This window comes from Triticum aestivum, chromosome 2D (assembly GCF_018294505.1).
Source record: "Triticum aestivum cultivar Chinese Spring chromosome 2D, IWGSC CS RefSeq v2.1, whole genome shotgun sequence".
Classification (NCBI taxonomy): domain Eukaryota; kingdom Viridiplantae; phylum Streptophyta; class Magnoliopsida; order Poales; family Poaceae; genus Triticum; species Triticum aestivum.
Genome location: NC_057799.1, coordinates 66,148,533 through 66,219,415, shown reverse-complemented (window position 1 = coordinate 66,219,415; position 70,883 = coordinate 66,148,533). Strand labels below are relative to the sequence as shown.

Here is a 70,883-nt window from a genome sequence, read left to right as displayed (position 1 = left end):
ATTTTCCCGCGCTGCGCTACTTTCCGGTTCGGAAGGGGTGACTATCACCTCATCAAGTTCCACTTTCCTCCCACTCAATTCTTTCGAGAGAAACTCCTTCTCCAGAAAGGACCCGTTCTTGGCAACGAAGATCTTGCCTTCGGATCTGAGGTAGAAGGTATACCCAATAGTTTCCTTAGGGTATCCTATGAAGACGCATTTTTCCGATTTGGGTTCGAGCTTTTCAGGTTGAAGTTTCTTGACATAAGCATCGCATCCCCAAACTTTTAGAAACGACAGCTTAGGTTTCTTCCCAAACCATAATTCATACGGTGTCGTCTCAACGGATTTAGACGGTGCCCTATTTAAAGTGAATGCGGCAGTCTCTAAAGCATAACCCCAAAATGAGAGCGGTAAATCGGTAAGAGACATCATAGATCGCACCATATCCAATAGAGTGCGATTACGACGTTCGAACACACCATTTCTCTGAGGTGTTCCGGGCGGCGTGAGTTGTGAAACTATTCCACATTTCCTTAAGTGTGTACCATATTCGTGACTTAAATATTCTCCACCACGATCTGATCGTAAGAATTTTATTTTCCTGTCACATTGATTCTCGACTTCACTCTGAAATTCCTTGAACTTTTCAAAGGTTTCAGACTTGTGTTTCATTAGGTAGACATACCCATATCTACTTAAATCATCAGTGAGAGTGAGAACATAACGATATCCTCCGCGAGCCTCAACACTCATTGGACCACAGACATCGGTATGTATGATTTCCAATAAGTTGGTTGCTCGCTCCATTGTTCCGGAGAACGGAGTCTTGGTCATCTTACCCATGAGGCATGGTTCGCACGTGTCAAATGATTCATAATCAAGAGACTCCAAAAGTCCATCTACATGGAGCTTCTTCATGCGCTTGACACCAATGTGACCAAGTCGGCAGTGCCACAAGTATGTGGGACTATCGTTATCAACTTTACATCTTTTGGTATTCACACTATGAACATGTGTAACATCACGTTCGAGATTCATCAAAAATAAACCATTGACCAGCGGGGCATGACCATAAAACATTTCTCTCAAATAAATAGAACAACCATTATTCTCGGACTTAAATGAGTAGCCATCTCGAATTAAACAAGATCCAGATACAATGTTCATGCTCAAAGCTGGCACTAAATAACAGTTATTGAGGTTTAAAACAATCCCGTAGGGAGATGCAGAGGTAGCGTGCCGACGGCGATCACATCGACCTTGGAACCATTCCCGACGCGCATCGTCACCTCGTCCTTTGCCAGTCTCCGTTTATTCCGTAGTTCCTGTTTTGAGTTACAAATATGAGCAACCGCACCGGTATCAAATACCCAGGAGCTACTACGAGTACTGGTAAGGTACACATCAATTACTAGTATATCACATATACCTTGGGTGTTGCCGGCCTTCTTCTTGTCCGCTAAATATTTGGGGCAGTTCCGCTTCCAGTGACCACTTCCCTTGCAATAAAAGCACTCAGTCTCGGGCTTGGGTCCGTTCTTTGACTTCTTCCCGGTAACTTGCTTACCGGGCGCGGCAACTCCCTTGCCGTCCTTCTTGAAGTTCTTCTTACCCTTGCCCTTCTTGAACTTAGTGGTTTTATTCACCATCAACACTTGATGTTCTTTTCTGATCTCTACCTCAGCTGATTTCAGCATTGAATATACCTCGGGAATGGTCTTCTCCATCCCCTGCATATTGTAGTTCATCACAAAGCTCTTCTAGCTTGGTGGAAGTGACTGAAGGATTCTGTCAATGACCGCGTCATCCGGGAGATTAACTCCCAGCTGAGACAAGCGGTTGTGCAACCCAGACATTCTGAGTATGTGCTCACTAACAGAACTGTTCTCCTCCATTTTACAGCTGAAGAACTTGTCGGAGACATCATATCTCTCGACCCGGGCATGAGCTTGAAAAACCAGTTTCAGCTCTTCGAACATCTCATATGCTCCATGTTTCTCAAAACGCTTTTGGAGACCCGGTTCTAAGCTGTAAAGCATGCCGCACTGAACGAGGGAGTAATCATCAGCACGCTGCTGCCAAGCGTTCATAACGTCTTGGTTCTCAGGGATTGGTGCTTCACCTAGAGGTGCTTCTAAGACATAATCTTTCTTGGCTGCTATGAGGATGATCCTCAGGTTCCGGACCCAGTCCGTATAGTTGCTGCCATCATCTTTGAGCTTGGTTTTCTCTAGGAACGCGTTGAAATTGAGGACAACGTGGGCCATTTGATCTACAATACATAGTGTAAAGATTTTAGACTAAGTTCATGATAATTAAGTTCATATAATCAAATTATTTAATGAACTCCCACTCAGATAGACATCCCTCTCGTCATCTAAGTGAAACATGATCCGAATTCAACTAGGCCGTGTCCGATCATCACGTGAGACGGACTAGTCAAGATCGGTGAACATCTCCATGTTGATCGTATCTTCTATACGACTCATGCTCGACCTTTCGGTCCTCCGTGTTCCGAGGCCATGTCTGTACATGCTAGGCTCGTCAAGTCAACCTAAGTGTATTGCGTGTGTTCCGAGGCCATGTCTGTACATGCTAGGCTCGTCAACACCCGTTGTATGCGAACGTTAGAATCTATCACACCCGATCATCACGTGGTGCTTCGAAACAACGAACCTTCGCAACAGTGCACAGTTAGGGTGAACACTTTCTTGAAATTATTATAAGGGATCATCTTACTTACTACCGTCGTTCTAAGCAAATAAGATGCAAAAACATGATAAACATCACATGCAATCAAATAGTGACATGATATGGCCAATATCATCATGCTCCTTTGATCTCCATCTTCGGGGCACCATGATCATCTTCGTCACCGGCATGACACCATGATCTCCATCATCATGATCTCCATCATTGTGTCTTTATGAAGTCGTCACGCCAACGATTACTTCTACTTCTATGGCTAACGCGTTTAGCAACAAAGTAAAGTAAATTACATGGCGTTATTCAATGACACGCAGGTCATGCAAAATAATAAAGACAACTCCTATGGCTCCTGCCGGTTGTCATACTCATCGACATGCAAGTCGTGATTCCTATTACAAGAATATGATCAATCTCATACATCACATATATCATTCATCACATCTTCTGGCCATATCACATCACATAGCACTTGCTGCAAAAACAAGTTAGACGTCCTCTAATTGTTGTTGCAAGTTTTTACGTGGTTTGTAGGTTTCTAGCAAGAACGTTTCTTACCTACGTATGACCACAACGTGATTTGCCAATTTCTATTTACCCTTCATAAGGACCCTTTTCATCGAATCCGTTCCGACTAAAGTAGGAGAGACAGACACCCGCTAGCCACCTTATGCAACTTGTGCATGTCAGTCGGTGGAACCAGTCTCACGTAAGCGTACGTGTAAGGTCGGTCCGGGCCGCTTCATCCTACAATGCCGCCGAAACAAGAAACGACTAGTAGCGGCAAGAAGAATTGGCAAACTCAACGCCCACAACTGCTTTGTGTTCTACTCGTGCATAGTAACTACGCATAGGCCTGGCTCATGATGCCACTATTGGGAATCGTAGCATAATTTTAAAATTTTCCTACGTTCACCAAGATGCATCTATGGAGTGTACTAGCAACGAGGGGAAGGGAGTGCATCTACATACCCTTGTAGATCGCGAGCGGAAGCGTTCCAATGAACGTGGATGACGGAGTCGTACTCGCCGTGATCCAAATCACTGATGACCGAGTGCCGAACGGACGGCACCTCCGCGTTCAACACACGTACGGTGCAGCGACGTCTCCTCCTTCTTGATCCAGCAAGGGGGAAGGAGAGGTTGATGGAGATCCAGCAGCACGACGGCGTGGTGGTGGATGTAGCGGGTCTCGTGCAGGGCTTCGCCGAGCTTCTACGAGAGAGAGAGAGGTGTTGCAGGGGAGGAGGGAGGCGCCCAAGGCTGTTGTATGCTGCCCTCCCTCCCCCCCTTTATATAGGCCCCCTGGGGGGGCGCCGGCCCCTGGAGATCAGATCCAAGGGGGGCGGCGGCCAAGTGGGGGGGAAGGGGTGCCTTGCCCCCCAAGGCAAGGGGGAACTCCCCCCCTAGGGTTCCCAACCCTAGGCGCATGGGGGAGGCCCAAGGGGGGCGCCCCAGCCCACTAGGGGCTGGTTACCTTCCACTTTCAGCCCACGGGGCCCTCCGGGACAGGTGGCCCCACCCGGTGGACCCCCGGGACCCTTCCGGTGGTCCCGGTACAATACCGATAACCCCCGAAACTTTCCCGGTGGCCGAAACTGGACTTCCTATATATAATTCTTCACCTCCGGACCATTCCGGAACCTCTCGTGACGTCCGGGATCTCATCCGGGACTCCGAACAACTTTCGGGTTTCCGCATCCATATATCTCTACAACCCTAGCGTCACCGGACCTTAAGTGTGTAGACCCTACGGGTTCGGGAGACATGCAGACATGACCGAGACGCCTCTCCGGTCAATAACCAATAGCGGGATCTGGATACCCATGTTGGCTCCCACATGTTCCACGATGATCTCATCGGATGAACCACGGTGTCGAGGATTCAATCAATCCCGTATACAATTCCCTTTGTCAATCGGTATGTTACTTGCCCGAGATTCGATCGTCGGTATCCCAATACCTTGTTCAATCTCGTTACCGGCAAGTCTCTTTACTCGTACCGCAATGCATGATCCCGTGACTAACGCCTTAGTCACATTGAGCTCATTATGATGATGCACTATCGAGTGGGCCCAGAGATACCTCTCTGTCATACGGAGTGACAAATCCCAGTCTCGATCCGTGCCAACCCAACAGACACTTTCGGAGATACCCGTAGTGCACCTTTATAGTCACCCAGTTACGTTGTGACGTTTGGCACACCCAAAGCACTCCTACGGTATCCGGGAGTTGCACGATCTCATGGTCTAAGGAAAAGATACTTGACATTGGAAAAGCTCTAGCAAACGAAACTACACGATCTTTTATGCTATGCTTAGGATTGGGTCTTGTCCATCACATCATTCTCCTAATGATGTGATCCCGTTATCAATGACATCCAATGTCCATAGTCAGGAAACCATGACTATCTGTTGATCAACGAGCTAGTCAACTAGAGGCTTACTAGGGACAGGTTGTGGTCTATGTATTCACACATGTATTACGATTTCCGGACAATACAATTATAGCATGAATAATAGACAATTACCATGAACAAAGAAATATAATAATAACCATTTATTATTGCCTCTAGGGCATATTTCCAACAAGAGCTTGTGGTCCAGTGGTTAGTGCGAGGGTGTTGGTCTGACGACATTGTGCTACCTGGTTCGAATCCAAGGTCTCTCATTTTTCCTGAATTCTTATTCGCGCAACTACGCTAGTTTGTCGCCTGATCCGACCAGGTGGCGTTACGGGATAACGCAGGGCGTGCGGCGTGTGGTGGGCCCGGCTCCTTTATTCCAGGCGAAACCGCCCGCACCCTGCTCCTCTTGTTCGAAACCTCCCGCAAAGATTTCATTCGAACTTCCCTCGTCTCCTTCCTCTCCTCTAGCAACGACCGGACGACGCGAGGTGCTGCGGTGGTGAATCCCGTGCGGAGTCGCCGGTGCGGGAGGCCGTCCGCGAGCGCCGCGAGTCGCCGGCTACAGGCGGAGGTAAACACGGCACCTATTCTCGCTCTGCTCCCCGGTTGCGGTCCAGATTCGGGTGGTGGAGTTCGTTTTGCAGCGTTTAGGGTTTTGGTGACGGGGCGGGCACGAGGTTGTCCATGGCGCCCTCGGGCTCCATGTTGCCATGGCCGGGGAAGGGCGCGACGTTGCTATGGCGGGGAGAGAGCTCGGCGTTGCTATGGCGAGGGGGTGGGGTGGTGGGGGGGGAGGCGGAATTGAATCGCTGTAAGGGGATACACGTGACCGAATCCTGGTGACCGGGGCATAGGATTCATTTTTTTTTATGTTGCTTGCTTCTCAGGACGCAGTTGTTCATAAATTTGATGGTAGTTGCTTAGATTTTTCTTGCAATTTGCGAGATGGAGGGGCAGGGTAAGGGGATGCATCTGACTTGGGCAGTTGTTCATCAATTTGATGCAGGCAGCAGCCCCTCCCACGCAAAGTGCGGAAGCAACTGCTGTGTTGGAGGAAGCAACCCCTGAGCAGGAGCAAGCAACTGTTAAAGCAACAGCCTAGGAATCAACAGACAAGCCTCCGGTACTCCCCAACAAGCAAGCGTGCTCTGCAAAGGGGAAAGAAATCTCATTCCATGATATTAGGGCCATCAACGAGTTGCTCGAGAAGTGTGTGATCCCAGGTTCGACGCCACCGCTCGCGAGGAGTAAATATGCTGGCACCATACCTGTAATACGGACATCAGCTGCCATCAATCTACTAGCAAACAAAGGAGCATGTGATTCAGGTGAAGAAGCACGATTGCTGCAAAGATCAAAGTCTAGAAGTGCTGTGTTGGATGATTACTATCCAGCTCCACCTTTCGATCTTGGGATAGATGAGCCAGCAGGAATAACAGGTGAGGAGGGCAAGGCAGCAGAGGATAAGGGGGTGGCAGACGCACCTGCCACCGACGACATTGAGTGGGGAATTGACTCGGGCAACATGGATTTCGATGAAGTTGTCGAGGGGGCAGTGAAAATGTTGTAGGACAGAGTGTGGGGCACATGTCACCTGCCGGTTTCAGTACACCAACTGAAGTTACAAAAACTACTGCTGAGGGGGAATCGGGCAAAAGTGCAGCCAGCAGCTCGGAAGAGCCCGTTCCTGAGAAGCGCGAGAGGGGGATACTGAAAGCTCCACCATCACAAAGGTCACCATATGTGAATGTAGAGATGAGGAAGGATTTCACATGCAATGCAGAAACAAACAGAGTGTACGCACTAGTTTTGTTGCTTGGAGGAGGAGGGACGAGAAGGACGTCGCAGGGTGATGATACAACGTGTGTGTTTCTTCCAGTAGCCACTTTTTTCCTGCTTTTTCCCTTTGCATTCAATGATCTTTCTTATTGTTATTTTTCTCATCAGAGCCTTTCTTTTGTTCTACAGGCCGTAAATCATAAACTATCGTGGTTACTTTTGCACAATCAAGGAGCTTGCTCGATCAATGAGGAAGGCAGGATGGATGAAGACACATGTCTTTGAGTTAGGGATTGAAGCAATCATGTACAACAGACAAGTGGGGTCCAAGAAAATAATCATGCATGTTAGGTTTTCGGTAAGAGAAATAAAACCCACAGTTTTTCCTTTTGTTTGGCACTGAAGTTGTTTCTTTATCATCTCATTCTACCCTTTTTCACAGACTTGGCTTCAAAGACTTGATTTCGATGTGAAGGAGCTGCATGACAGGTTCAAAGAATCAAACCATTTGGATGAGCAACACATGGTATGCTCCATGTGTTTACTAGTTGTTCCCCTTTTAAAAACATATTTAGTTGTCTATAATCGTGTGTGTGTTGTTGCCTAAATTTCTATGACTTGTGACACATAATTAGGATGGCTTTAGGTGCATGTACAAACCACCGTGCTGTGCATGTACAAATCACCCTACTGTGTACCTACTATAATAGCCCCCTCAAGATATGAGTGAGCAGTATCTGTCAGTTGGATTTTTTTTACATATAAGTTGCCTGTTATAGAGTGCATTGTTGCCTAAAAAGTGCATGGTTATAGTGACATTTTTTCTGCACAGGTTGAAAACCAAGTGCATTGCCTGTGCTTTGTTGTTCAGAAGTCAGATTTTTTTTTTGGTTTTTACATATCTGTTGCACCGACTCAAGTAAAGTTGCTCCTACAAACTCAGGGTTGCCTGAAATCACATCAGAAAGTTGGTGTTTTTTCTAAGATCATTTTTTCAGAAGTTGATATCGGGAAATCATAGGGAGTTGCCTGAATCACATCACAAGTTGCTCATAAAAACCCACAGAGTTGCCTGATAAGCCATACCAGAAGCTTCATACACATGTCAGAAGTTTTTTGATGTTTTTTTGTGTTTTGAGAGCCATATCAGAACTTACCTAAAATTATTGAGAGTTTCCTGAAAATTATATCAGAAGTTGCTCCTAAAACATATAGAGTTGCCCAAAATCATATCAACAGTTGATGTCCTTGTTATGCACCACCTTTTCTGTTATAGCTGACATGGTTTTTTTTAAGGTTATGATTCCTGTGCTTGAAAATTTAGATCCAGATAATGACGAAGGTGCACACCACTACTGGCTATTCAACATCAATCTGAGGGACAAAAGGTTCGAAGTGTTTGACTCATGGAGGATGTTAAAAAAAGCAAGAGGCTAGATGATGTAGCAAGGGCTGTTGTAGCAACAGTTCGTGTGTTGTGGGACAAATACTATCCAAAACAAGCAAAGACAATGGACAAGTTCCCGCTTCTGGATATCAATGCACCAAAGCAGACTGTATCGTAAGGACTAACCCACCTACATACATCTCGTTGTTATAAGACGGAGTTTTGCCTTTTTTTGCAAGTGCTTTCTCGACATTTTGTCTTTTTTGCAGTGGTGACTGTAGCATATTCGCATTGATGAACGCGTTATTGTGGAACGGGACATGGCTCCTAAACTACGGACAAAGCAACATACCAAACATTAGGAAGAAAATGACCATCTCCATGCTAAAGTGTGACCTGAATAAGATTCTATGGCAGGAGATCCTCAAACCGGTCAACAAGTGAACGAATAACTAGGTACATTTTTTTTATTTTTCCTGATCAATATGTGCCATTAGAGAACACAAATGCGAATGCTAATGTGTTCCATTAGAAAACTCGCAAAAGTTTGTTCCAAAACCACCTATAACAAGTTTGCATAAATCATAAGCGTCCATAGGTTTTGCAAGTTTATGAGTAAGGAATATAAGCACAAATGTCAAGCATCCACCTCCACATTTGTGAATTTAAAGCTAGGAAAACACATAAATTAAAACAAGTCCCTGCAAATCATTTCATAGTTGCTTTTTTAAACTGGCATTTGCTTGATTTCCCTTCTACATCTGCTCAGAAACTAGACCACAATTGCTTCATCTACCAGGACACTCTTGCTTTTTTGCTTCAGCTAGTTTGCAAGCCCAGGGGTCATTATCTTCATGTGGTAACGATCACAGCAGCTTCCCTAGGCATGTCGCAGTAGGGTGATCGATTGATTCACAAATGTTGCACTTGTTCTTTTTCTTAGGGTGTAGCTCCAGGGTTGATTTGAAGCGCCTGTTGCGGTTGTGCCCTTTTGTGACTGACCGAGGTGGATCCATAGGAGCAGGGGCAGGGGGGCAGGAGGTTGGTTTGAACAACTTGGGGCATTATGGTTTGATGCTTCCCTAGCCCGAGCCGCTTCTCGGGCTGCCTTTAGCCTCTTCTTCCTTAGTTTATTCAGCTTAGTGACCTCAATATCTGCTGCTTTCATGTGCCTCCTAGCTGCAGCGGCTGCCTCATCACTAGTCATTGCCTTCTTGGCTAGCTTTGCAAAATCCATTGTCAGAGTCACTTGCCGAACCTGGTTCTCCGACTCAGCGGGCAAGTCCGGTGGAGGGCCCTCATTAGTTGGCGGTGGTGCACTTGGCACCGTATCCTGCGTCCAGTGGTGCTTGATGTAGTGTGCAGGTATCTCATTGACGCCAAGGTGTGTGAAGATCTTCAAGACATGGCAACAAAGTATGCCGTCCCTATGCCACTTGCAACATTCACAATCATAGATTGCTGGCTCTGGCCTCACTGTGACTAGGTACTTCCTTGAGCCATACCCTAGAACTTCTTCTGTATTGGGCTCAAGGTGATAGAAGTTGATTCCAGCTGGGTGCACATCGTACTGGCCAATCATCTGAAACTCAGTTCTAAATTCCACATAGATGTCCCTAGTGTATGCCTTGTAGGCATGCTTCTCAATGGGGAAACACGACCATCTTTGTGCATCTAGATGCTCTGTTCGGTAGTCGTTCCCGCCCTCCCTCACGAGTATGTGTACCTGAATCTTCTCATGTTGCTTGACGAAGTTGAGAATTGACTTGTGTGGGTTCACATAGCGCTTCAAGACAGCATTGAACCCTTCGCTACGTTGCGTTGACTGAAGGAAAGGGAAGAACCTGAATTTGAATTAACACTGCACCCATGTAGCCTGGTATTCATAGAGTTTCTCAAAGTGGCCATGCATAAGACCTTCATATTTCAATTGAAGCGCAGCCCATTTCCTTTCAAACTCAGCCGGGGTGAAACTGAAGTCAGTGCATTCATTGAAGTCTTTCACCAAATCTGGGTTCCTAGCCAACACAGGGCCAAGCTTCTCTTGTGCTTTATTCATTATATGCCAACGGCAACAGCGGTGAATCGTTGCTGGGAACTTCCTCTTGATATATTGTGCCATAGCAACATCTTGGTCCGTGATGATGTTGTCCGGAGCCAAACCATCCATTGCCTCTAGGAAAGCATCAAACAACCAGTCATAACTTGAGGCTAGTTCCTGCTGCACAAATCCACATCCAAGCATAATTGACTGCCCATGTCTGTTGATGCCAATGAAGGGGGAAAACGGCATATTGTACATGTTCGTGAGATAAGTTGCATCAAATGATATGCAATCATGATAAGCCTCCGCGTATGCTTTCCGCGCCACACCATATCCACCCAAAACAAGTTTTATGTCCTGCCTTCCGCATCTGTCTTGCATTTAAAGAAGAATCCTGGGTCGTTTTCCATCACCTTGCAAAAGAAGTTTAGTGTTTCTTCAATCTCAATGTCCTTAGTTGGGGCATTGACCTTCGAACAGTGGTTATGGATGGCTTTAGCTGTGTACGGAACAATTAACTCTGATCCGTAGTATGATGACATTATCATCATCATCTTTCCTGTCATAAAAAAACAGAAACTTGTGTTTCAAGACAAACTAACCACAATGCAGCGAGCAACTTGTTTTTATAGAGAACATAAAGCAACAATTATGCATAAGTAGAACAAGACCAAGTCTGTTTCCTCACCAAGTGTTTTTTTCTGCTGGGTGATGCTTTTTTTTATTTGTCATAGTTGCACCAAAAGTGAACATAGTTGCCTTAGTTTAGTGTTCAAGTTGTCTGGGTTTTTTGCTGATCAGGGTCAGAACCCTAAGCACCTTATACTAGGATAGGAAAGAAAGCCAAGTAGTTGAGGTAGGAATAGGCAACACCAAGGTTTTCTGTTGGGTCATGCTTTATCAGAGTTGAATAAAAAATGAACATAGTTGCATAAAATATGAACATAGTTGCCTCAGGTCAAAGTACTTGACGCAGGAATAAGTAACAGTTCTCTAGTAACAAGATTTAATTCAATGTGAGTTGTACCTGCTGTCAAGTTGCAGTCGTTAAGGTGAGTAAGAAATTTTTTCTCTTCCGGCGGGATGCCTTGGTGAGAATGGAGGTATTTCAAAAGCGATGGCTTGTCAATCAGTGGGTGGTTGTGATCTGCAATAAAAGTGGTAACCTCACATCTGTCATCTATAAGCTTCACCACCATCTTAGCACGACATTTTGTTTGCTTCACAGTTTCTCGCTTCCTCTTCTTCTTGTAAGTGTGTTCCTCGCCATCCTCTTCAACATCTTGTTCAGGTGAACTCAAGCATGTAGTGTTTTTGCTTGACAAGGCAACATCCGGGATCTCAATCCTCTCAACTGGTTTGCGGAACTTGTTACAGCAGAATTGTTGTTTTTCCAGCATGCATGTGTAGGCTAACCTATAAGACATACTCCCTCCGTTCCTAAATATAAGTCTTTTTAGAGATTGCAACATCGACTACATACGGAGCAAAATGAGTGAATCTACACTCTAAACTACGTCTACATACATCCGTATGTAGTTTGTAGTGGAATCTCTAAAAAGACTTATATTATGGAACGGAGGGAGTATTCGACTTGATAGAAAAACCCTCCATCAAAGCATAACGATTGTAGTGTTCCCTCGCATCCTCTAATGTGTCGAAGCGCATGCCAACATAAGGTTATTGTGGCTGTGACCCAGCTTCTTCGTCTTCCAACTCATGTGCCTGCTTCCCCGCAAAAAAAAACTCATGCGCCTGCTACCTCTTGAGCACTGCGTTGGTTTTCCCTTGAAGAGGAAAGGGTGATGCAGCAAAGTAGCGTAAGTATTTCCCTCAGTTTTTGAGAACCAAGGTATCAATCCAGTAGGAGGCCACGCACGAGTCCCTCGCACCTACAGAAACAAATAAATCCTCGCAACCAACGCGATAAGGGGTTGTCAATCCCTACACGGTCACTTACGAGAGTGAGATCTGATAGATATGATAAGATAATATTTTTGGTATTTTTATGATAAAGATGCAAAGTAAAATAAAAGGCAATAAAAATAACTAAGTGTTGGAAGATTAATATGATGGAAAATAGACCCGGGGGCCATAGGTTTCACTAGTGGCTTCTCTCAAGAGCATAAGTATTACTGTGGGTGAACAAATTACTGTTGAGCAATTGACAGAATTGAGCATAGTTATGAGAATATCTAGGTATGATCATGTATATAGGCATCACGTCCGAGACAAGTAGACCGACTCCTGCCTGCATCTACTACTATTACTCCACACATCGACCGCTATCCAGCATGCATCTAGAGTATTAAGTTCATAAGAACAGAGTAACGCTTTAAGAAAGATGACATGATGTAGAGGGATAAACTCATGCAATATGATAGAAACCCCATCTTGTTATCCTCGATGGCAACAATACAATACGTGCCTTGCTGCCCCTACTGTCACTGGGAAAGGACACCGCAAGATTGAACCCAAAGCTAAGCACTTCTCCCATTGCAAGAAAGATCAATCTAGTAGGCCAAACCAAACTGATAATTCGAAGAGACTTGCAAAGATAACCAATCATACATAAAAGAATTCAGAGAAGATTCAAATACTGTTCATAGATAAACTTGATCATAAACCAACAATTCATCGGTCTCAACAAACACACCGCAAAAGAAGATTACATCAAGTAGATCTCCACGAGAGAGGGGGAGAACATTGTATTGAGATCCAAAAAGAGAGAAGAAGCCATCTAGCTAATAACTATGGACCCGAAGGTCTGAGGTAAACTACTCACACATCATCGGAGAGGCTATGGTGTTGATGTAGAAGCCCTCCGTGATCGATGCCCCCTCCGGCGGAGCTCCGGAACAGGCCCCAAGATGGGATCTCACGGGTACAGAAGATTGCGGCGGTGGAATTAGGTTTTTGGCTCCGTATCTGGTAGTTTGGGGGTACGTAGGTATATATAGGAGGAAGGAGTACGTCGGTGGAGCAACAGGGGGCCCACGAGGGTGGAGGGTGCGCCTGGGGGGTGGTAGGCGCGCCCCCTACCTCGCGCCCTCCTCGTTGATGTCTTGACGTAGGGTCCAAGTCCTCTGGATCACGTTCGTTCTGAAAATCACGTTCCCGAAGGTTTCATTCCGTTTGGACTCCGTTTGATATTCTTTTTCTGCGAAACTCTGAAATAGGCAAAAAAACAGCAATTCTGGGTTGGGCCTCCGGTTAATAGGTTAGTCCCAAAAATAATATAAAAGTGTATAATAAATCCCAATAATGTCCAAAACAGAATATAATATAGCATGGAACAATCAAAAATTATAGATACGTTGGAGACGTATCAAGCATCCCCAAGCTTAATTCATGCTCGTCCTCGAGTAGGTAAATGATAAAAATAGAATTCTTGATGTGGAATGCTACTTGGCATAATTTCAATATAATTCTTCTTATTGTGGCATGAATGTTCAGATTTGATATGATTCAAGATAAAAGTTTAATGTTGACATAAAAACAATAATACTTCAAGCATACTAACTAAGCAATTATGTCTTATCAAAATAACATAGCCAAAGCAAGTTATCCCTACAAAATCATATAGTCTGGCTATGCTCCATCTTCCCCACACAAAATATTCATATCATGTACGACCCCGGTTTTGGCCAAGCAATTGGTTCATACTTTTAACGCGCTTCAGCCTTTTCAACTCTTACGCAATACATGAGCGCAAGCCATGGATATAGCACTATGGTGGAATAAGGTATAATGGTAGGGGTTATGTGGGAAGACAAAAAAGGAGAAAGTCTCACATCAACGAGGCTAATCAACGGGCTATGGAGATGCCCATCAATTGATGTTAATGCGAGGAGTAGGGATTGCCATGCAACGGATGCACTAGAGCTATAAGTGTATGAAAGCTCAAAAAGAAACTAAGTGGGTGTGCATCCAACTTGCTTGCTCACGAAGACCTCGGGCATTTGAGGAAGCCCATCATTGGAATATACAAGCCAAGTTCTATAATGAAATTTCCCACTAGTATATGAAAGTGACAAAATGAGAGACTCTCTATCATGAAGATCACGGTGCTACTTTGAAGCACAAGTGTGGTAAAAGGATAGTAACATTGTCCCTTCTCTCTTTTTCTCTCATCATTTTTTTATTTGGGCCTTTTCTCTTTTTTATGGCCTCTTTTTTTTAGTCCGGAGTCTCATCCCGACTTGTGGGGGAATCATAGTCTCCATCATCCTTTCCTCACTTGGGACAATGCTCTAATAATGATGATCATCACACTTTTATTTACTTACAACTCATGAATTACAACTCAATACTTAGAACAAAATATGACTCTATATGAATGCCTCCGGCGGTGTACCGGGATATGCAATGAATCAAGAGCGACATGTATGAAAGAATTATGAACGGTGGCTTTGCCACAAATACAATGTCAACTACATGATCATGCAAAGCAATATGACAATAATGGAGTATGTCATGATAAATGAAACGGTGGAAAGTTGCATGGCAATGTATCTCGGAATGGCTATGGAAATGCCATGATAGGTAGGTATGATGGCTGTTTTGAGGAAGATATAAGGAGGTTTATGTGTGATAGAGCATATCATATCACGGGGTTTGGATGCACCGGCGAAGTTTGCACCAACCCTCAAGGTGAGAAAGGGCAATGCGCAGTACCGAAGAGGCTAGAAAATTGCGGAAAGGTAAGTGTGCGTATAATCCATGGACTCACATTAGTCATAAAGAACTCATATACTTATTGCAAAAATTTATTAGCCCTCAAAGCAAAGTACTACTACGCATGCTCCTAGGGGAAGGGTTGGTAGGAGTTAACCATCGCGCGATCCCGACCGCCACACAAAGGAAGACAATCAACAAATACTTCATGCTCCGACTTCGTTACATAACGGTTCACCATACGTGCATGCTACGGGAATCACAAACTCCAACACATGTATTTTTCAATTCCACAATTACTCAACTAGCACAACTATGATATTACTACCTTTATATCTCAAAACAATTATCAAGCATCAAATTTCTCATGATATTAATTAAAGCAAATTGCCATGCTATTTTAAGACTCCCAAAATAATATAAGTGAAGCATGAGATATTAATAGTTTCTATAAAACAAATCCACCACCGTGCTCTAAAAAATATAAGTGAAGCACTAGAGCAAAAACTATATAGCTCAAAAAATATAAGTGAAGCACATAGAGTATTCTAATAAATTCCGAATCAAGTGTGACTCTCTCAAAAGGTGTGTACAGCAAGTATGATTGTGGTAAACTAACAAATAAAGACTCAAATAATACAAGACACTCCAAGCAAAACACATATCATGTGGTGAATAAAAATATAGCTCCAAGTAAAGTTACCGATGGAAGTAGACGAAAGAGGGGATGCCTTCCGGGGCATCCCCAAGCTTTGGCTTTTAGGTGTCCTTAGATTATCTTGGGGTGCCATGGGCATCCCCAAGCTTAGGCTTTTGCCACTCCTTGTTCCATAATCCATCAAATCTTTCACCCAAAACTTGAAAACTTCACAACACAAAACTCAGCAGAAAATCTCGTAAGCTCCGTTAGCGAAAGAAAACAAAGACCACTTCAAGGTACTGTAATAAACTCATTCTTTATTTATATTGGTGTTAAACCTACTGTATTCCAACTTCTCTATGGTTTATAAACTATTTCACTAGCCATAGATTTATCAAAATAAGCAAACAACACACACAAAACAGAATCTGTCAAAAACAGAACAGTCTGTAGTAATCTGTAACTAACGCAAACTTACAGAACTCCAAAAATTCAGCCAAAATAGGAAGACCTAGACAATTTGTTTATTGATCAGAAGCAATTGGAATCAATATTTTATCACGTTCTGGTGATTTTTAACAATTATTTTCATGAACAGAAAGTTTCTGGAATTTACAGCAAGATCAAATAACTATCATCCAAGAAGATCCTATAGGTTAAACTTGGCAAAAACACTAATTAAAACATAAAAACACATCTAACCAGAGGCTAGACCAAATATTTATTCCTAAACAGAAGCAAAAAGCAAAGAAACTAAAAATAAAATTAGGTTGCCTCCCAACAAGCGCTATCGTTTAACGCCCCTAGCTAGGCATAAAAGCAAGGATAGATCTAGGTGTTGCCATCTTTGGTAGGCAATCCATAAGTGGCTCTCATAATAGATTCATAAGGTAATTTTATTTTCTTTCTAGGGAAGTGTTCCATGCCTTTCTTTAATGTAAATTGGAATCTAATATTCCCTTCCTTCATATCAATAATTGCACCAATCGTTCTAAGGAAAGGTCTACCAAGAATAATAGGACATGAAGGATTGCAATCTATGTCAAGAACAATAAAGTCTACGGGTGCATAGTTCCTATTTGCAACAATAAGAACATCATTAATTCTTCCCATAGGTTTCTTAATAGTGGAATCCGCAAGGTGCAAGTTTAAAGAGCAATCAGCAAATTCACGGAAACCTAATAAATCACATAAAGTTTTTGGAATCGTGGAAACACTAGCACCCAAATCACACAAAGCATAGAATTCATGATCTTTAATCTTAATTTTAATAGTAGGTTCCCATTCATCATAAAGTTTTCTAGGGATAGAAACTTCCAACTCAAGCTTTTCTTCGTAAGATTGCATCAAAGCATCAATGATATGTTTGGTAAAGGCTTTATTTTGACTATAAGCATGAGGAGAATTTAGCACGGATTGCAACAAGGAAATACAATCTATCAAAGATCAATTATCATAATTAAATTCCTTGAAATCCAAAATCGTGGGTTCATTAATATCTAATGTTTTGATCTCTTCAATCCCACTTTTATCAATTTTAGCATCAAGATCTAAAAACTCCGAATTTCTGGAACGCCTTCTAGGTAAAGATAGATCATATTCAGTCCCATCATTATCAAGATTCATATTGAAAAACAAAGATTTAATAGGGGACACATCAATAACTTTTAGATCTTCATATTTATTTTCATAGAAACTAGAAGAACACGCTTTCACAAAGCAATCTTTCTTAGCACGCATCCTAGCAGTTCTTTCTTTGCACTCATCAATGGAAATTCTCATGGCTTTGAGAGACTCCTTGATATCATGCTTAGGAGGAATAGATCTAAGTTTTAAAGAATCAACATCAAGAGAAATTCTATCGACGTTCCTAGCCAATCCATCAACTTTAAGCAATTTTTCTTCAAGCAAAGCATTGAAATTCTTTTGCGAATTCATAAATTCCTTAACACTAGCCTCAAATTCAGAAGGCATCTTATTAAAGTCTCCATAAGAATTGTTGTATGAATTACCATAGTTATTAGAGGAATTGCTAGGATAAGGCCTAGGATTAAAGTTTCCTCTATACGCGTTGTACCAAAATTATTCCTACCAACAAAATTCACATCCATAGATTCATTATTATTCTCAATCAAAGTAGACAAAGGCATATCATTAGGATCAGAAGAAACACTCTTAGTAGCAAATAATTTCATAAGTTCATCCATCTTTCCACTCAAAACATTAATTTCTTCTATCGCATGCGCTTTTTTATTAGTAGATCTTTCAGTGTGCCATTGAGAATAATTAACCATAATATTATCTAGGAGTTTAGTAGCTTCTCCTAAAGTGATTTCCATAAAAGTGCCTCCTGCGGCCGAATCTAAAAGATTTCTAGAAGCAAAATTCAATCTGGCATAAAAATTTTGTATAATCATCCACAAATTAAAACCATGCGTAGGGCAATTACGTATCATTAATTTCATCCTCTCCCAAGCTTGTGCAACATGTTCATGATCAAGTTGCTTAAAATTCATAATATCGTTTCTAAGAGAGATGATCTTAGCGGGAGGAAAATACTTAGAGATAAAAGCATCTTTGCACTTATTCCAAGAATCAGTACTATTTTTAGGCAAAGATGAAAACCAAGCTTTAGCACAATCTCTAAGCGAAAAAGGAAATAGCTTCAATTTAACAATATCATTGTCCACATCTTTCTTCTTTTGCATATCACACAAATCAACGAAGCTATTTAGATGGGTAGCGGCATCTTCACTAGGAAGGCCGGCGAATTGATCTTTCATGACAAGATTCAACAAAGCAGCATTGATTTCACAAGATTCGGTATCGGTAAGAGGAGCAATCGGAGTGCTAAGGAAATCATTATTGTTGGTATTGGTAAAGTCACACAATTTGGTATTATCTTGAGCCATCGTGACAAGTAAGCAATCCAACACACGAGCAAACAAGAAGCGAGCGAAAAAGGCGAACTTGAAAAGAGAGGGCGAATAAAACGGCAAGGGTGAAGTGGGGGAGAGGAAAACGAGAGGCAAATGGCAAATAATGTAATGCGGGAGATAAGGGTTTGTGATGGGTACTTGGTATGTTGACTTTTGCGTAGACTCCCCGGCAACGGCGCCAGAAATGGCTCGTTGTCGGGAGTCCAAATCTTGACTTGACCTTGCGTAAGCCTCCCCGGCAACGGCGCCAGAAATCCTTCTTGCTACCTATTGAGCACTGCGTTGGTTTTCCCTTGAAGAGGAAAGGGTGATGCAACAAAGTAGCGTAAGTATTTCCCTCAGTTTTTGAGAACCAAGGTATCAATCCAGTAGGAGGCCACGCATGAGTCCCTCGCACCTACACAAACAAATAAATCCGTGCAACCAATGCGATAAGGGGTTGTCAATCCCTACACGGTCACTTACGAGAGTGAGATCTGATAGATATGATAAGATAATATTTTTGGTATTTTTATGATAAAGATGCAAAGTAAAATAAAAGGCAATAAAAATAACTAAGTGTTGGAAGATTAATATGATGGAAAATAGACCCGGGGGCCATAGGTTTCACTAGTGGCTTCTCTCAAGAGCATAAGTATTACGGTGGGTGAACAAATTACTGTTGAGCAATTGATAGAATTGAGCATAGTTATGAGAATATCTAGGTATGATCATGTATATAGGCATCACGTCCGAGACAAGTAGACCGACTCCTGCCTGCATCTACTACTATTACTCCACACATCGACCGCTATCCAACATGCATCTAGAGTATTAAGTTCATAAGAACAGAGTAACGCTTTAAGCAAGATGACATGATGTAGAGGGATAAACTCATGCAATATGATATAAACCCCATCTTGTTATCCTTGATGGCAACAATACAATACGTGCCTTGCGGCCCCTACTGTCACTGGGAAAGGACACCGCAAGATTGAACCCAAAGCTAAGCACTTCTCCCATTGCAAGAAAGATCAATCTAGTAGGCCAAACCAAACTGATAATTCAAAGAGACTTGCAAAGATAACTAATCATACATAAAAGAATTCAGAGAAGATTCAAATATTGTTCATAGATAAACTTGATCATAAACCCACAATTCATCGGTCTCAACAAACACACCGCAAAAGAAGATTACATTGAATAGATCTCCACGAGAGAGGGGGAGAACATTGTATTGAGATCCAAAAAGAGAGAAGAAGCCATCTAGCTAATAACTATGGACCCGAAGGTCTGAGGTAAACTACTCACACATCATTGGAGAGGCTATGGTGTTGATGTAGAAGCCCTCCGTGATCGATGCCCCCTCCGGCGGAGCTCCGGAACAGGCCCCAAGATGGGATCTCACGGGTATAGAAGGTTGCGGCGGTGGAATTAGGTTTTTGGCTCCGTATCTGGTAGTTTGGGGGTACGTAGGTATATATAGGAGGAAGGAGTACGTCGGTGGAGCAACAGGGGGCCCACGAGGGTGGAGGGCGCGCCTGGGGGGTCTTGACGTAGGGTCCAAGTCCTCTGGATCACGTTCGTTCCGAAAATCATGTTCCCGAAGGTTTCATTCCGTTTGGACTCCGTTTGATATTCTTTTTCTGCGAAACTTTGAAATAGGCAAAAAACAGCAATTCTGGGCTGGTCCTCCGGTTAATAGGTTAGCACAAAAATAATATAAAAGTGTATAATAAAGCCCAATAATGTCCAAAACAGAATATAATATAGCATGGAACAATCAAAAATTATAGATACGTTGGAGACGTATCAGTGCCACATGAACTAAAGCATTAGCAGGAGGTGGGGGAGCAGCAACACGATTGTTCGGGACATGATTAGTGTTAGAGCCAACGTTGGGGTCAAGAGACTCACCAACCTCCTCCTCCAAATGTTGATGCTCCTGCTCATCCCTTGCATGCAAGAAGGGTGCACCCAACTCGACTGAAATGTTGATGGACTCTACGTCAAGCGGTGGTTCATTCTGATCAATCATCATGAACAATCAACCTGCAACAAACTGTGTGTTAGCCCACCACAAAAGCATGCATGACCTTTTCGAACAAACTAGTTGTAGAATAAAAGGAGCAACTATAAACACTTGTTTGGGCAACTATAAAGTTAAACAGGGGCAATTTTTATCTTCTTTTTTCTCAAAAGTTTCTTGTTTCTCTTTTTTCTTATACGTTTTATGTTTCTACCAGTATGGCACACATATATAGCAGCAAAGATTTGTTTTACATGACATGCGCTTTTTCATTTGTGCCTTTTTTCAGCAGCAGATTACAACTTTTGACGATGGGAAATAACGTGCATATCTTACGAAGAGCTTGCCAGGAGCAGAAGGCCTATCATTTGGTGTAGTTTATGCCCTTTTTATTTATTTTTTAGTGAGAACATATGCAATGTAGCAAAGTATCTTAGTGTGGGATTGTTCGAATCTGTTTATTACGTGTCCGTCGTTTTATGCGTTTGTCGTTTGTGTCTTTTCAGCGAGAACCATTCTGATATGACAAAAGTTGTGTGTTAACACATGCAAGTTACTACTTTCTACCCCGCTTCTAACATGCATTTTATGTTCTTGGAAGTGCATGCTTTCATGCACAGGCAGTTGCATGTGTTTTAGTACTAGAGTTTGCCATGTTCTTACATCTGATAGAGGCAACTCTAGATTATTTGAACAGATACGTTTGCACAGCTTTTTTTATCAGAGTTGCATCAAAAATGAACATAGTTGCCTCAGTTAACTGTTCAAGTTGCCAGGTTTGTTTCCTGACCAGGGTCGCTCATGAACCCTAAGCACCTTATACTAGGATAGGAAAGAAAGTCAAGTAGGTTTCAATGCATACAATATAGAGAAATTAGGTTTTGGCGTTGCAATGCACCTGCAAAACTGTGCAATGGTCCTGCATTTTTTTCGCACTAGAGTTGCCCTATTTTTGTACTGGTGTTGCTTTTTTGTCTCATAAAAGTTGCTCAAGATGCATGCCATACATAGGGTTGGCTGAAAGCAGTCTACAAGTTGCTCTTATTTTTTTACCAGATCAAAAGAACGAACTAAAAACTAGTTGATGTTCAAGTAGGGAAGGGCTGGGGTGGTTGAGTAGGGAAGAGTGAGGAGTCAGGGGAGGGGGGAGGTGGTGCTTACCTTTGGGGGGGGAGGTAGGTCTCCTTTTTTGTCTCCAGATCTGATTTTTGGAGAAAGGAGGAGGAAGGATGTTACGCCCTCGATTCAATCGTACACTAATCATACACGCAAATGTGTACGATCAAGATCAAGGACTCACGGGAAGATATCACAACACAACTCTAGACATAAATTAAAATAATACAAGCTTTATATTACAAGCCAGGGGCCTCGAGGGCTCGAATACATAAGCTCGAATACACAAGAGTCAGCGGAAGCAACAATATCTGAGTACAGACATGAGTTAGACAAGTTAGCCTTAAGAAGGCTAGCACAAAAGCAACATCGATCGAAAAGGCAAGGCCTCCTGCCTGGGAGCCTCCTAACTACTCCTGGTCGTCAGCGGTATCCACGTAGTAGTAGGCATCGGCGGTGGCATCTGGCTCCTGGGCTCCGACATCTGGTTGCATCAACCAGAAAGAAGAAGAAAGGGGGGAAAGGGGGGAGCAAAGCAACCGTGAGTACTCATCCAAAGTACTCGCAAGCAAGGATCTACACTACATATGCAACATTATCAAAGGAAGGCTGTATATGTGGACTGGGCTGCAGAAATGCCAGAATAGAGAGAAGGCCTAGTCCTATCGAAGACTAGCATCTTCTGGAAACCACCATCTTGCAGCAACAGGAGGGAGTAGAGTAGCATAAAGTAAAGTAGTAGTACTGTCATCAACCTCGGCCAGAGATCCTTTCTCGACTCCCTGCGAGAGAGCAATCCCAGAGCCATACTATCCAATTCTCATCACAATCCATTTCTCATCACAAGTATCCAGTTCTAGTTGTATCGATCGGGATACAACTCCAAGTGTCCGTTACCGTAGGACAGGCTATCGATAGATGTTTTCTTCCCTGCAGGGGTGCACCAACTTACCCATCACGCTCGATTAACTCCGGCCGGACACACTTTCCTGGGTCATGCCCGGCCTCGGCCAAACAATACGCCGCAACCCGACCTAGGCTTAATAGAGAGGTCAGCACGCCGGACTAAACCTATGCCCCAGGGGTCATGGGCCATCTCCCCGGGAACTCCTACACGTTGCGAGCGCGGCCGGTGAGCAGACCTAGCTACCTCCTTCAAAAAGGCAGGTGCTTACGCAGTCCAATCCGGCGCGCGCCACTCAGTCGCTGACGTCTATTAAGCTTCGGCTGATGCATACGACGCAAAACGCCCATACTATGCCCACGTGATGGTTAGTACTATCAGGCCAGAGGCCCCTCGGATCAAATATCCAAATCGTAGTGGATTAGGAGCACACGGTAACAAGCAGAGACTCACGAAAGATGTGACCCCGTTGCCCCGTCTCGAGGACTTGCGGCAAGGGCTAGGAATTCCCGGCCAAGCCTCATAATTATCTCGCGGGCACCCTCCAGGTCAACCCGTCTCCACATCACTCGCGGGTACCCCTCAGGGTCGACCCACCTTTCCAAGTAACAGTGGTAAAGTCCAAGTATCCGTGTGTCCAAACATCAAGGGGAAAACCCGAGGAATCACCCCCGGTGAATTCCACTCGATGTAATCATCAAGGTGAACGTAAGAGGAACCACCCCCGAGGTTCACACTTGAGGGGTTGCACGACAGAGTCGTATCGGAAGTGGTTAAGGCGGAATCACCCTCGATGACCACGACCGAATAGCTACACTACAGGGTTAACATCAGAAGTGTTGTAGAGGTCTCACCCTCGCCACTCGATAGTAACCTAGTAGTGTCGAGCAACTAAGGGGAAAGTGATGTGTGGTGCCGGGGCCTGGTCTTCAATCCCGTTGATTGGGTCTTCGATGATGGAGCAGGGGCAACAAGGACAAGGTGGGGGTCACTGATGGATCACTAACCAACCTATACTAAGCAGTTTAGGATAAGCAGGTAAGGTACAATAAGCAGGTTACAAAAGCAGGCTATGCATCAGAATAGGAGCAAACAATAACAATAGCAAAATCTAATGCAAGCATGAGAGAATGGAATGGGCGATATCGAGATGATCAAAAGGGGGGCTTGCCTGGTTGCTCTAGCAAGGAGGGGTCGTCATCGACGTAGTCGATCACAGGGGCAGCATCGATCTCGGGGTCTACAAAAGAGAAGAGGGGGAAGAAACAGTAAATATAAAGCAAACATAGCATCACAAAGCATAACATGGCAATATGATGTGCCGTGTGTGACCTAACGTATGGCTACAAGATAAAGGTGAAGGGGGAATTCAACCGGGAAAGTTTAACCGGTTCCGGACCTGTGTCAGACAGATGACCGAAGGGGGAATGTTCCATGTTCAGATAGTTAGAGGCATCTGACAGCTAAACGGACCGCGTATTCGGATTCGTTGGATTTTTCTTAGCAACTTTCATGTAGAAAACATTTTCATCCGAGTTACGGTTTATTTTCTATGAATTTCTGAAGATTTAAACAATATTATGCAAATATCTTTAATTCAAAAACGGGGTACTGCGTCAGCACGATGTCACCCAGACATCAGCAGTCAACCAGCCAGTTTGACTTGTCAAGCTGACGCCTAGGACCCACATGTCATGGGCAGAGGGTTAATAGGGGGTTCTAACTTAATCAGATTAGTTAAATAACAGGCTGGGCCCACCAGTCATTGATTAATTAGCTTAACTAAATAGTTTTAACTAATTTAGTTAATTCAAAAAGCGATGGGGGCCACTCGTCAACGACTGGACCAAGTCTAGTCAGCAAGTTGACTCGGTCAACAGGGACCGTGGGACCCAGCTGCCAGTGACACAGAGGGCCCAATGGCAGGGCCACATCGGACCAGCACTGGAGTGAGCTCCGACGAGTCCTGTTCGCGGCGGAGGGCTCGGGCGACCATCGGGATTCGTCCCCCGCCGTCCGTTTGACGCGCGCGGGGGTGCGTTCAGTCGAGGGCGATGAGCCGCATCGAACTGGGGCGGTAGCCGGGCCGGGGGCGGCCGGAGACGGCGCCGGCGTCGACGCGTCGGCGACCAAAGAAGGGCGGAGCGCGTCGGGTTCGCGTCGCAGGTGCCCATTTGGCACGCGGCGCGGTGCGTTCGGATGCGGGCAAGTCACCGCGTCGAGCGGTGCAAGTGGCTGGAGCGGGGGAGGTCCCGAGCATCGCCGGTGATGAGCAGAAGCGATGGCGGCTTCGGGCAAACGCTGACGCGGGGCTGCGATGCGCGACGGGGCGGTGAGCGAGCGTGGGTGGCTCCGTGGCGATGCACCAAGCACGACCACGTGCTCAGTGGCAGGCCATAGCGGCTGTGGCTGTGACGGCGAGGCGGGTGATGACGGCGAGCTCGCAGGTGCGGCGATAGCTAGCTAGAGAGGGAGGCGGCCTACTTGAGAGAGGGGAGAAGGGGAGGAGCTCACCGGGTGGGCGCACGAAGGCCCGGCGTGCAACGGGAGCGCAGTGGCGATGAATCGCGACGACGGCGTCGCGATGGCCGGAGAAGGGGATCGGGTCGCCGGCGTTGCTGTGTTGCTCCCCGACTTGATCCAACGGCACCGGACGAAGGGGTCGACGTCGCTTGGGCTCCCGAATAGTTCGGCGGGGTCGGAGGGACCCGGTAGCCGCGGGCTCGACCGGCGCACGGCGACGGTGGCGCTCGGGAGGAGCGAGCGCGTGAGGGAGAGGGGAACGAGCGAGGGGGAGGAGGCGGATCTGGGTCTGGCTAGGGTTTGGCAGGGGCGGGGTGGCCTTATCCACCGGGGAGACGATGGGGAGGCGCGGGATGGCCGGCGCGTGGCCATCGCGGCCACGGGCAGTGATACGTCTCCGTCGTATCTATAATTTTTTATTGTTCCATGCCAATATTATACAACTTTCATATACTTTTTGGCAACTTTTTATACTATTTTTGGGACTAACATATTGATCCAGTGCCCAGTGCCAGTTCCTGTTTGTTGCATGTTTTATGTTTCACAGAAACCCCATATCAAACGGAATCCAAACGGGATAAAAACGGACGGAGAATATTTTTGGAATATTTGGAAAATTCCGGAAGAAGAATCAACGCGAGACGGTGCCCGAGGTGGCCACGAGGTAGGGGGCACGTCTGCCCCCTGGGCGCGCCCCTGACCCTCGTGGGCCACCCGTAAGGCAGTTGATGTCCTTCTTCGGCCGCAAGAAAGCTAATTTTTGGCAAAAAAATCACGGCGAAAATTTCAGTCCAATCGGAGTTACGGATCTCCATATATACACGAAACGGTGAAAGGGCAGCAGGAAGAACGCAGAAACAGAGAGAGACAGAGAGACAGATCCAATCTTGGAGGGGCTCTCGCCCCTCCCACGCCATGGAGACCATGGACCAGAGGGGAAACCCTTCTCCCATCTAGGGAGAAGGTCAAGGAAGAAGAAGAAGAAGGAGGGGGGCTCTCTCCCCCTCGCTTCCGGTGGCGCCAGAACGCCGTCGGGGGCCATCATCATCACCGCCATCTTCACCAACACCTCCGCCATCTTCACCAACATCTCCATCACCTTTCCCCCTTCTATCTACAGCGGTCCACTCTCCCGCAACCCGCTATACCCTCTACTTGAACATGGTGCTTTATGCTTCATATTATTATCCAATGCTGTGTTGCCATCCTATGATGTCTGAGTAGATTTTCGTTGTCCTATCGGTGGTTGATGAATTGCTATGATTGATTTAATTTGCTTGTGGTTATGTTGCTGTCCTTTGGTGCCCATCATATGAGCGTGCGCGTGGATCACACCATAGGGTTAGCTGTATGTTGATAGGACTATGTATTGGAGGGCAAGGGTGACAGAAGCTTCGGCCTAGCATAGAAATTGATGCATACGGGATTGAAGGGGGGCCAATATATCTTAATGCTATGGTTGGGTTTTACCTTAATGAACGTTAGTAGTTGCGGATGCTTGCTAATAGTTCCAATCATAAGAGCATAGAATTCCAAGTAAGGGATGACATGCTAGCAGTGGCCTCTCCCACATGATACTTGCTATCGGTCTAGTAAAGTAGTCAATTGCTTAGGGACAATTTCGCAACTCCTACCACCACTTTTCCACACTCGCTATATTTACTTTATTGTGTCCTTATCTAAACAGCCCCTAGTTTTTATTTACGCGCTCTTTATTATCTTGCAAACCTATCCGGAAACACCTACAAAGTACTTCTAGTTTCATACTTGTTCTAGGTAAAGCGAACGTCAAGTGTGCGTAGAGTTGTATCGGTGGTCGATAGAACTTGAGGGAATATGTGGTCTACCTTTAGCTCCTCGCTGGGTTCGACACTCTTACTTATCGAAATAGGCTACAATTGATCCCCTATACTTGTGGGTTATCAAGACCTTTTTCTGGCGCCGTTGCCGGGGAGTCATAGCGTGGGGTGAATATTCTCGTGTGTGCTTGTTTGCTTTATCACTAAGTAATTTTTATTTGCTGTTCTTAGTTGTTTTCTATCTTTAGCTATGGGTAGGAAACGCAAAATACCAAAAAAAATTAGTTGTACCTACTGAACCAATGGTTGAAGAACCACTCAAAATCTATCACACTCCTGAAGCTTATTACTTGGACCATCTTCGATCCCTATGTGCTCGGGCTGAAACCCCAACTAGCTTAGTTGAGGGCAAATCTTTAGATGAGCATGCTTGTTATGTACGACACCGTATATCTAAAAAAGGGAAACTTTTACTGGGTCAAATTCATCGTTTGCAATGCTATGCTTGGAATTTATGTTATATATATGATTTTACTTGTTGTTCTGAAAACCCTAAGAAACACCTTCCCTACCAATGTGAGTTTAGTGATAATGGAATCTTATCTTCTTATGCTAAAGGTGTTTATAATTACCATGATGTTCAACAAATTGAAGAATTTGTTGCTTTTAAGGGTGCTTATGAAATTGCTTCTTTGATTGAAAAGTATGATGCTACTCTTTACAAATCTGAAAATTTTGCCATACTTAAATATTGCTATGATAATTATGCTTCTAGTGCCTATGTTGAACCATATATTGAGGACTACTCCGCTGTCCAAGAAGAGACTAATATTTTGCAGGAATCTATGGAAGAAGAAATTGATGAAACTGTGAGCTCATTGGATGAAAAAGATGATGAGGAGAGCGAAGAACAAAAGGAGGAAGAGCGGATTAGCTACCCGTGCCCACCTTCTAATGAGAGTAACTCTTCAACTCATACATTGTTTAATTTCCCTTCGTGCTTACCGAAGGATGATTGCTATGATGATTGTTATGATCCCGTTGATTCTCTTGAAATATCCCTTTTTGATGATGCTTGCTATGCTTGTGGCCAAGATGCCAATATGAATTATGCTTATGGAGATGAACTTGCTATAGTTCCTTATGTTAAACATGAAATTGTTGCTATTGCACCCACACATGATAGTCCTATTATCTTTTTGAATTCTCCAAACTACACTATATCGGAGAAGTTTGCCCTTATTAAGGATTATATTGATGGGTTGCCTTTTACCGTTGCACATGATGATTTTGATGAATATAATATGCATGTGCTTGCTGCTCCTACTTGCAATTATTATGAGAGAGGAACCATATATCTCCACCTCTCTATGCTTCCAACACGATAAAATTGCAAGAAACTGTTTATACTATGCATTGGCCTTTACTTTGTGTGCATGAATTGTTCTTTTATGACATGCCGATGCATAGGAAGAGATTTAGACTTCGTTGTTTCATGATATATGTTACTTCGTGCTCACTACTAAATGCCAAATCATTGCTAATTAAAATTGGCTTTGATATACCTTGGGATCCGGGTGGATTCATTACTTGAGCACTAAATGCCTAGCTTAATGGCTTTAAAGAAAGCGCTGCCAGGGAGACAACCCGGAAGTTTTAGAGAGTCATTTATTTCTGTTGAGTGCTTTTACATAGTTTAAAAACAAAAAAAATAAAGAGGGGAACCTAAAACTTTTCAAAAAGGAAAGTGAAAATGAGAAAGACAAGCATTGTTGAAGTGGGAGAGCTCCTTGAACTTTGTTCATGCTCACGGAAACTTTGTGAATCTTGATTACAGAAACTTTTCAACAGAAATAATTATCCTCTTGTACAATTCCATTGTATTATAAAAATAATGTGTCAAGGTTTTCCTTTAGGATGTTGACAATGCTTGTTGGTTTGTGCGGTGCAGGACAGAAACTTTGGATGTAGTGCGCGATTTTTAATTTTTTACTGGAACGTCAACTGGTTCTGATTATTTTTGCACTGTCTTTGTATACAAATTTTTTATTTCTCCTAATTTTGGCAGATTTTTTCAAGTATCACAAGTATGGTGAATGTTCAGATTATTACAGACTGTTCTGTTTTAGACAGATTCTGTTTTTGATGCATAGTTTGCTTGTTTTGATGAAACTATCAATTTATATCAGTGGACTAAGCCATGAAAAAGTTATAATACAGCAGACACAATGCAAAAACAAAATATGAATTGGTTTGTAACAGTACTCAGAGTAGTGATTTGCTTTATTATACTAACGGATCTTACCGAGTTTTCTGTTGAAGTTTTGTGTGGATGAAGTGTTCGATGATCGAGAAGGTCTCGATGTGAGAAGAAGAAAGAGAGGCAAGATCTCAAGCTTGGGGATGCCCGAGGCACCCCAAGTAAATATTCAAGGAGACTCAAGTGTCTAAGCTTGGGGATGCCCCGGAAGGCATCCCCTCTTTCTTCAACAAGTATCGGTATGTTTTCGGATTCGTTTCGTTCATGCAATATGTGCAAATCTTGGAGCGTCTTTTTCATTTAGTTTTCATTTTTCTTTTACGCACCATGCTGGTATGAGATAGTCCTTGGTTGATTTATAGAATGCTCATTGCACTTCACTTATATCTTTTGAGTACGGCTTTATAGAATGCTTCATGTGCTTCACTTATATCATTTGAAGTATGGATTGCCTGTTTCTCTTCACATAGAAAACCGCCATTTGTAGAACGCTCTTTTGCTTCACTTATATTTGTTAGAGCGTGGGCATATCTTTTGTAGAAAGAATTAAACTCTCTTGCTTCACTTATATCTATTTAGAGAGATGACAGGAATTGGTCATTCACATGGTTAGTCATAAAATCCTACATAAAACTTGTAGATCACTGAATATGATATGTTTGATTCCTTGCAATAATTTTGCGATATAAAGATGGTGATATTAGAGTCATGCTAGTGGGTGGTTGTGGATTGTAGAAATACTTGTGTTGAGGTTTGTGATTCCCGTAGCATGCATGTATGGTGAACCGTTATGTAACGAAGTTGGAGCATGAGGTATTTATTGATTGTCTTCCTTATGAGTGGCGGTCGGGGACGAGCGATGGTCTTTTCCTACCAATCTATCCCCCTAGGAGCATGCGCGTAGTACTTTGCTTCGATGACTAATAGATTTTTGCAATAAGTATGTGAGTTCTTTATGACTAATGTTGAGTCCATGGATTATACACACTCTCACCCTTCCATCATTGCTAGCCTCTTCGTTACCGTGCATTGCCCTTTCTCACCTCGAGAGTTGGTGCAAACTTCGCCGGTGCATCCAAACCCCGTGATACGATACGCTCTATCACACATAAACCTCCTTATATCTTCCTCAAAACAGCCACCATACCTACCTATCATGGCATTTCCATAGCCATTCCGAGATATACTGCCATGCAACTTCCATCATCATCATATACATGACTTGAGCATTTATTGTCATATTGCTTTGCATGATCGTAAGATAGCTAGCATGATGTTTTCATGGCTTGTCCGTTTTTTTATGTCATTGCTACGCTAGATCATTGCACATCCCGGTACACCGCCGGAGGCATTCATATAGAGTCATATCTTTGTTCTAGTATCGAGTTGTAATATTGAGTTGTAAGTAAATAAAAGTGTGATGATCATCATTATTAGAGCATTGCCCCAGTGAGGAAAGGATGATGGAGACTATGATTCCCCCACAAGTCGGGATGAGACTCTGGACGAAAATAAAAATAAATATATATATATATATATATATAAGAGAGAGAAAGGCCAAAAAAAGAGAAGGCCCAAAAAAAGAAAAAAAAAGAAAAAATGAGAGAAAAAGAGAGAAGGGGCAATGTTACTATCCTTTTACCACACTTGTGCTTCAAAGTAGCACCATGTTCTTCATATAGAGAGTCTCTTGAGTTATCACTTTCATATACTAGTGGGAATTTTCATTATAGAACTTGGCTTGTATATTCCGATGATGGGCTTCCTAAATGCCCGAGGTCTTCATGAGCAAGCAAGTTGGATGCACACCCACTTAGTTTCAGTTTGAGCTTCCATACACTTATAGCTCTAGTGCATCTGTTGCATGGCAATCCCTACTCCTCACATTGACATCAATTGATGGGCATCTCCATAGCCCGTTGATTAGCCGCGTCGATGTGAGACTTTCTCCTTTTTGTCTTCTCCACATAATCCCCATCATATTCTACACCTATAGTGCTATGTCCATGGCTCACGCTCATGTATTGCGTGAAAGTTGAAAAGGTTTGAGAACATCAAAAGTATGAAACAATTGCTTGGCTTGTCATCGGGGTTGTGCATGATGTGAATATTTTGTGTGGTGAAGATGGAGCATAGCCAGACTATATGATTTTGTAGGGATAACTTTCTTTGGCCATGTTATTTTGAAAAGACATGATTGCTTTATTAGTAGGCTTGAAGTACTATTGTTTTTATGTCAAATGATAGACTATTGCTTTGAATCACTCGTATCTTAATATTCATGCCATGATTAGACATATGATCAAGATTATGCTAGGTAGCATTCCACATCAAAAAATTATCCTTTTTATCATTTACCTACTCGAGGACAAGCAGGAATTAAGCTTGGGGATGCTGATACGTCTCCATCGTATCTATAATTTTTTATTGTTCCATGCCAATATTATACAACTTTCATATACTTTTTGGCAACTTTTTATACTATTTTTGGGACTAACATATTGATCCAGTGCCCAGTGCCAGTTCCTGTTTGTTGCATGTTTTATGTTTCACAGAAACCCCATATCAAACGGGATAAAAACGTATGGAGAATATTTTGGAATATTTGGAAAATTCCGAAAGAAGAATCACGCGAGACGGTGCCCGAGGTGGCCACGAGGTAGGGGGCGCTCCTGCACCCCTGGGCGCACCCCTGACCCTCGTGGGCCACCCGTAAGGCGGTTGATGCCCTTCTTCCGCCGCAAGAAAGCTAATTTTTGGAAGAAAAAAATCACGGCGAAGATTTCAGTCCAATCGGAGTTACGGATCTCCATATATACACGAAACGGTGAAAGGGCGGCAGGAAGAACGCAGAAACAGAGAAAGACAGAGAGACAGATCCAATCTTGGAGGGGCTCTCGCCCCTCCCACGCCATGGAGACCATGGACCAGAGGGGAAACCCTTCTCCCATCTAGGGAGAAGGTCAAGGAAGAAGAAGAAGGAGGGGGGCTCTCTCCCCCTCGCTTCCGGTGGCGCCGGAACGCCGCCAGGGGCCATCATCATCACCGCGATCTTCACCAACACCTCCGCCATCTTCACCAACATCTCCATCACCTTTCCCCCTTCTATCTACAGCGGTCCACTCTCCCGCAACCCGCTGTACCCTCTACTTGAACATGGTGCTTTATGCTTCATATTATTATCTAGTGATGTGTTGCCATCCTATGATGTCTGAGTAGATTTTTGTTGTCCTATCGGTGGTTGATGAATTTCTATGATTGATTTAATTTGCTTGTGGTTATGTTGCAGTCCTTTGGTGCCCATCATATGAGAGCGCGTGTGGATCACACCATAGGGTTAGTTGTATGTTGATAGGACTATGTATTGGAGGGCAAGGGTGACAGAAGCTTCAGCCTAGCATAGAAATTGATGCATACGGGATTAAAGGGGGACCAATATATCTTAATGCTATGGTTGGGTTTTACCTTAATGAACGTTAGTAGTTGCGGATGCTTGCTAATAGTTCCAATCATAAGAGCATAGAATTCCAAGTAAGGGATGACATGCTAGCAGTGGCCTCTCCCACATGATACTTGCTATCGGTCTAGTAAAGTAGTCAATTGCTTAGGGACAATTTCGCAACTCCTACCACCACTTTTCCACACTCGCTATATTTACTTTATTGTGTCCTTATCTAAACAGCCCCTAGTTTTTATTTACGCGCTCTTTATTATCTTGCAAACCTATCCGAAAACACCTACAAAGTACTTCTAGTTTCATACTTGTTCTAGGTAAAGCGAACGTCAAGTGTGCGTAGAGTTGTATCGGTGGTCGATAGAACTTGAGGGAATATGTGGTCTACCTTTAGCTCCTCGTCGGGTTCGACACTCTTACTTATCGAAAGAGGCTACAATTGATCCCCTATACTTGTGGGTTATCAGGCGGCTGGCCGTCGTCCACCTCCCCTTTGTGAACAGAGTAGGAAGGAGAGGGGTAGGTGGGTTGGGCCTCACTGTAGTTAGCAGGCCTAAGTGCACAGTGCACTTCGGCCTTTTTCTTTTCTTATCTTGTTTTTCTTTTTATTTAATAAACAGAGATGGGTAAGAAAATGTTGGGCATGCTATTTACTTGGGAAAAATATGGGAAGTGCCCCTTTTATTCCCTGGTGATCTTAGGAAGTGCCACAAACAATTTGGAGACCAAAAGAATTCATTTGGTATTTTTCATAAATAGGATTGCATTTAAAAATGCTCAATTGGTGCTGTTATTATTGCTACTGCTCATCTTTGCACAAAAGTGATGTTGTGTTCCTTAACAAATAATTGTTATGGAAATTTTGACAACTGATGAACATTTTTCCAGCAATTTTTTAGGAACTTCAAACTTCACTTGAATTTGAATTGACTGGAATTTCAAATGGGATATTGAACAAAGGTGATTAAGCACTGTTTGGAAAAATGATTAGCTTAATCACAGTGAGCTACTGTAGCATGACACTGGGGTGTTACACAGGATGCGTTCCTGCGTCGGCTTTGTTCTTCAAGACGCCATTGATGGGGCAGATCTTGTTTAGAGGAAGAAAGGAGGAGCAAGGAGGAAGAAGGGGACCCTTGCGTGGGCTTGTGCTTCAAGGAAAAGGTAGGAGGGGGTCGCGTGAGGCGCGTGAAGCCGCGTGAGTCGCGTGAGCAAGGGAGCGTGGGCGGGGGTGTGGGAGGGGGTGGGGTCCGACGACAGGAGCGACGAAGCGTGGGGCACCAGCTAGTCGGGTCCGGACGCGCGCTTTCCTTTTTCTCGTGTCCGCTCGGGCGCCATCGCTTTCTTTCCTAATATAGCAGGGCACTCGCTGGAGCGAACGGGCACTCAGGCGCCAGCTAGTCGGGTCCCTCATTTTTTAACGCTGAATATTTCTTTTCTTTGCTTTTGTTTTTTAGAACGTTGTTGGGCCGGCCCGCTAGGCGTCGGGCGCGAGCACCACGAGCGCTCAGGGCCGCTGAAAGCGCCAATTAGGAGCTCTCATAGCAACACGCAGCGACTGTCGGTGTCAAAACCGGCAGATCTCGGGTAGGGGGTCCCGAACTGTGCGTCGAAGAATCGAAGGTAACAGGAGGCAGGGGACACAATGTTTACCCAGGTTCGGGCCGTCTCGATGGAGGTAATACCCTACTTCCTGCTTGATTGACTTTGATGAGTATAGGGGTTACAAGAGTTGATCTACCTCGAGATCTTGATGCTAAACCCTAGATGTCTAGCATGTATGATTATGATTGCCTATATGGACTAAACCCTTCGGTTTATATAGACACCGGAGGGGGCTAGGGTTGTACAGAATCGATTTACAGAGAAAGGAATCTTCATATCCGCACGCCCAGCTTGCCTTCCACGCCAAGGAGAGTTCTATCTGGACACGGGAGAGAGCCTTCTATCTTGCATCTTCACGGCCCATGAGTCCGGCCCATGTCGCATAGCCCGGACGCCCGAGGACCCCCTAATCCAGGACTCCCTCAGCGACCACTCGCATGTGTGTCCCCTTTGAGGAATTCCAGCGCACTAGCGGCACTTTCGATAAAAAGAATTAAAAAACAAGCGGCACCAGGTTTTTTCCTTCTGGTTTGATTTTTCACATTTATTTTTCTATTTTGATGATTTTTTGAAATCTTCTAGAAATACATTTCTTACACAATGAATATGTTTTCTAATTAAAATTATATTTTTTAAATACACAACAATGCTTATTTGAAAAGACTATGACCTTTCTTAAATACACAATGATTTGTTTTCAAAAATATGTTATAAACATTTAGGAAACGCATGATAAAACTTTCTAAGATCAGAGTTAGCATTGTTTTTAAAAGGACAATTTTTAAAACACACAATGAACATATTTTTAAAAATCATGCTGAATATTTTTACAACATGCCATACTTGTTTTGAAATATGTGACAAGCACAAAGGACATTTTTTAGAAACATATACAAAATTTTCAAATACACATTGAACATTTTTTTAATATTAGATGAACATTTTTTGAATGCATGATGGGCGGCCTTTTTCACAAATACTACCATTACTTTCTGTAAACACGATGACCATTTTTAAAATTCATAATGAACTTTTTTTAGGTACACAATGAATAATTTTGATAACACAACCAACAATTTGGGAATATGAACCTTTTTAAATACACGATGGAAAGGACAATAATAGAAAAGAACCAACAAAGAAAAGTTAGAAAAATAAATGAAAGTAAAAATGATCTTGTATTTAAATAAAACAGGATACGAAAAAATGTAATTCCAAATTTGTTCACCATATTTTATAAAAATGTTCATGTAATTAAACAAAAAAATAAACTAAAATGGATGAACAAGAAAAGGAAAGGAAAAGGAAAAATAAAATAAAATAAAACATGAAAAGAAATAAGAAAGATTAAAGACTGGTTGAAAACAAATTGAAAAAACAACAAAAAATCGTGGGAGTAGTTCCTGTTCGTGTCGCGACTGGGCTGTTCCACGTTCTTCGCCCTATAGGCGAGCGCTAACTAACTGTCAGAAATACATAGCCTTTCGGGTTCTTGTCCCCACTACCCCTCCAATTTCTTATTGTGGACTCCCTGATTTTTACTTGTTGGTCTTCACGTCACACATTAAGCTTCACTTGGGAGTTATGTACATGCATCACACAATCCAAAATTTAAGGCTATGTACAAAAGACCCAAAGCGGACGAACCCTTCCTCAAACCCTCCACAAGCGGGAGCTATATGCACCAAGCTGGCCTTTTTTTGCTTCTTCAATTTACTTACTCAGTCTTGCAAGCGGTGAATATCAATATCTCCGGCAGTGTTGGCAAGACGCCGCGGTGGCACAATTCGCGGCTTATAGGGTCGTGGTCTAAGGATCAGGTCGACTAGTTTAGAAACATTCCAAGTTACGATGTTCACTTTTTGATTGCTAATTACGGTGCTTTGATTCATTGGTACAATGTTTATTTTTAGAATGCTAATTACGGTGATTTGATTTATTGACACGATGTTCCTTTTTGGGAACGCCAATTACCGTGATTTGATTGTCACTCCGATGCTTTGATTGCTAATTACGATGCTTTATTGCGACAACATTATTTGAGCAATATAGGTCATCGGATCTAAGATAATGAAAGGCTGGTATTTAATGTTTCTACCACAATTCGCTTGTTTAATATTATTAGTAGTCGGGGAGATAAGTAAAACAAAAACCGGCGAATGTAGAGTCACTCATTTTTGCTCATGAACGATTAGAGACCAAAACACCTCCTCCCACTCACTTGTCTAAAGAAAAACCTTCTACTGACTTGACTCGCGCAACAGCTCATTTGCTATACCTATACTAGCTCCATTCTAAATTAGATGAAGTTTTCTACGAAGCCTGTAGGGCAACTTCTATATCTTTCTACCACTAATTAATAAATTACTAGTGGACTATCAAGATAAATTTGAACCATAGGATACATATCTATATCTATACTATCTATACTACTACATAGTGTACGAGTTTTAAAATTTTGAATCCGAAGTCTTAGAAGCATTTTCCGCCGTTGATGACATCAATCCTATGGCCCAAAGTAGAGGGATTCGCATCTACAGTAGTACTCACTGTGCATGCGTACTACACTCTGAAGAAATCTAGAACCTCCGGAATTGTTTATTGTGGGCTGCTTCGACACTTCCTGTACATGCAGCGCTGCGGTTTGCAGCCACTCCAGTGTTCTGTGATCCACTCTTTGATCTTCTCATACGTTAGCACCATAGGATTTCTTGTGGCCATACGCAAATAACAGAGGATGGTGTGTGTGGCAAGTTGTTGCTTTTCACGTGTGGTAAAGACATCACAGGATTTTATGTGGCCAAACTCTTTCCCGTTTATGCAGAATATTACGTTTTTTGGAGTATAACACGATACTAATATCTGAGACTGATAAATTTTTAGTGTGTTTACAACCATAAAAAATATTATTCTTCCAAGAATAAATGTGATTATATGATAATTCTTTTATATGGCATGCATCACTAAACAAAACTTTATTACATTTGCATCAAAACCACCCACGGTAGGAGTGATAAGTGGTATGATAACTGTCACAACAACTTTTGTGGGGGGTGGGGGGGGGAGAGAGATAAGAAACAAAGCATAAAGGTTATTTGTTAGAATTTTCAAGAGTCGTGTGTTTGCTTTTTCTTTTGCGAAAAATCAGATGAAAGATTTGTATCCATGAATTGAATACGTGCCACGCACGTACCGGCGTACTAGTACGTTCAAGTTGTACAACGGACTTTGGAATTTATTCTGTACACTACAGTTAGCTTCATCAAGGTTCAGTGCCAGACAAGCGCATCTGGTGTAGTGGGAAGCGGCTCCCCTGACGTACATCACCTGCAGTTGTGGCACTGCCATGTGGGCCTGTTTTTTAATGAGCCCACCTGTCAGGGATGGAACGGCACCCTGCCGAACGGCAGAGGAGCCTCGTCCGGTGTAGTGGTATCATAGTACCCTCCCACGGTACTGACCAGGGTTCGATTCCCTGGATGCGCATATTTTTGTTTTTTTTCGATTGCTCATTCGTATAATCAAAAACAAAATTAATCTATGTGTTGTAACCTAACCTTGGGAATTTAACTAGGAGGAATTATCCTGGATGACGTAGCTGGCAGGTATTTAATCAAGGTTCAACAACATGAATATTTCTTATACTTATGATGATACTATCTTCTTTAGGTGTTACTATGTAGGAGTATAAATTTTTTGCGTTTTCCTATCTGATCTCGAATTTGCCTAAGCAGCTTTCTTGAAAGATTCTAACTGATGAATGTTTGTGTTCTGACAAGCCTGATAAAATTACAGAATTCCACTTGATGATAAAATTACAGCGACGATAACTTCACAGTCGAAACACGTGCGCAGCTTTGAACATCTAGGTACACGCGGTGCGCTGGCGTACATCAGCACTCGCCATATTGCCTGGCAGATCGATGAGCTTCACCATTTCCAGAAGACGTTGGATCCGCACTTGAACTTCTCCTTCCCCTCGCACTCGATCTCCAGGTCGTCGGTGATGAACGGGACTTTCTGCGACCACACAAGAAGACATGATCGTCAGCCAGCCAGAGCTTAGAGTTCATCCGGCCATGGAGAGTTAATTAAACAGGAGAGCTACCTTCTGCTTGGCGAGGTCCTGGCAGCCGGTGAAGTTGTAGGGGAACTTGCAGCTGCCGAACTGGACGGTGTAGGCGCGCGCGAAGTTGGCGCCGCTCGTCGCCGCCCTCTTCTTGTCGTTCAGCTCCTGATCACGCGCAAAAACCATAAAAAAAGATCGTCAAACTCCGATGAGAAATGAGCAACAAACTGACGGTGATGACAGGGAAGGAAGGAAACAGAGCGGACCTTGTTGAGCTTGCTCTTCTCGAGGTACTCGTCGAAGACGCTTGCCCTGGCCGACCCGGCGGAGGCGGCCGTGACGGCGAAGACCGCCGCCAGGCCGAGAAGCGCCGACCGCCGGTCCTTGGCCGGGGCGACCTGCACGCGCTTTGCCGCCGCCGGCGAGGCGGACTGCGGCACCGCCGCGGCGGGCTTGAGGCCGACCACACTGGTGTTCACGCCGGCCATGATCCTCTCGGGGTTTTCTTGATTGATCTGGTGTGTGTTCGTGCGCGTGTGTGGCCTCAGGGGAGGGGGGCGTGGTGATGGTTTTGTTTTTGATCGTGGAGGATGCTGTGGAGGGAAAACGGCGCTGCGGTGGGCGTGTGGATAGGGTGAGGCTTGCTTCCATTCCATTGGCCGGCCACGGCGCCACGCTGGCTCCCATTATCCTCACGGGATGGGGCCCATGCGACACGTGGCAGGACCTCCTTGGCCTTGGCCTGACTGCATCACTAGATTTTTAACCCTTGAGCTCTCACGAAACATATACTAGTAGTTCTATTCAGAACTACATGACGTTTCTAAAGGCGTGCAGTGAAACCTTTATATCTCCGACCACTAATTAGAATCTTTTATTATTAGTTAAATTTGAAACATAGGATAGCTGTGCACTGGATTTTAGAGTACTAATGTTTATTAGCCGTAATCAATGGTCAAAAGGCAACCAAGCGCATCTGGTGTAGTGGTATCATAGTACCCTCCCACGCTACTGACCAGGGTTCGATTCCCTGGATGCGCAATTTTTCTCCTCACCGTATTTTTTTGTTCATTCTTATTTAAGAATGAAGTTAATCTCCTTATGCTACCTGACCTTGGAATTGGAATTGTATGTTTTATATCACTGAAGATCAAATCTGCTGGCAATGTATACAGTCATATGTTTTGTCCTGGCAATGGCGAGCCATGTCACCCCATAAAAAGTAAAACAAGAGTACTGCCCATGTGGTACCAAGAGTAGTGGCTAATGTTTGTCTATAAGAATCTTACTATGGCTAACCGTAGCTCTATGGCTGCCAAAGCTTCGCGGCTTAAAGCGTGATGAAACCAGGGGCATTCATGAGCAGGTTAGCTTGCTGGTAAGTAATTTGTCGATCAAACATAGAAACAATTAGGGCTCCAAGCGGAAATATATCATTATCATAATCTTTAGTTCACAGTTCACACGATACAATGCAGTAGCTTACTGATAAGCTACAGCGTGACAAAATTTATAGCCATCAGAACTACTCCGCAACGATCGGATATCCGCTTGTCCTTGCCCTGTATAAAAACTGCAGAATACAGAATGGCCGACGAACTGCACACTGATTGCAAGCACAGATGATCGGTGATCGCAACCATGGAGGGAACACATCTTTCAGCACCACAGTGGCACATCACCTGCAAGCACAAATGCTGTAAATCAGAATCACATGGGGCAAACCAAGTGTGTCATACAAATGACGTGCTCAGGTCACGAAAGAAATATCTACAGGCCACATGACTAAGAGAAAGTGGTGTTGATTGTCACAGTGAGCAACCAGTTTATTTTCTGGTAGTAGAGTACAGATACTACAACTGCAGAGGCAGGATTTCAAGGCCAATCACATGCCAGTCAGTTACAGGGAAATGATAGGCCAAATATTCAAAATCTGCCCTGAAAACCAATCATAGTGAGTACTCTCTCTGTTCCTAAATATAAGGCTTTTTAGAGACTCCAATGCGGACTACATACAGAGCAAAATGAGTGAATCCACACTCTAAAATATGTCTATATACATCCATATGTAGCCCGTAGTAAAATCTCTAAAAGGTCTTATATTTAGAAACGGAGGGAGTATATATCAGAACGAAACCTGTAACCTAATCTTAGTCTAGTATACTAAGCGTTTTATGTTCATGATGGAAAAGCGCCACTTTCTGTCCAAACAGCACAGAGCTCATGTTTCGCCTCAAGTTTTTACTAGTCACGAAAACAAATGATCAGGGAAGTTATTGTTTAAGGGCATTCTATCTTCACATGTAGTGAAGACCACACTAATCTCATGTGACAACATCTACTTCTTTAGTAGTTCGCAGTTCGCACAGCAGTACTACAGAGGACCTCAAGAAACAAAAGAGTGTTAAGTGTACAACCAGAGGTGGGAACAAAAGCATTCCTGTCCTTGATTTGATAATCCAGGTAAGTCAACACATCACCGCAACAAGCATAAGACAACACTTGTCAAAGTGCCAAAATGAAGATCACAGTGACCATTTATGTTGTTCTATTACCCTGAGTGATGCAACATACTTCTTCAATTAACCAATTCATCTATGTATAAATCAGTTATATGGTTTATTAACACACATAACCAACACCGACTAATAATAACCCAATGGAACAATTCAATCCCAGAAACTACTTTGCTTGATTCATTCCACACAATTCAGTAAGTAGTATGATCCAAAAATCACTCACAGGCAATGTTCAAGAAAGCGGTAAGCGTAAGCGGAGCGGAAGGCCACAGCTTAGAGCAATGGCAGCTTAAGCGCTGCTTAACCGGGATTAAGCGTTTTTTTAAATTGGCCAGAATTTGGCTGTTTTTTTATAATATGCACAAGACAGGAAATATAGCACATAGGTAACTGAAAATCTGAAATAGCACATAAGGTTGAGGTTCAGTGGTTCACACACCGCAACAAATAGCCAGATAACACATAAGGATAAGGTTCAGTGGTTCACACAGCAAGCATAAATGCATAATATTGTCTTAGAATGAGGCAATGAGCATATATAAGATAAATGGCAGCAGCGGCAGCAGCACTCAAGCAGCAACAGCAGGATCAGTCTTCATCCACATAAGTGGGTTAGCTCCCGCCTGACTTTTGGGCCGCCTTCTTCGCTATTCTATCGCTTAAGCGCGCGCAGCGGCCGCTCAGCCAGCGCTTAGCGCTTAACCGGCCGCTAAATCACGCTTTTTTCCGCTCAACGCTAAAAGTTGCGCCTAGGCCAGAAGCGAAGCGTTTAGCTGTCGCTCAGTGCTTAAGCACGCTTAAGCAGCACCTAAAAACGCTTTCTTGAACATTGCTCACAGGTGAGAAGGACCAATTATCACCACAAATTTGCAATCGCATCATCTCATACTCAATTAATCATCCAGTACATTCATATGCCATATCCAGGAACTCTCGAACAAGATAGTAAGGCATTGGGTCCCTAAATTCACGCATAAGGTCCAATCAGTAAACACAATAACAACCAAGCCTCGACCCTCACCTCACATGAGCTCCTCCTCCTTGCGGAGGTACTCGCCAGCATCCGACTGGTGGAGCACCACCACGGCGTTGGTATCGGCCTTCCTGCAGTCCTGCGCGCCCCTGGCGGCGACCCCGAACCCGAGCGGCACGTCGGCCATGGACATGACGACGACGCCGTCGCCGGACTTGGTGTTCTCGGTGATGCGCGCGAGCGCGGACTTGGGCACGGAGTTGCCGAAGAGGAACGAGCGCTCCGTGTCGGGCTTGAGCCAGATGCGGCGGCGCGCGTGGGCGGCGAGGAGGTCGAGCGCGTGGACGGTGAGGTGGAAGGCGCCGCCGTGGGTGAACTTGCCGATGGGCGTGCCGACCCCGGCGAGGCGCGTGCGGGACACGGCGGTGGCGCGGCGGACGAGCGACTCGGAGGCGTAGAAGACGCGGTTCTTGTGGAGGCGGAGGCAGTAGCGGCCGGGCTCCGGGTCGGGGCCCTCCACGGAGGGCCGCTCCAGGAGGTGCTTCAGGTTGGGGCCGGTGAACTTGAAGAGCTTCTCGAAGACCATCGTGGTCTCCTTCTCGTCGAGCGGCCGCATGATGGAGGCGGCGGCGGGTTTGGGGGCGGGGGGTTGAGGGGGAGCGGCGGTGAAGGTTGGGGACGGACGGCGGCTAGGGTTTAGTCGCGTGCTTCCTCCCCCTTGGTTTTATCGGGACCGCGGGCGTTTAGATTGTCGGCCGTTGGATCGGTTAAATCCTACGGCTGACAGCATTCCTCACAATTGTTTCGCACGCCAATGGTTTTGCGTATACCCGCTCCCTTTGACCATCTTCCATGATTTTTTAACCAAAATTCCTTTTTCAAAAATCGCTGGCCGAATTATGTGTATATGTGGTTCCTAACACCCTGCTCATACATATACATATGACTACTAGAGATAAAGCATACTTATACTCCCTCCGTTCCAAATTACTTGTCGTGGTTTTAGTTCAAATTTACATGTAGATATGACTGCTAGAGATTCAAATCGGAGCGAACCAACATGTGGTTGGATGGTTAGAGGGACAGTGATAGCCCAGCTCAGGGTTCAAATTCTGTTGCTTGCATTATTTCTGGATTTATTTCACGAAGGAGCTGAATCCCTGTATAAAACCGAACACGGAGAATCAACCATTCTGCACGTGCCGATGACGCGTTATGTTGCTACTCTCGAGTTTCACACCATCATGAAGAAAGAGGTACCGTACGAATGCTTAGAGCATCTACCACCGGACTTGTCAATTCCCCTCCCCCCCCCCTTCCCAGTCTATATGTTCGTGAACTACGCTCGGTCACCTCTCATTTCCCCGCATCCGTAGCTACCCCCCTTAAATCCCTGCAACCCCATGCAAGGTGATCAACAGTACGTAGATAAATTCAACATAGTATAGTGGGCACATCGAGTTTATACAAATCAGGCATAATAAGTTCACAAAAGATCAGACATAGAAAGTTTGTCGATCGACTACGATATACGACTAAACGATAGATAAAAATAGATACGAGGCATCGAATTTCACCACTTCCTCGTCGGGCCCTTCCCCTTGGTGTCTCTAGAGCGGCTGTAATACTCCTCGGCGTCGATGTCGGTGGTCAAAGGGGTATCGCATCGACACTTGTGGTGTCGCTACTAATGGAGGTGGACAAGGACAAGGAGGGGAGGTCTGCCAGGCGTCGGGCGACGGGGACCTGCTCTTGGCGAGGCGTTGAGCTTTCGCCGTGTTGGTCGTCCTCTGTCGCACGAGCCGATTGAATTCCTCGATACCGAGCCGCTATGCCTTGGCATATTTGCGGCGGCGACAGCAGGCGCTCGTCTCCGTCGTGGGCAAGGAGCGGCGGATGACGTTGCGAAGAAGGTTGTCCTCCAAGTCGGTGGGAAGCGGCCTGGGAGTGAATCTACATGACCTATAGCCGGACTGGCTACATTCGGCCTGCGTCGCCCTGTGCCTCGCGCAGAGAGCGACCCGCGCTTCCGACTCGGGGAGCTGTGACTGTTGGCTCGGCGGTGCAAGCATGAGCACCCGAAATCGTCCATGAGGAGCAAGGACTGAAGTTGCCAGGCGCCACAGCTCACTTTGCCGCCTCAACGGGAAGGGCGCAGACTACGTCGGGCTGGCGCAGGTCGGCGCAAAGCTTGAGCTGCCCCTCCGGGCCACTGAGAAGGGCATAAAGCTCGAGCTCCCACCCCTGTCCATGCGCGGCCAGCAAAGGGCGAGCTCCTCGTTGTCCGGGGCGGAGCTCGAATCTGATTTGGCGAGTGCATCCCAGCCAGTGGAGTCGGGCTCGCTACCGAAGTCAGACATGGTGGCGCTTGGAAGGTACGGACACAAACCGAAGCGAAACATGAAGGAAGTGAAGCCGGCAAGAGTGATAGGGTTTGATCCGATTGGGAATGAGGTGGGGTTTATGTGGCGTCGAGGTGGGCCAACATGGGACGGTCCCACGTGACGGCTGCGTCTGGGCGTATTCAGATCACCTCATATCCATCTAACATGAGTTGGATTCAAGGGATGCAGGACAGCCCAGACATTTGGGTTAGATTTGAGGGGAGAATATCACATGATACCAACACTTATATGCTCCCATGATACCAATTTGAAAAATTCAAATTTAAACGTGTCAAAAAATTCCAAAAAAAATCATAGATGTTCTCAACATATGTGTCTACAAGCCCTAAAAAAATCAGATCCAAATTCGATATACACATTGACAAACAAAAAAAGAAAAATCTGTTGTGAATAGTGTAGTATTTTTACACTATTCATGTTTTGTCTTTATTGACACTATTCATGCTGAATTTGTCTTTTTTGTTTCTCATTGCACAATTTGAATTTGGATCTGATTTTTTTAGGGCTTGTGGAAACATATGGTAAGAACATTCATGATTTTTTTCGGAATTTTTTGAAACGATTAAATTTGAATTTTTCAAATTGATATCATGGGAGTATATAAGTGTTGGTATCATGTGATATTCTTCCTAGATTTGAGGAGTCGGGATGCGATTTTTCGATTGGGGCAGCATCTTACACAGAGGCAGTAAAAGAGATGAATAAACTATCCAAGCCAGTATCTTGATTCGTGTTCCGGCAAGGCAGTAAGAGAGATGAATAAACTAGCCAATTAGTATCTTGATTCGTGTTCCGGCTGGCACCTGCAGGCCGGGCAAAGTCTCCTCCAGCTGCGGAAATGGTAGTGGATCCCCAGTCCTAACGCGAGCCCCAAAGTCAACCGGCGGAGTGGCCACCCACCCGTCCTTCCGACGAACCCTGCTCCTCCTACACGCGTACGTGCTGTTTAAAACCCCGGTCACAACACAAACTCCCCGGCCATCAGCATTCAGCCGTCTCCCAAACCCAAAGCATCCTCGCAACGCGCTGCGACCAGGACAGCCATGGCACGCCGTGCTCTGCCTCTGCTCCTCCTGCTCCTGGCCGTCGCCGCCGTCGCGGCAGCACCCATCGTCCACGCGAGCGCCGAGGACGGCGAGGTCGGCACGAGGAGGCGGTTGCTGCAGGACGTCGGCAGCAACAACAGCACCGACACCAACGGCACGGCGGGGTACATCAGCTACGGCGCGCTGTACGCCAGCACGGTGCCGTGCCCCTACACCGGCGCGTCCTACTACAACTGCCGCCCCGGCGCGGAGGCCAACCCCTACGAGCGCGGCTGCTCCGCCATCACGCAGTGCCGCGACTGATGAACCGACGAGGGAGTAACGCGGTTTCTGCTGCTCGTTGGTTGATGTCGCTGTTTCCTTGGGCCACGGGGGTTGAACTTTCCTTGACATGAATATTTTCCATTCATTTTGGTGTTGTTGTGCTTCGATGTACTATACGTGCATGAGATGATTGATGGTTAATTTCGAGCATTTAACAGAGCGGCTGAGCAGTATCAAATGTGACATGAGACCTATTGCCATTTCCCCCCGTTTTAACACTATCTATTGAGCTACTCCCTCCGTTTCTAAATATTTGACCTTTTAGAGATTTCAAATGGACTACCACATATGGCTGTATATAGACATATTTTAAAGTGTAGATTTACTGATTTTGCTCTGTGTGTAGTCATTTGTTAAAATCTCTAAAAATACAAATATTTAGGAACGGAGGGAGTAGATTAGAACAATATGATCTACTGCCGCCATACCTACGAAGAGCTATTCTGGTCCTCGCACGGAAACGAGGCAGAGCCTGCTAGCATTTTTTCCAATCTCCGTTCACCAAAACAGTCCTCTGTTTCACAGTTCAGCACGGCCAGAACTAATATACCTGTGCATGCAGAACTGATGAGTGATGACCACTAGAAACGATGGTAAAAAATTGGATGGAGGATGTGAGGTCGTACCGGTGTGCATTTGCAAGCATTTTTAATGAGTTTTTGCATTGGCGGTGGCGCCACGCCATTGTTGGTGTTGCAGGTTCCAAATCAGCAGTTCTCTACATGGTAGCCACTAATAAGGCAAGTGTTTGACCAAAGAGACTTAACATGGCAACCACTAAATCTAGCAAAATGAAGGAACGCGCAATTCTTCTGTAGTAAGCTGGCGGTTTGCAAGATACTGGGAATCAGTGTTCGGTAGCTGGAGACGTGTGTTGGCACTAGTATGGAGTATGTTTAATCCAATCATGCAGACGACTTATCCTCTCAAATGTTCTTCAGGTAGCTGTTTTATTTCAGGATATTCTGCTGTGTACGCCTAGGTGCAATCATGGGCAGTCTGTACTCTGTAGGGAAACTATTTGATATTTAATTATGACATCAGTTCCCATCAAATATTATCATCACATCTTGCATTTGTTCTCTGAGCTCATTGTGGGGTGTGCTGGACCCTCTCCGAATTTCTGCAAGCTTCGTTTGCCCATAGAGCTGATCCGACTAATCTAACTATACCCTAAAAGAACTAATCTAACTACAGCTCACATCCAAATGCCTTTGCAGGGGGCACCTACTGAAGCGGCAAATCATTTTCCTTGCGATGTCGGTGCAAAGAACTCAACTATTGAAGAAGCAATTCTCCTGCTCGTACCGTTTTTTTTAACAGGTGTAAGGTTATGTCGTCCATATCGTCGTTCGCCGGGGTGCATCGGTATCACAAAAACTAGGGATAAGATGTTATGTCCTCTCCTATCCCATAGGATTAGAAAACTATAGGAATTTGGATGAAAAAGCGTTTGACGGCACAAGAAAAACAAAATAATTATACTGAGAAGTATGAAGGAAAAATTCATTCAAAATATAGTATAAATGAATCATATAGAAAAAAATCCTAAGGATTCAAATAACATGAATCAAACGACCACTGCAAGGAAAAAATTCCTGAGGATCGAAACCTTCAAAAACCCTATGAAGTTTCTTTAAAATCAAAGGAGCCTTGATTGCACTGGAACTTGGTGCATCGGACATGTTCTCCGAGTGCTCCTATTATACACTCTTTGATTGCATCGAGATGAGTCAACCGCTGACTTCAACGCTCCCTGACCCATTTGTCGCCATCATTCTAATCATATGTCTCCCGGTACCAGCTGCTAGCACCATTATCACGCCGCCTCGTTGCGCTGCCCAAGTCGTCACCTTGTCCCATCCCTTTGAACATTTCCCTTCTCCAACGCCGATGATCCTCCTCACACCCATACCGTTAAGGCACCGCCTCGCCTCCATCGGTGACGCCGTTGTTGGCCATGTCACTCCCAACTCTGACTCAAGTCTCCGACCCCGGTTCAGTCGGTCACATCTATCTCCGACCATGGGGGGGGGGGGGGGTGAGGCAGATAACAGTGAAGGTGTGCATGTTTTTGAAAGTGACATCCTAATGGCATCTTATATATGATATTTATCAAGGAAAAAATAGCTACCCCGCAAAAAAAGCCGATACAATGGAAAGATAACTGGACGCAGGCCGTCAGTCCAATGAGATTACATTGCAAAACATATTAGCCTTTTTCTTCCTCCCATTATGCGCAGCTGAAGATTGAAAACGCCTTAGCCAGTACCAACTTTAGAAATCGCAATAACCACTCGTCCGTTGAGATGAGATTTAGAAGTCGATAAAGAAGCATTTGTCGGAGCATAGAATGATTTTCCATGTTTTTTCGAGTGTATTTAATTTCCCATGTTTTCGGGTCTACAATGAACATCGATGTGACCCAAAACAGTTGGGCCTGCCAACGAACAAATCCAATAGGCCTGAAAGCCCACTCGCACTGATATTTTAGTAACCAGATCCCAGTGTCTAGTGTCAAACTCATCCTTGCCCTGAACTCACTGACTGAACTGTGGGCCCGGGGAAACACTGCACCGGCATTTCCCCGTCGCCTACCAGTCTGCAGTAAAGCCTCACGTCACAGCCGTACACGTCGGCTTTAACCGGTACCGCCGCTACACACACAAGCGAGAACTTCTCCATCTCACTGGCAAACGGGCCCAAACCTCACAGCGCACAGCTCGGTCCACCTGTCAGCGACAAGTTCCGGGAGCGAGCTCGAACTCAGCGCGTCGCGGTGGCACCGGCGGGGCGTCGTCTCCGCCGGAAATTAAAATCCGCAGAGCAACGAGAGGGGAGGAAAGAAAGGAGCACGAGGCGTAAAAAAGCCCAGGCGCTCCGCCCCCCCCACCCCCACGCGTACAAACGCCTGCCAGCTCCACGCGAGCCACCACCCTCCCGCCCCCGCCCCGCCCCAAAACCCTAGCTAGCCCCCGCCGCGGCGCTCGGAACCGCGCCGGGATCCAGGAATGGCGTCGGCGGACATGTTCCCCAACGTCTCCTTCTCCGACGTCAACGCCGCCGCCTCGCAGGAGGCCGCCGGGAAGGCCGTGTTCGGCCCGGACCCCGCCTCCGGGGCGGCGCGCCTCAGCCTCGTCAGGCCCGGCGCGGAGCAGGCGTTCCAGATCGACCTCTCCGACGCGCAGGTACGCGCCGTGATCCCCGTGATTTTGGGGAGGAGTGGAGCGGTGGGAGTGGTCCGGGTGCGGCTGGGCTCGGATTCGTGTGGTTCTGAGGGGCGCGTGCCGTTGCTGTGGGTTCGGAGGAGTAATGTTTCTGGTTCTGCAGATATTCAAGCTGGGGCCGATGGAGTGGCTCTGCGTGAGCGGCGAGACCGAGGCCAAGGCTGGCGTGGAAGAGGTACTCTTCAGTTGCTTCGTTGGGTTTTAGTTTGCTTCGTGCCTCTGTTGGATGTACGGCGTAACCCAGTTGAAAATGCTCGAGGTAGAGAATGCTCGAGGCGTGGAAGGCTGGTTATTGCAGGGTAGATGATATCGAGGTAGAGAATCAATTAATTTCCTCTAGAAATGCTCGAGTGGTGATTTGGTGAATTTTGAAAATACTAGTTCTGTATCATGGCACGAATAATGCAGATTCCATGGCATTTTGTATTCTGTGACACAGTATTTTTGGCACGTTTTATGCTAATAGTGACTTGATCAATAGTAGATGAAATTGTAGTATGATCTAAGCATGACTCTTCTAAATGCGCTTTAATGTAGCTTCAAATTTGTATAAAAAAGCAACAAATCTCGACACCTTTTTCTGTTTGCAAAGGATTGTGGTGCTAGCTATTCTGGAGTAGAGCCTAATAAAACTCTGAATACTTTGTCTTGATTTGGTGTAAAGATGGATCCTGTGCCATGTAACACTTCTCTGTTGCCACCCTCTTGATACCTCGCTAAATTTCCTCCATGTGGGCTAGTGGTGAAGTTCTATGAATATTTGTTAATAATTTTCTGGCCCTGTATATTGGAACTTTCTTGTAGTACATATGAAATGGCTTCATGTTAACTCTCAGTTCTTTGAGGCAGAAATTGTTTTCAAGAGCAATTAAGGTTGTTCTTAGGACAGAAGCCGAGAGCAAAGCCTTCTCTCTAGCTTTTCAACGATGGAAACAACAAACTATTAGTGGAAAAGCTGGTTTGTCCTTTCATTTCTCATTTCATTTCTTGTTTCTGATAATTTAAGTAGTATATTTGTTGCATTATCTTGGAGTATTTCTCTTGTTATTAGAGTCTCATGCATGCCATCAGCCCCATCTGCAGTATATAAACAGTCAATAGTGACCCTCAAATACAAGACAAGTTCCTTTTCTTTTACATGCTAGCTACCACTGCGGTTTGACACATTATTCTAACACTAGCTGAACGATGCCATCTCCCTCCCCTGCCTTTGGTAGGCACATTTAGAACTAGCACATTTTAATGCTTTATGAATGCTAATTCACTAAAAGTATGTACATCTTTGGTATATCTTGTTTCTGTGTGGCACTGGCACCTGAGAAATAGCAGTGACTTGTTCATCGAATAACTTGCACCAGAAATGATGCCACAAATTAATTTTTCCTTTCTTTTTGGTGGAAAAATAACCATAGCTTCTTAGCATGTCTAACATATTGCTGGTTATATGACAGGTGAATCATTGGAGAATGGATCAATAGTGGCTTGCAAAAGTAAATTTGATACAAAAATTGAGGCATCATCAGCACAGATGTATTTCCACTACTATGGCCAGCTATTACATCAGCAAAACATGTTGCAAGATTTTGTGAGGACAGGTCAATATCTCTACCTGACGTTAAATACTCAACTAAATTTACTCTGTGTATGAAGTTTGAGAAATGTTAACCTTTTTTGAACTAAAATTTTCAGTTATTTGATTCAGTTATCAACATGGCATTAAACTCGTCTTCTGCATATATATAATAAGTGCATTTTCTTTCGCTCCAGGAACATACTATGCTGCTGTAATGGAAAACCGGGCCGACTTCGAGGGTAAAGTTGTGGTTGACGTTGGAGCTGGTAGCGGTATTCTTTCGTTATTTGCTGCACAGGTGCGCTCGAAGCTTCTTCACTGGTTCTTTGACTCTTGTCATTTTGTGTCTGATAACATAACAGGTGCTGTTTGTCATGTAAATGTCAGGCTGGTGCCAAACATGTCTATGCAGTTGAGGCATCTGAAATGGTTGAACATGCCCAACGGCTTATTTCTGGGAACCCATCGTTTGGGCAACGAATCACGGTTTGTTTTATATCAGTTGGATTCAATATGTTCCTTTTCAGTCTTTCCTTTGACTCTACTGAAACTGTACACCCCCCTCTTCTAAATAGATCATCAAAGGCAAAGTCGAGGAAGTTGAACTTCCAGAAAAAGCTGATATACTGATTTCTGAGCCTATGGGTATGGTTTTCAGCTAATTTTCTGGACGGTTCTATCCTTTTGTGCTTTGTCTATCTGTATGCATACCAATTAGTATATATTTTTAGCAATGTTCAATGCACACCTGTTGATATATTGAGAAGTGAGAACTCCTGTGTTTGTCTCAGCCCTTGGTAGCTCTAAACGACACATACCAGAGTACATTATAAACTGCTCCAAAGTGCAATGGTTATAACCTGTGGACTATTTCTGAAGACAAGGTCCTGCTGTATGCTTGATTCAGCAGTTTATTATAGTATGGTTGAAAGTCCAGGTCCAAAGTACTGTAATTTGAGTATTTGACACATAGCACTAGCAGCTTCTCATAGCTGTCATAGCAGGATCACACCTTAACAATTTGCATACTGCTAGCATTCTGAAGTTAGAAATTTGGAATACTAATTCAAAAGTTGATAGGCCCTTAGAATGATTAAATGTCTCCAGAGAATCAGGTATCACGTTTTGATCTAGCCCATTTTCTAGTGCAGGTTTTTGGTTTGTCTGTATGTTTTTGTTCAAAATGTGTTTGTGTTCCAACATTCACTTGTGCGCTCATTATTTTGAGGAATAATAAAATCATTATTTAGTTTATTTTCTGAAATTTGCATTTATGATTTATTATTACAATGTTTTGTAGGAACCCTTTTGGTGAATGAAAGAATGCTGGAGTCCTATGTCATAGCTAGGGACAGATTCCTTGCTCCAGATGGTAAAATGTTTCCAACAACTGGAAGGTGCGTTTCTTATGATTAACTCCGGATAATAATTACTTTTGGCATCTGTCTCCACTTCTCAGTTATTCTGTGTATGGTTATATATTTTCCAATTGAATCATTATTATCCTGGGCTCTTAATCAATTGTTCTTTAGCATTTCTTCTTTTCTTCATGCATGTGCCTGGCTTTTTTCTCCTTGCAAAAGGGGCACTTGCATTAGTTAATCATCCTTAGTAGCCTCCCTCATGGACAGCCCAGTCTTTCGGGCTCGGTCCACAGGCCTGAACTAAAACCTGACATGAACAATGAAATAAGCTAATAGTGCTCAGAAATATAATGCTGAAAAGGCCGGGCCGGGTTCGAGGCCCACAAAATATTGCTATGGCGCCTGCCTTACTAAAAGATTGAAGCTATAAAACGCGCTTGTGAATTTTTGAGAAAATTTATCTGTTATACGATCAAAGAAAAATACCAGATGATGACAGTGCATTTTACATGTTCTTAGAGCAAGGTATCACCACCTATCTTGGTATATATTCATATCATGTAACTCTGGCTAGTGCTTTGGTTCATAAGGCTGTGCTTTGTGTGATTGCATGGTTGTAACTTGGAAAATTGCTTTGGACCTTGTACACAGAATGGATGTGTCGGCAATGTTGTAAATCCGTGTTGACAATACCAACAATTTATCAGCAAATAAAGAACAGGTCACACTGTATAGGCAGTCAGTTTGATAACATCTGTATTCTGGAATTGTCATACACCAATAGAACATCATATCAAAATGATGTCATTTGAAAGTTCCGAGTCATTTTTTTGTGATGGATTGGAATATGTTTAAACTTTGTGCAATACTGATATTAAATGGGTTTACAAGCAGTTTGGCTCTGCCTGAAATGTTGTAAACAAAGAGCTTGCATGTATGGTTCTATAAATCATTTAAAAGTTACTCATTGCTGCTTGACTTCTTGAACATTTTCTAGGATTCATATGGCTCCATTTTCCGATGAATACCTCTATGTTGAAATGGCAAACAAGGTACTGTCATTTGCTAAACCCTACATTCTTATTATCCGGTGTTTTCTGTGGTTTTATTAATCCCACTGTATCACTTTGGTGAATTATAATAAAGCATAGTTACTGGATTTGGTGGTGTATTCGCTTCCGTGTTCTTGTTATGCGTGATATAAGATAGAACGGTACATGATATGAGGCTTCTGTGCTCAGTCATTTGTATGTTTGAGATTGGTGGTTCGTTGATTTAGCTTCAAGTCCAGTCCTTCATCGGTGGATATCTTTAGCATATATAAACTGTAAAGTAGAGAGGAATGTGTGAATCCATCTCTGTTTAAAGCAACCAGCTAATCACAGGAATCGCAAGCATGTCCAACACTAAATTGTTTACAATTGAAAATGCGAAATGTGTCCATAATTTCTGTAAATGGCATTGTTTTTTTTTTGGCAAAGTTGAGCATTCATCCTTTTTGTCCTCCTGTCCTAAATGCAAAAATGGTTCTCTGCCTTTTGAACTCCCTTGTTGTCCTACCTGTCACTCAGTCAATTTTTCACTTTCTTTTCTTCATATACGCCTTTCCTAGTAATGTCATTCTACTAGCTGATTTACCTCTCCTATGCATAATTCAGCACGACTACTCCCAAGCTTAATTAGTCCTTAGTTTGTTCCAAGCATGAGGTGCATGGTGCACTCATGTGAGGTTAAAAATTAATCTTTACGAGAATGCATGAGTAAATGAATGCAGAAGGGGGAATATAGTCTTTTTCATTTGGTGCCTTGGTGGAAGTGCGGAAATTCAGGATATCAAGTAATGTGAAATGGAGGGAGTATTTAAGACCTCACAAATGACAAGAATCTAATCAGGACGTCGCAGCTTAAAAATGCAAACTAATATAAAAAGCAGCACAATTGTTGTGTAATGGTACTCCCTCTGTTTGGAAATGTTAGATGTCGCGCTTTTGGAGATTTAACATTGATCAACAATTAGTTCAACAATATGTAGATCACATGATACAGAAGTTATACCGTTGGATTGATTTTCATCGTTTCCAACAGTAACAGTTTTCTAGACACTTTTGGTTCGTTTTCATCGCTCTTTCCAACGGTATTAATTTTACATCACATACATATATTGGTTGAACTAATTGTTGGTGAAAGATAAATCTTGGAAAGCGTGGGCATTCCAAACTGGTGGAGTGCTAACTACCATCTCTGCAGGATTTGCTTTGCGTTTATCTTTTTATTGAAAAGAGTAATCCAGGTCTCTCTGAGTTCTGCATTCTTATCTTGAGTTTTGGTGTACTTTGCAGTCTCTCTTCTGGCAGCAGCATAACTTCTTTGGTGTTGATCTTACACCCTTGCATGGCTCAGCGTTTGACGGATACTTTTCACAGGTGCACACTACTTGATCTTTAGTTAGCATTTTACATTTCACTGCAGCTAGCCATGGTAAATTGACTGCTAAATGCGTGTTTTCATGTTGTCTGTAAATTAGTTTTAGCTACCTCTGTAAGCATGTTTCTTCCCGCACCATACTTTAGACTGGAATTGCATTGACACTCAGTGTCACTAGTAAATACTTATTTGAGCCGTTTGTAGTTGATCATTGGTTTTGCTTTCATCATGGATAATCAGGTGCTTCAGCTTCTTGCCTCATGTTTTGTTGAAAAGAACCTACTATTCTCCAATATATTTGTATTTAGACACTTAGTATAGTAAGAATAGAATACCTGTAACAAGTTGAGCTGTGAAATGTTTTGCTTTCTGTTTCCGACTAGCTAATTGATAAAATTAATCGTAATCTGTTTCTCATGGATCTCGTAGGTTATCTGGCTGTGATCCGATCTTACCAGTTAATTGCTAAAATTACTCGTGCTCTATTTCTTATGGATTTCGCAAGTTACCGTACTGGCTATTTCTTTCATGATTCCTGCTCGGTTCTGATGCAGTTGAAGGCTCGAAGCATGCCATTACTATTTTTTTGCTACTTTGGTATTTTGTATATGACCCAAGAATGAGTGCTGTTGTTCTGAGCGACTGTTTCTTATTGTCGAATCTAAATGTGTTTGTAATTCTCATGTAGCCCGTGGTGGATGCATTTGATCCAAGATTGTTGATTTCTCAATCTACGTATCATACACTTGATTTCACTAGCATGAAGGTGAGATACATTGAGATGATATTGAAGTTAATTGCATTTTTTGTGGAAGTTGTTATTGTTTGTACAAAATGTGGCATCATCGTATTTCATTTTCAGGAAGAGGACCTTTACGAGATTGATATTCCCCTGAGTTTTGTATCCTCTGTTGGCACTAGGGTGCATGGGCTAGCCTGTTGGTTTGATGTGCTGTTCAACGGGAGGTCAGTATATTTTGATCTGTTAGTATTATTTTTCTGGGTGCTGTATTGCATTAATAGTTCTGTCTTCAATCCCTTTATTCATTTCCCTGGTATTAAAAATCTGGTATGTTTAATGTAGCACTGTGCAAAGATGGCTTACCACTGCTCCTGGCTCCCCTACGACTCACTGGTACCAGTTGCGATGTGTACTTGCACAGCCATTATATGTCATGGCTGGCCAAGAAATAACCGGCCGCCTGCATTTGGTGGCCCACAGTGCGCAAAGCTACACAATATACTTAACTATGTCAGGTTGGACACCCTTTTATTCTTTTTTACTACTAGTAGTCAAATCTATTGCTCTTGAATTTATGAAGCTCATCGTTCCTGTGGTCTTCTGATTCTTACTGGAAGCCAAAATGTGGGGTGTGGGTGCGGACCCAGGCGGCATCCTTCAGACATCCACTGCCAAGCTCGAACTCAAGGAGCCTTACTACAGGCTGTCTCAACCACAAGCTTATATGCCACAAGACCAACAGCAGCTACCGTTGTCATCTTTGCAGGCGCAAGTAAGTTGTTCGCAAATAGTTTTCAACAGTTATCTTCACATCGTATACTGTGATCGTACATCTCTGTTTATGACGGAACATCGACAACACTAGAAATACCACCATATGGCTATTCCCTTCCAAGGCACATGACCCTGCATTGTTCTAGTTTTGCTTCTATGGATAATACCTTTGTATGCGTCCCCGTGCTTTCAGAATTGTTTTGTTTCCACGTAACAACCTTCACAATCACATTTCTTTTGTTTTACTGCACCTAACATGTGTACTGTACACAGGGATCTGGGCAGCAGATGCAAGATGGTCTCAGCCCTGGCATCACTGTAGATCAGGAGAGGGACTCCGCAGCGTTCACTCGACAGGTCTGAAACCTGTGCCGCATGCTTTGCTTCCTGCAACGAGAGCTCAGGTCTGTACAACAACGAGAGCTGCCAATGGCTAACATTGCGTCCAGTTGCGGTAGGAGATCATCATGTCCGAGTTGTGCAGCTAAACGTGCTCGTCCCTGCCCCGCTATTTGATGTCAGAAAACAATAATAGTGATCGAACCGCAAGTCGAAGCTAGAAGACATCTAACAGAGAAGAGGGTTGTACGTTCTTATGTATAATTCTACAAATTGATTGTTGCGTGTGGGAGTAGAATATTGATAGAATGATGGTCATCATTGTCGTCCGCTTACTCAAACTTAATAACAAGTAAAAAGTGAGCCCAGTTTTCTCCGTTAATAACTGCTAATTGGTTTGGGTTAGCTTCCCAGACTACCGTATTTATCCTGCACGGTGCTTGGTTCAATTTTTTGGGTCTAGTGTGAAGAAAGGTTTAATGCTAGATGGTGCACATGCTTCGCTTGTGGCGGACCCAAGAGCCAAGATGAAGGGATCATTCGTTTCGCCCATGGATCTTGCCAACATTCCCCGCTAAAAAGGATCTTTGCTAACATCAGTCAACTGTCCGGCACAATCTGGCATTTCCAGCAGCAGATAGGGGTCTGCTTTGGTGGTTAGTGTGGCATCACCTGCGGGAGCCAATTAATTTAGTACTCCCTCTGTTCCTAAATATAAGTCTTTGTAGAGATTTTACTATGGACTAGATACTGATGTATCTAGATGCATTTTAGAGTATAGATTCACTCATTTTGTTCCGTATGTGGTCCATAGTGGAATCTCTTCAAAGACTTGTATTTAGAAACGAAGGGAGTAGAAACCATCACGACATGTCGAGCGAAGATCTTGTTCCAGCCCGAAGGGCGGGAGATCCAATCTGAGGCCGCGCGCAGGGACTGCGTGAAGGTGGTGACGACCCGACGCATCACACACGTGAGCAAGCGAGCGGTGGCGCAGTGTGATGATCACACAAGCGCATCAACGTGCCGGTGACGGAACTTCTTTCCTTCGTACGTTCGGCCTGTGGAAGCGTTTGATTTCCTGGCACGCGGAATGAACCGTCCTTTGATTGCTAAGGCGGTGTTTGATTCTCTAGTCCTATGACTTTTTCTAGTCCTTGGAACTAGTCTTTGGAACTTTTTAAAAAAGACTTTCAAGAAGGTGCTTATAAGGACTTTTAGCATAAAGTCTCAAAAAGTCCCCTGTTTGATTTGCTAAGGACCTCTTTTTAGTCCCAACATAAAAAAGTCTCTGGAACCAAACACCCCTAAAAGAGAAGAGGACGCTGCTCAACCACCGTGACAAGGTGTGTTCCTACATAATTCGTCATGTGAAAAAATCGTCCCTTCAGAACTCGCAGCTTAATTTTCAGGCACAGCCGCATTCTCCGATAAACGAAAGCCGACGACGGACGGCCCATACCATACCATCACACACCCATACGCTTCCAGAAGCAAGAGTATACACTACACTACACCACCGTGACATCACGCCGGACTTCGGTCACCACGTCCGTCCGTCCGTCTTTCTTTGCTCTCGGCGCACGGACCGACGAGGAAAAGATACCGGCGCTAGCGACGTGCCCCTCCCGTCCCGGCCACGTGCCCGTCACGCCAGCCACGTCGTACCTGCCCCGCTCCGGAGCCCGGACCCTTCTGGTGCCGCGTCGACGACGGCTGCGATCGAACGCCCTCCCCATCGGACGGCCCCGCGACACCCATCGCGCGCCTATATAGGGCCCCGCCTCCCGGCCCTGCCATTTCGTTCCCCGTTTTAGCTGTAGCAGGAGGGAGAAAATTCCGGCTCCACCGTGTCCCATTCGCATTCCCCCCTCGCCAGCTTCCAGAAACCCCCCGTTCGTTCGTTCGTCCGTTCCTTCCTTCGATTCGCAGGCGGTTCGCGAGCGATGGCGGACGCCAGCCCGCAGGCGGTACGCGGAACGGAATCCCTCCCCTCCCCCCTCCCTTCTCGGCGCGGAGTTTGCGCTAATTTGGTTCTGAATTTGGGCGTTTGTTGTTCGGTTGCTTGCAGGAGAGGCCGAGGCTGAGGCGCCTGGAGTTCGTGCACGTGGTGGCGGTGCAGGCGGCCGTGTGCATCGCGGCGCTCTACGCGCTCGCCAGGGACCACTCCGGCTCGCTCCGCCCCAGAGTCGACGCCGTCGAGTCCGCCGTCAGGCGCGTCGCCGGCCCCGTCGCCCGCCGCTTCCACGGCGTCCCCCTCCACGTCCTCGCCTTCGTCGACCGCAAGGTACGTACGGTCCCCCGCACGTCTCGCGAGCCAACCCCCTCCCCCACCGTAGCTTAGGGGCGACATCGGGTGCGGCTGCCCTCGTTTCGCGGCCCCGTTGCAGCGCGGCTGTGCTGCCGCTGCCAAACTGCCATGCTTAGCACACGCCGCTGGATTTTCTAGCGGTGCACATAACCTCTGCAGTTTCCTTCCCGTTCCATCGAGAACATCGAGAATTTTCCCGTTCTGGTGCGTGGAGTGGGGCCTAGTTTGGTGGGTAGGGCTGTGTGGTCGAGAATTCTCCCGTGCTTGGTGCGTGGAATCTGCCCGCGTCTCGATCCCGACTAGATTCCTTTGATTCCGGCGCACTGGCGGAGACCCCGAGGTGGCGCCGCGGGGAATCACATGCCTCGATCGCATTTCATTTTATTTTGTCGCGGCAATCCAGCGACACTTGTCGTCAATTTCAAGCATGGCACTGTTCCAACGATGTTGCCTGATGTTGCTAAAATAAGATGTGGCGTGCATTGGCAATGGCAGGTGGACGACGCGGTGCAGGAGCTGGGCCGGCACCTCCCGCCGGCGGTGAAGTCCGCGTCGGCGAAGGCGTGCCACGCGGTCCACGCCGTGCCGGAGCTGGCCAGGGAGATTGCCGACGGGGCGAGGCGGTCCGGCGTGAAGGGCGTGGCCAAGGACGTGTACGGCATGGTCCAGCCGGTGGCCAAGGGCCTCTACGTGCGCTGCGAGCCGGTGGCCAAGGACCTCTACGTGCGCTACGAGCCGGCGGCCGAGCACCTCGCCGTCTCCGCCTGGCGCTCGCTCAACGGGCTGCCGGTGTTCCCGCAGGTGGCGCACATCGTCGTGCCCACCGCCGCCTACTGGTGCGAGAAGTACAACAGGGTGATCTCGTTCGCGGCCGGGCGTGGGTTCCCCGGCGCACGGTTCCTCCCCGGCATCCCCATCGAGCGCATCGCCAAGGCGTTCGGGCCGAGCTCGGCAGGCGAGCGCTCGCCGGTTGCCAAGCCGACGGAACCTGATGCCCAGACTTCCAAGGAGCGCTCGGCGGATGCCAAGCCGACGGGACTTGATGCCCAGACTTCCGAGGAGCGCTCACCGGATGCCAAGCCTATGGGACTTGATGCGCAGACCGCGGAGGAGAGCTCGTCTGATGCCAAGCCTGTGGGACCTGATGCGCAGACCGGGGAGGAGAGCTCGCCGGATGCCAAGCCTGTGGAATCTGACGCCCATGCCGCCGGGGAGAGCCAGCCGGAGGCGGCCAAGACTATGGATCTTGGGGCACAGGCCTAGGTGTGCCTCTAATGATAATGATGTTGTACTAGCTACTATGCTTTTGTGTGGTGCGCGTCTCTAATGTTCTCCGTGCTTTTGTACAAAAGTTGCTTGATGTCGCCTTCGTCGACTTGATCCAATGCAATTGGGTTCGTCCTTCTATGGATTCGCGAGTTCGTCTCTGTGGACTGTGGCCACTAGTTAAGCACTGTTTTGGTTTTGGTGCGTCGTTTTCCTTTTCTTCCCTTTATTTATGCTCCGGGGTCTGTGGGCGGGTGGTGTCGAAAGCGCTTGTCGTCGTCGACAGGTTCCGGCGAAACCAACCGCGATTTGCGATCAAGTCCTCGCGCTCGCTGCCGTCCACTTCAATCCGCTCGCCTCGTCTGGCCGCTGAGCTGCTGCGTCGTTTTCCTGCGATGGACGGATGGTGTCCTGCGCTGCTCTCGCACGGTACCACGCCCCGAACCCGATCGAATTTACCAAACCGTCTCTGCATTACTCCCACGCGTGCGACCTGTTATGCTCCGCATGGCGCACCATTTCCACCGGCGCATGCCACTTGCCCAGTTGCGCTGCCCATTCGGGCGGGAGCCACTTGCTTCAGCGAGAGCCCAAAGGGACGGAACGAGGCGGGCTTCACAGATCGCAGCCTCCACGCGACCACGTTTTCGATGCTGGACGCGTGCGCCGGCGGACGGAACGGCCCTGCCGCTCGCTCCTCCGGTCTCCCTGGCTTCCACGGCAGAGCAACGGGACACACACGCCAGCGCCAATTATATATCACCTCTCCGCGACCGATCCCCGATGTACACGGCGTGCGTCAGGATTTCATCGTACGTGGACAGCGGCGACGGCGACGGCACGGCAGGCCGGCGTCGACGCTTCGGTCTGCCGAGGTACACCCGAGTGAGTGATGATGGTGAGGGGCAGCCTAGGACAAAACACCGGCCGACGGCCGGCCGTGGCCGTTGCACCGACAGGGGCGAAGCCCTTGACTGTGAAATCGTCCCGGCGCGGCCTGCCAATCGTCGAGGATACTACTGTGATGAATATAAGAGTTTTTTTTTACAAGGACGGAGGGGGTAAATGATACGCTGCACGCTGTCGCGGGAATCGGGTATCGGTTGCAATGCATTTCGATGGGATGATTTGATTGTGTGGAATATAAATATTTAGATGAATAACACGTGAACCAAAATTTAAAATACACAACGACTTGTTATATTTGATTATGTATAGTTGTATGTATATACATCACGTGAGCTGAGGGTTTTCAAGAAAAGACTGGACAGATCGATAGTCAACCCGTGATGAATAATAATGATCCAATTTAGTTTTTGTAGTACACATATTGAATTTTAGAAGTTTAAACTTTGAATTATGAACATAAGAAATGTCTGACGACGACGATAGGATCCCGGAGTGTGACTACCGCGGCGACGACCGGGGTCTGTGCGTGAGGCCTCACCTGAAAGATGGTCGGCGCTTCAGTATTAAGATCGACGAGACCTTCGATGTTGAAACGGTACGCAACGACGACAAGTCTTTTTCCGTAATTAAGCATGACTTCTGCTTCTTCAACATGTAATTTCCGTCTTCTATAATTCGACTAGTGCATCTTCTGTCATGCAAGACGCTATGACTTGGAGAAGCTGAATTTCGAAGATCATGAGAATATGGAGACAAAGATAGTTCACCTCAGGACCCATCATGGTTATGCTTTTGCCGTAAATCTATACAATGCGGAGAGCTACTCCCATTTTGGTTGCTTGAATTGGGAAGCACTGTGCAAGGCGTATGGTTTTCAGGAGGGTATGCATGTCACCTTCGATCTTGGTGATCCGGAAGATGACATCGACAAAGATAATATTGACGAAGCTAATATCGACATTTGAGTCGTTATTGATACACTTCCACTTCTACCTTTATGTGAGTTTCTCAAACATATTTATTAAGTAATTTATATTTCTTTTATAAAAATAGTTGACAGCTTATTCCCATTCTTCAAAAAATGTTCGGAAAGTAGTAGACAAAACCTACTACACTGATAGCTCTGAACTAACTTACGAGGAGAAAGATCATCTTGTCTCCTTTATTATTGATTTTGGGACTTTCAATAAGAATTATGAAACTCCTCCACATTATGGTCAATACGTGCCACCAGTTCACGTGTTGAACTACAACAACATCCATGGAAATGGCATGGTAAGATTTTTTTCATTATTATGACACCAGTGCATCTTTTGCATACATTCTTCTAAAGCTAAACTACATTGCTAACTACGTTACTATTATGCTCTTCAACAGAAAGTCCCGAAGGATTGTGTGCCTGATCTGATGTATGAGAAAGGTTACATAGGTGTTGTTAGCTTACGAACAAGTCTGCCTACGGGGTTGGTTATGACTATGATGATGAGTATGACTTGTTATTATGATAACGAGTAGAAGTTGTTAGATGACTATATATGATGATGATGATGATGAGTATGACTTGTTATTATGACAACGATGATGAGTTATTATGATGATGATGACGCTGAGTTGTTATATCAGTACGATGAGTTATTATATATATCAGTGGGTGAAATAAAAGTAGATTAGATTCAAGTGAAGGCAACATGGTGCAGATTGAAAGTACTACTAATCCAAACTAAAGTGATCAAGTTTGGATTAGTAGTACTTCGATTTGCACCATGTTGCCTCTACTTGAGTCTAACCCATATCTCTTTCACCCTACAGTATTGCAATCAATAACACGGCCGAAATCACTATTCTGACCTTGTCAGCGTTCATAGTCACAAACTGAACTCGACGTGAAAGTATTTCACGATTTGACCCTTTTAGAAACGCCAGGGCCGGCGGCGTTTCCAACCAACACAGAAACGCCGAGCAAGCTAGCGTTCCTGACCTGGCCCACTGCCAGGCCGAGGACGCGTTGTTTGCTGACGTGGAGTGGTGGAAATGCCTAGCAAGCTAGCGTTGCTAGAAACGCCATTGACCTTGGCGTTTCTGGTGCAGATATTTTAGGTGGTCGTGGGGCTTTCACCCACCACTCACCTTTCACTCTCTTCTCCCCCATTGGCCTATCCCGAGCTCTTTCCCTTTTCCCCCTTTGTGTCCCTCACTTAGCCCCTCTCAAATCCTTGCAAATCGATTGGGTCGGTCCGTGGATCCGGTGTCATTTCCGTTTGTTGAGGTAACCTCCTTCATCTCACAAATTTTTATTGGTTGGATTTGTCCATTTGGATTGATTTGTTCTTGTTGTTCCTAACCCTAGTTTTGAACATGAATCTATAATGCGATGTTTTGAGTATTGTTGTTCCAATAGTGTTGCATTGTGATGTTGTTGAGCTTACCTTATTGTGGGTTATGGCTAATGTTAAGATTTAGGGTTAGGGTTAGGGGTTTTGTTAGCAATGTGGTATATTTAGCATTGTACATTTCTTATACTTATGTTACCATTTTTTTAGATGGACAAGATTGTGAATATTCATTATGTTGACAAAGAGGCATTCATGAATGTGGATATTGTTGACAAGTATGAGGAAGTGTTGATATTTCTTGAGACTCCTAGTTATGAAGAGGTTGTGGAAGAAACACGGATAAGATTAAAGTGGGTGGATGCAAGTGACCAAGTTGAATTAGTAGGAAGATATGATGTTGGGTCGGCACACAAGTGTCGAATGAAGACAATGCCTATCAAGTCCAATTTGCATTGGGTTGCATATAAGGAGGTTGTTGCATCCTCGGCAGTCAAGTCACTCGAAGTCTTTGCAAGTAAGGTGGTCAAGGCTCCTCTCTTTCATGATGACTTGAACCAAACCTTAGTAGATGATGTGAGCCCGGTTAGTAGTGTGCCGCCTATTGTTGAGCATAAAGTTGAAGCGGAAGCCAATGAGTATCCCCAATATGAGTTTGGAGGTAGTGCACCGATGAAAGATGATGGCGATGACTCCGACGAAGAGTATGAGAGGGACCACAACATTGTTGGTGATGTAGAGGCTGAAAAAGGCATCAGGACATGGATCCTGACATTATCTATCAGCGTGCTTGTGTGGATGACTCGGATGATGAAGGCCCGGTGAATGAGTTGGACGAGGATGGCTTGACTGAGAAAGAAGCAGAGTGGTACACAAAAATCACCGGTAGGGATCACAAAGTTCCCTTGTTTTGTGATGTTAGCCTTGCAGATAAGGCTATAGTCGACGGTGGCATGAGCAAGACAATTGAGGCTAGACAGTTCCCAAGTAGTACACCCGACGCGATTTCGATGTCGTACGTGAGGAAAGGTTTGATGTTCGAGCACATGCTAGAATTCAGGATGTGGTTGTGTGAGTATGCTGTCAAACACCACAGGCCTTTCATAGTTGTTCACTCGGACTGCAACAAGCGATACACCGTGAAATGTGAGGTAGAAAGATGCAAATGGAAAGTCAATGGAAGACTCACGAAAGATGGTTGGTCGAATATAACTAGTTACAAAGCCACTCACCAATGCACACCGCCGGCCGTAGAAGCACGGAAGACACACCGTCAACTAACCTCGGAATTCATTGGTTATAAATACCAGAAACATATAGCCGAGGATCCAACCATTAAAGTGAAGTTGTTGATGAGTTGGATTGAGGATAAGTTCGGATATAAGGCCAAGTACGGGAAGACATGGAAGGCCAAGCAAGTCGCTCTCAGAATGTTGTACGGTGGATGGGAAGAGGCTTACAACATGCTACCCAGGTTGCTGGGAGCGATGTCGTATAGAAACCCCAAGCTCCTTCAGAAGGCTGAGAAGGTAGTTGGCTGTGGAGCATCTTCCATCTGCGAAGCCCCAAGCTCCTCATAGTCCGGACCCGCATCGTAGTCTGTATCCTCCTCTTCATCTTCTTGTTCATCAATCCGTGCTCGGCTCTAAGAAGCACCTGCTCGGCTAGAAGATGGACGAGCGGAAGAAGCATGTGCTTGGCTTGAAGATGGACGAGCGGAAGAAAGCATATCCATTCTATACTGAGCACGTGCACGCACATCCGTGGATGAACCGCCATGGCAAGAAAGTAAAGCGGCTAGTGTTCGGCAACGATTCACAACCTTCTGCAGAGGCAAAGACATTGACATGTAAATATGCAAAAATAGTTCACATCATATAAAACACATGTTCATATTAAGAAGGCCTCTAACCTGTAGAGTACTCCTAACGAGAACGTCCGTTTCTCTACCAGGTGCGCGGCCAAGCACCACATTACTATCATTGATACATCTCCATAGCTCCGTGCCCTGAATAAAACTTAAGTGACACACCACTCATGAAGAAATGACACATGTTCAAAAAAGAGACAAAAAGACATACCACTCGGTCATGCAGAGGGCCATAATCTAGGTGCGCTCCAATGGTCTCCCTAATAGAGTTGTTGAATGCACCATTAGCAGCCTCACTTGGCATTACTTCCAAGCAATCGGCACGAGTCCAAGCACCCTTAAGGATAACTCTGTACTCTTTGCGAAGCCACTCCAAATGCCTTAAATATGCCCCCTCGTCGTTGTCAGGTGTGTGATCATCTTCAACTCGGGCATTCCTCTGAGCATTCCACATGTCCACCCACATAAGATGGTGATCCTCCCAATTAATGACATTCTTGTTGTGTTGCTGGCTCGTCCTACAAAGCATGAGAAGTATCGGTATCATTTTCATTTTTCCGTGGTTACACATTGATCAACATATGGTACAAGAAACTCTCACCTATGTAGCACCACACTTGTCTCAACATACTCCGGCGGGGTGCGTTGTTGTACTCCAAATTGCTTCGAAACACGATGTGGAAGATGCCACTCCACCGCAAAAAAGCATATCATGGGGCAACGCACACGCCAAAGATGTTGGTCACGAAGGCACATATTGCTCAAAGGGAACTGCCTAAGTACCATGTACGGCCTCCAATTAACCTACATCACAACATGTCACTAGCTCATGCATAACAAAAAAAATCTGTAATGATGGCAAGGCATTTGATAATTACCTGGTTGTAAGTAAGCATGTCAAGCTCGCTTATGTATGCCTTGTACCGCCCCATGGCGGCGATACTCGACACATGGACAGTAGCCCACGTGTATGCGATAGTGGGATACCGCTCCTCATCCCCGTCAAAAGGCCACTCCCAAGGTTCTTCCGGAGCAATGGTCAAGTTATGGCCCACAGGGATACGCTCCCACATCCAAATCTGTAGGGCCCAAACAAAACCAGCAAGACAAGATTTCGGCTTGCTCCTCATACATGCTCCGTCCAACTGCACATTTGTACACACATTAAACAATCACATGCAAAAATCTCTTTCATATAATGAGAATGCATCAAATTAGCATTACCTGACGGTACAAGAAGGCTAGTACCGCCGACCCCCAACTCCACTTAACATCCCAGTTACGAAGAGGGTCCAAGAACATCCACGAGGCTGTGTCTCCCGTGCCGTTAGGAAACACACTTGGGTCAAAAGATTCCATAAGTAAGCCCTGGCGTACCTCTCTACAACAGCCGGACTGGCATTCTCTGAGCACTCGTAAAAATGTTCTTGTAGCCATGAGAACAAAACACCAGATGGCCTAGGATCCTTCTTTGTTTCATGAATCCACGGGGGAGGTTCAACACCAACCAAACCTGCAACCCTTTGTCGCCACCCCTCAGACCTCACCTTCCCGGTAAGAGCCCTGCCCTCGATCGGAAGACCAAAGATCATCACAATATCCTCCAAAGTGACGGTCATCTCACCAAGAGCAAGGTGAAAAGAGTGCGTCTCCGGCCTCCAACGGTCCGTAAGGGCGGTAATGGCCGTCTAGTTCAGCCATGGTGGTGTGCCTTTAAAGTTGAGCACAAACTGGAGAAGATCCATTCTTCTAAAATAAGGCTCGTAGCGACGGTCATACTTCAAGGACTCACATGGGTTGTGGCCTCTCAAACGAAGTACTGGAGGAACCTACAAATAACACACGCACAATTTATATACTTCTCTAAACTACTCACAATATGAGAATCAACAATGTAGATACATAATTACCTCCCCTCTTTCCACTAGCACAACATGATGCTTCTCCTCGTAATAATCATCAAGGCCGGGATATTTATCCGGCTCAAACATCCTACAAAATAAGGTCAATGGATTTGTTATGATATATGCTTAAAATTATGACCACATCATATACAAAATCGTGTGAGAACTACTACAAATTATCCCAAAGATACAAATAATGAACGACATTACCAACACCAATTCTTTTCAACCTATTTATCCTAAAGAATCTATCACAACTAATTATTAACAAATAATAGGTTCAACCTAATCCAAAAAAATGGTCTCTCTCTAAATCCAATACTAAACAAGTTAACTAAGAATAATTCAACACAAGGAGTATATGTCTTCTTTCTAAACAAAATGTAACCAAAATATTCATCAAACAAATCACTAATAACTCATCTTAGGGTTCCACCATGTTTGAAAAAATGCATCTACAATAGCCAATCTTGACTGAAAATAAATGGAGGATTAGGAAGAGAATACCTCAAGCAACTCGGGGATGCTCCGATCTACTCGTTTTGATGATCAAAATAGCAGATCTGGGGGAGATTTGGTGAAGAAGAGGGAGGGGGCGGCCGCCAGTTCATCCTAGAAGAACTGCCCGACCGGCACTACAAAAAAAAGACACATCCGTGACATTTTGGGCCGAACGAATTTTTTCTGTCATACATATGACACTTCTATGACGATAATTGTGACAAAACCCGGTATCATCATAGATGTGGTGGGCTCCTACTTCTATGACAAAATATCATGACAGAAAATGGGCTTTTCGTCCTGTGTGGGCCGGAGACGCAGCTGCATGACATTCTTTGGGCCGTCCATGACGGAAAAAACTGTGGTAGAAGCGAGGGCGAGGAAAATTTTGGGGAGTTCCCGGTTACGGTGGGAGGTCGGGGGCCGAGCGATGCGCATTTCTCTACACGTACGCGCGTGTGTGCGAGGCGTTGGCTCTAACTGAACCCGAGCGAGGCGTTGGGCTCTAACTGAACCCGAGCAATTGCACTGCAGGCTACGCGTTACTGAACCCGAGCGATCGATCGATGGCTGTTAACTGAACCCGATCGAGCGATTCCTTCGCTACTGCTGCTAACTGAAGCCGGTCGATGCTGCCTCTGGAATGAACAGTGAGCGTTGCGGGGGGGTTTGGATGAACAGTGAGCGGTGGCGTTGCCTCTGGATGAACAGGACCCCGTGGTGTGGTGGAGTGCTGGATGAACAGTAGACGGTGGAGGGGTGCCCGTGGAGGGGTGGTTGAACAGGACCCCGTGGTGTGGAGGGCTGGATGAACAATAGACGGTGGAGGGGTGCCCGTGGAGGGGTGGTTGAACAGTAGCCGATGGAGTAGCGCGCGGTGGAGGCTGGATGAACAGGAGCCCGTGGAGGCTGGAGGAGGTCGACGGTAGCCCGTGGAGGCTGGAGGAGGTCGACGGTGGAGATGAACAGTATCCCGTGGAGTCCCGTTTTGCGGTACGCCACACCCCTCCCGATGAATAGGACCCCCGTTTCGACCGTACGAGATCCGTTTCATCCGTTTTGCGGTACGCCACACCCCACCCGATCAACAGGACCCCCGTTTCGACCGTAGGAGGTCCGTTTCGTCCGTTTTGCAGTACGCCACACCCCTCCTGATCAACAGGACCCCCGTTTCGACCGTAGGAGGTCCGTTTCCTCCGTTTTGCGGTACGCCAGACCCCTCCCGATCAACAGGACCCCGTTCCGAATGTAGGAGGTCCGCTTCCTGCGTTGTGCGGTACGCCAGGCCTCGTTTCCATCGCCTGTTCCGTCCAAGCCCTCCCGATGAACACGACCACGCATTCCGTTCCGACCCAGCCGGTTGGCTCCCACGCGTTCCGTTGCCTCCCGATGAACACGACGCATTCCGTTGCCTCCCCATGAACACGACGCATTCCGTTGCCTCCCCATGAACACGACGACGACGCTGTTTCTCCGTTCCGACCGAGCCATGTACACGAGCCCTGGCCGTACGTATGCGCGAGTAGGCGTTCGAGACCCCGCCCGTATGTACACATACGTGGCCGTATTTTCTTTCTTGCACCCTGGCCGCTGTACGTACGTGTACATGCTACGTGCGCGCCTCTACTACGACACATACGTGCCTCTACTACGACACGTGCGCGCCTCTACATCCACCAGTATATATGTACATACACGTTCGCGACCAGAATGACAACGCTACGTACGCTTCGACCAGGTGGGTCCCGACTGTCAGGCACTTCCTTGCGTGCGAAGATGTAGCTGGTGGGTCCCAGCAGTCAGGGGGGCGAATCGATTTTTTGCCCGGACGCACTTCCTTGCGTGCGAAGATGTAGCTGGTGGGTCCCAGCAGTCAGGGGCAAACGTTTTTTTGCGAAATACGGTGGCCCGTCCGGTGGGTCCCTGCTGTCAGATGGAGGAATAATTATTTTGCACGTAATAAGGAGGCACTTCCTTGCTGCGGCCGTGGACCCAGCTGTCAGCCTCTCCACGTACAGTCCACGTCCGATGGAAGCCGTTCCTTGACCACGTTGACCACGCCGCGCCGAGAGCACCAGGGCGGTGGACGACGGCGAGGCCTAGGAAGGGGACGACGCGGAGCCGGGGAAGACGCAGCAGTGGATGCCCATGCGTAGAGGAGTACGAGGGTTCACTGGTTCACTGCGGTGTGAGGCTGCCGTCGCTGCAGAATAACAGGGGGTGTGGGTGAGTAGAGGGATGGCCTGGCCAGCGGTGGGACTAGTAGGGGCGGTGAGGCCTCCGCCGCATCGCAGCCGGCCACGGGAGGCAGGAGCACGAGGCACGACCGGCGCTGGTTTGGGCGGCTGGAGCAAGAAGACCAGAGGTTGAAGAAGCACTACGGCCGTTGGATGGACATCGTACGATCACTGGAGCTAGAATCGTTCATATATTGACTAAAGTTGACAAAGGCCTCCGTCCCAGTCAACTTAGTAGGCCCACAAGTCAGCCTGCCACAATACTGGGTCCCAGCTAATAGGGGGAGTATTCATTTTTTTTGTGCGTAATAAGGAGGCACTTCCTTGCGTGCGAAGATATAGCTGGTGGGTCCGAGCTGTCAGCGGCGGTAACGTTTTTTCGTGAAATACAGAGGCCCTTTCGGTCGGTCCCTGATGTCAGGTGGAGGAATCATTATTTTGTGCGTAATAAGGAGGCATTTCCTTGCGTGCGGCCGTGGACCCAGCTGTCGGCCTCTCCACGTACAGTCCACTTCAGATGCATGTCGGTCGTTGACCACGTTGACCAGGCCGCACCGAGAGCACCAGGGCGGTGGACGACGGCGAGGCCTAGGAAGGGAACGACACGGAGGCAGGGAGGACTCGACAGTTGTTTCCCACGCAGAGGGGAGTACGACTGTACGAGGGTTTATTGGTTCGTCTGCCGTCGCCGGAGAATAACAGCAGGTGTGGGTGAGTAGAGGGATGGCTAGGCTAGCGATGGGAGTACGGTGGGGCGGTGAGGCCTGCGCGGCAGCAGAGCCGGCTGCGGGGAGGAGGGAGCAGGCAGTCCCGCCGGCGCTTGTTTGAGCGACTGGAGCAGGAAGAGCAGAGATTGAAGAAGCACGACGGCCGTTGGATGGCCATCCAACAGTCACAGCTTGTGCGTCAACCTTTTTTTTAGGAAAGCCTCAAATATGTGGAAAACAGCATACAACCCATCTGCCATTATTTCTAATAATTTACAGCCCATTTGCTAATTATTAAGGTTTTTTTGGAGCTCATATTCTTTTTGTTAGCATTACAGCCCATATTGTGGCCACGGTTAAAAAATTATACGATTTTTTTGCATATTTCGGTGCGGTCCGAACTGTTTTTAATCCCGAAATTTCGACTCACATTCAAACTAATTTTAAAAATAAATGTATATCAATATAAAATCCAACAAATTCTCCACGCATAAAAATTAATGTAATTTAAAATCTCGAAATGAAAAAATATATATTTAAAACTAATTGCTGGTTTGATGTGTTTTAAAAATGTACAGCCCATTTCTCATTACTGATGGGCCATTTTCTCGGCCAGCCGAATGAAAGCTCTCCTCGTCTTGAAAGATTTGCAGCCCAACAGGCCTGACAAAGCGACTTACTTGGCAAATCACAAAAAAACTGGGCTGTGGCCGTGGACCCAGCTGTCAGCCTCTCCACGTACAGTACTCTTCCGATGGAAGTCGTTCCTTGACCACGCCGCGCGGAGAGCACCACGGCGGTGGACGACGGCGAGGCCTAGGAAGGGGACGACGCGGAGCC

The 70,883-nt window shown here is 45.5% G+C and overlaps 5 protein-coding genes and 1 non-coding gene across 7 annotated transcripts; 4 read left to right on the top strand and 2 right to left on the bottom strand.

Moving 5' to 3' along the window:
• Positions 1-37,983: 37,983 nt before the first annotated feature.
• On the bottom strand, positions 37,984-38,890 carry LOC123051617 (photosystem I reaction center subunit N, chloroplastic). The gene is made up of 3 exons (XM_044474553.1): positions 38,565-38,890; positions 38,338-38,463; positions 37,984-38,249 (listed from the first exon to the last, which is right to left on the bottom strand). Exons 1-3 carry the CDS (start codon positions 38,784-38,786, stop codon positions 38,160-38,162), a joined length of 438 nt encoding a protein of 145 aa, XP_044330488.1. The 5' UTR covers positions 38,787-38,890; the 3' UTR covers positions 37,984-38,159.
• Positions 38,891-39,268: 378 nt separating this feature from the next.
• Positions 39,269-39,339, top strand: TRNAG-CCC (transfer RNA glycine (anticodon CCC)). The gene has a single exon. It is a non-coding gene; the product is annotated as a tRNA-Gly (tRNA).
• A 369-nt stretch (positions 39,340-39,708) lies between these two features.
• Positions 39,709-42,482, bottom strand: LOC123051616 (60S ribosome subunit biogenesis protein NIP7 homolog). Its single transcript, XM_044474552.1, has 2 exons — positions 41,839-42,482; positions 39,709-39,980 (listed from the first exon to the last, which is right to left on the bottom strand). The coding sequence occupies exon 1, from the start codon at positions 42,404-42,406 to the stop codon at positions 41,840-41,842; it is 567 nt and encodes a 188-aa protein (XP_044330487.1). The 5' UTR covers positions 42,407-42,482; the 3' UTR covers positions 39,709-39,980; position 41,839.
• Positions 42,483-45,187: 2,705 nt separating this feature from the next.
• Positions 45,188-45,765, top strand: LOC123048736 (rapid alkalinization factor-like). Its single transcript, XM_044471780.1, has one exon. The coding sequence runs from the start codon at positions 45,239-45,241 to the stop codon at positions 45,542-45,544; it is 306 nt and encodes a 101-aa protein (XP_044327715.1). The 5' UTR covers positions 45,188-45,238; the 3' UTR covers positions 45,545-45,765.
• A 2,710-nt stretch (positions 45,766-48,475) lies between these two features.
• Positions 48,476-56,390, top strand: LOC123051615 (probable histone-arginine methyltransferase CARM1). Of its 2 annotated transcripts, XM_044474550.1 has the most exons (16): positions 48,476-48,753; positions 48,896-48,967; positions 49,056-49,106; positions 49,642-49,750; positions 50,244-50,387; positions 50,560-50,663; positions 50,753-50,851; positions 50,941-51,010; positions 51,666-51,762; positions 52,727-52,781; positions 54,069-54,152; positions 54,842-54,919; positions 55,016-55,119; positions 55,238-55,410; positions 55,513-55,667; positions 55,943-56,390. In XM_044474550.1, exons 1-16 carry the CDS (start codon positions 48,577-48,579, stop codon positions 56,030-56,032), a joined length of 1,662 nt encoding a protein of 553 aa, XP_044330485.1. In that variant the 5' UTR covers positions 48,476-48,576; the 3' UTR covers positions 56,033-56,390. The 2 variants fall into 2 exon arrangements, with proteins under 2 accessions (XP_044330485.1, XP_044330486.1); XM_044474551.1 differs by lacking the exon at positions 49,056-49,106 and having other exon boundaries at positions 48,479-48,753.
• A 1,415-nt stretch (positions 56,391-57,805) lies between these two features.
• On the top strand, positions 57,806-59,726 carry LOC123051614 (stress-related protein). Its single transcript, XM_044474549.1, has 3 exons — positions 57,806-57,978; positions 58,080-58,295; positions 58,815-59,726. The coding sequence occupies exons 1-3, from the start codon at positions 57,955-57,957 to the stop codon at positions 59,580-59,582; spliced, it is 1,008 nt and encodes a 335-aa protein (XP_044330484.1). The 5' UTR covers positions 57,806-57,954; the 3' UTR covers positions 59,583-59,726.
• Positions 59,727-70,883: the final 11,157 nt, after the last annotated feature.

Bases quoted from the DNA above. Each gene is read 5' to 3' on its own strand.
- LOC123051617 (XM_044474553.1), bottom strand. From the start codon at position 38,786: ATGGCCGGCGTGAACACCAGTGTGGTCGGCCTCAAGCCCGCCGCGGCG. The intron at 38,464-38,564 runs GTCCGCTCTGTT...GCGCGTGATCAG, and splicing joins AGAAGAGCAAGCTCAACAAG to GAGCTGAACGACAAGAAGAG. The intron at 38,250-38,337 runs GTAGCTCTCCTG...GTGTGGTCGCAG, and splicing joins AGGACCTCGCCAAGCAGAAG to AAAGTCCCGTTCATCACCGA.
- LOC123051616 (XM_044474552.1), bottom strand. From the start codon at position 42,406: ATGCGGCCGCTCGACGAGAAGGAGACCACGATGGTCTTCGAGAAGCTC.
- LOC123048736 (XM_044471780.1), top strand. From the start codon at position 45,239: ATGGCACGCCGTGCTCTGCCTCTGCTCCTCCTGCTCCTGGCCGTCGCC.
- LOC123051615 (XM_044474550.1), top strand. From the start codon at position 48,577: ATGGCGTCGGCGGACATGTTCCCCAACGTCTCCTTCTCCGACGTCAAC. The intron at 52,782-54,068 runs GTACTGTCATTT...TGTACTTTGCAG, and splicing joins ATGTTGAAATGGCAAACAAG to TCTCTCTTCTGGCAGCAGCA. The intron at 54,920-55,015 runs GTGAGATACATT...TTTCATTTTCAG, and splicing joins TTGATTTCACTAGCATGAAG to GAAGAGGACCTTTACGAGAT.
- LOC123051614 (XM_044474549.1), top strand. From the start codon at position 57,955: ATGGCGGACGCCAGCCCGCAGGCG. The intron at 57,979-58,079 runs GTACGCGGAACG...GGTTGCTTGCAG, and splicing joins CGGACGCCAGCCCGCAGGCG to GAGAGGCCGAGGCTGAGGCG. The intron at 58,296-58,814 runs GTACGTACGGTC...TGGCAATGGCAG, and splicing joins TCGCCTTCGTCGACCGCAAG to GTGGACGACGCGGTGCAGGA.